The 72089-nt window shown below is 47.9% G+C and overlaps 1 pseudogene; it reads right to left on the bottom strand.

The window, feature by feature from the left end:
• Positions 1 to 16564: 16564 nt before the first annotated feature.
• LOC147123244 (uncharacterized) lies at positions 16565 to 48422 on the bottom strand (annotated as a pseudogene).
• Between the last annotated feature and the right edge of the window lie 23667 nt (positions 48423 to 72089).

Below are 72089 nucleotides of genomic sequence, written 5' to 3'. Positions count from 1 at the left end.
TCTCCGCTGTCATTTTTATTTTTCGCTCTCTTAAAACCTCCCCCCCATTAATTAGTTTAAAGCCCTCTCTACAGCCCTAGTTATTCGATTCGCCAGGACTCTAATCCCAGCACTGGCCAAGTGAAGTCCTGTCCCAGTACTGATGCCAGTGTCCCAGGAAGCAAAACCCATTTCTCCCACACCAGGCTTTGAGCCACGTATTTAACTCTTTAATTTTATTTACCCTAGCCAAATTTGCACGTGGCTCAGGTAGTAATCCAGAGATTATTACCCTTGTGGTTCTTATTATGTCCGTGTATGATTGAGACACGGGCAGCAGGAGTTGAACAAAACAAGTCTTTACTGAATGAAGTCAATTGGGAAACTGAAACTACAGAGGCTCACTAGAGCCTTTTATACAGGGGTGGTCACTGCCGGTACTGCAGTCTGAGACCAGTTATTCTCTTAAAGGTACATACACAACAATTCCTCCCCTTTTAGATAAACAGTACATAACATTCATGTAACAACTAAATGATAACTAATTACAATCACAATTACGGTTGCTAGATACATTGGTTGAATTTAAGCAATTATAAGTTCAGTCTTTGAGGAGGCTTCCTGATTCTGTCTGGATAACGCCTCTTTGGGGTATCAGGTTCTTCTGGCAATGTTGAGTCGGGATCAATGTCGTTGTTTGGTTCATCTGCTTCCAATATCACCGATTCTGCGGTAGCTGCAATTGGTACATCGATTTCATTGTCAGGTGTATCAGATCGTGGTGTGGAGTTGACGTTTTCCAGTGACTCTAGAATCTGGTCAGCATGGCATCTTACAATGCTCTCTCCAACGTCCACGGTATACATGAGAGGTCCTTGTCGTGTACAAATCGTTCCTGGCTGCCATTTCTCAGTGCGGTAGTCCAGGGCCAAAACTGGTTGACCGATCTTAAAACTCCTGGTCGGCCTTTCATTCATATTCTGAAACTGCCTGTTCTCCACATCTCTTCGGACGTTTGGCTTAACCAAATCCAAGTGGCATCGTAGTCTTCGATTGAAGAACATCATGGCTGGAGTTTGGTTGGTAACCGCATGTGTCGCATTCCGGTAGGCAAACAAGAAGTTGTCCACCTTGTGTTGTAGGGGTATATCTTCATTACACATTGCCTTGATAGCCTTCTTGAATGTTTGAACAAACCTCTCGGCCAATCCATTAGTGGCTGGATGATATGGGGCAGATGTGTAATGCTTAACACCATTGTTCTTTAAGAACCTCCAGAACTCTTCAGACACAAACTGTGGTCCATTGTCAGAGCAAATCTGTTCAGGCAGCCCATTCCTGGCGAATATGGTTCGTAAAACTGTGATAGTTTTTTCTGTGGTGGTTGAGGACATTTTTATTACTTCTGGCCACATTGAATGTGCATCCACCGCAATTAAAAACATCAAGTCCATGAAGGGACTAGCAAAATCAATGTGCACCCTTTGCCATGGAGATGAGGGCCACTCCCATGGATGTAGAGGAGCTTGTGGTGGGGCGTTTTGGACCTTCTGGCATCCTGCACAGCTCTTGGTCATCTCTTCGATTTCTCTATCGATTCCCGGCCACCACACAAACGCTCTGGCTAAGTTCTTCATTTTTACCCCACCCAGATGACCCTGATGAAGCTTATTGAGCACTCTATCCGTCAACTTAGGTGGAATTACTACTCTGGATCCACACATCAAGGTTCCTCTGCACACTGACAGCTGTTCTCTTCTCGGTGAGAATGCTGGCAGCAATGGTTCGCCATGTGCTGGCCATCCCTTCACCGTTAAATCATAGACCCAGGATAGTGTTGGGTCATTTCGTGTTTCCTTTTCTATGTTTGCATTCGTCACAGGGAGACATTCGACTATGGTCGAGTGGAATATCTCCATTGGATCCACTGCAAGGTCTTCTTCCACCGTCGGCAACGGTAGGCGCGACAATCCATCAGCATTCCCATGCTGTTTAGTTCCTTTGTACTCGATGTCATATTGGTGCGCTCCTAGGAAAAGGGACCACCTCTGCAGCCGTTGCGCTGTCATTATCGGTACGCCCTTCTGAGGGTTGAAAATGGAGACAAGAGGTTGATGATCAGTTAGCAGAGTAAATTTTTGACTGTGCAGGTAGTGATTGAACTTCTTCACCCCCCACACTAGGCTGAGGGCCTCTCTATCAATCTGGGCTTAGTTACGCTCGGCAGAAGTTAACGAGCATGACGCAAAAGCTATCGGCCTCTCTAAACCATCAAGGAATTTATGCGACAGTACCGCCCCAATGCCGTAGGGAGATGCATCACACGCCAGTCTGATCGGCAGTGCTGGGTTGTAGTGAGCCAATACTTCTCTTGAAGTGATTAAGTCCTTACTCTTCTGAAAGGCCCGCTTACAGTCATTGCTCCACTTCCATGCTACTCCCGTTCGTAGTAGGGCGTTCAGTGGGTGCAGAATTGTGGACAAATTCGGTAAAAACTTATGGTAGTAATTCACCAATCCGAGGAATGACCTCAGTTGCGACACATTTTCAGGCGCTGGGGCCTTAACAACCGCTTCAATTTTGTCAGGGGACTTATGTAATCCCTCTTCATCAATCACTTGGCCACAATACGATATCTGTTTCTTAAAAAACTCGCACTTGGGGCGGTTGGCTCTTAGCCCATGTTCCCGTAGTCTAGTGAGCACCTGTTCTAGGTTGTTAAGGTGTTCACTGTCATCTTCACCTGTCACAAGGATGTCGTCCAAGTAACACTGAGTCCCCGGATTCCCTTGCAGGGCCTGTTCCATCGCTCTTTGCCATATCGCCGGAGCCGATGCTACTCCGAATACCAATCGATGATACTGGTAAAGACCTTTTGTGAGTGTTTATCGTGAGATACTTCCTACAGGATTCTTCAACCTCCATCTGCAAATATGCTTGTGCTAGGTCAATTTTCATAAAACGCTTCCCTCCAGATAGTGAGGCGAAGATGTCTTCTATCCTTGGAAGAGGATATTGTACTGTGTGAAGGACTGGGTTCACCGTCACCTTGAAGTCCCCACAGATGCGAACCTTCCTTGGCTCCTCAGACTTATTGCTTAACGTTTTCTTCATGACATAAACGATGGGTGTCGCCCACTCGCTCCAGTCGACCTTAGACAACATGCCTGCCTTCTCCAGATTCTCCAGCTCTGCCTCGACGGCTGGGCGAATTGCATATGGTACCGGTCTTGCTTTGAAAAACTTGGGAATTGCATTCTCCTCTATTTTTATTGAGGCGGTTACGCCTTTAAGAGTGCCCAGTTCTTGTTGAAATACCTCTTTGGCGTTAGCTAAGATTGTTGACAATCGTCCAGGAGTGACGTCTTCATCTTTTTTACCATCCATCGTCATTGCATGAATGGAGTGCCACTCTAAGTTTATCTTCCTGATCCATTCACGTCCCAATAACGGTGGTCCACCATTTGGCAGTATGTAGAGATACAATTTCCGTATTTTCTTGCCATTGTATTCGACAGGCACCCTTATTTTTCCTCTGGGGTATACTTTTTGCCCTGTATACGTCGTCAAGACGATGGATGTCTCTCTCAAGGGTATGTGTGAGAATAGCCGCTCGTAGTCTCGTTGATTCATGACGGTTAGCGCTGATCCTGTATCCAATTCCATTTTAACTTGGGACCCTGCTATCGTGAGGGTGACCCAAATGGTTCGGTGATCCTCTTTTGCGATTACATTGTGAAGTTTGAGACAGCTTAGTCTCTTGTTCCCGGATTCACTATCGCTCATCTGGTGTTCGGAACTACTGTCCATCATCTTTTGTACTTTCTTGTATGGTTCCTTAGTAGCCTTTTTGTTGTCGCTGGTCTTCTTCCCAGACCTGCAAACTCGTGCAATGTGTCCCATCTTTCCGCATTGCCTGCATATTTTGTCCTTGGACCAGCAGTCCTTCTGGTCATGGTTATTTCTGCCGCAGCGATAACATTTTGCAAATCCCCGTGTCATTGCGTGGGTGCCGTATTCCTGTGGCTTTTGTTGTATTTCCGCAGCTCCCCTGGCTGCTGCTTCGTACGCTACTGCCATGCTGAAAGCCTTATCTAGCGTCAGCTCTTTCTCTGAGAGTAACTTCTTCTGTGTTCCTTCACTCAGGAGTCCACAGACAAATCTGTCCCGTAGGGTATCTGCCAGTCCTGCTCCAAACTGGCAGTGCTTTGATAGCTTGCGTAGTTCCGTAAGGTACTCAGCATTGCTCTCATCTTTATGCTGAGTTCTCCTGTGGAATTTAAATCTTTCTGCTATCAGCAGCGGTGCAGGGTTTAGGTGTTCCTGTAGGACAGCAACAATTTCGTTAAAACTCTTCGCCTTCGGTTTGGCTGGAGTAATCAGGTCCCGCAATAGGCCGTACGTTCTAGCGCCCATTAAGTTTAACAATACCTATGCCTTTTTCTCATCGGCTATTTCGTTTGCCTCGCAATATACCTCGACTCTTTCCACATACGTGGTCCAGCCCTCTATTGTATTATCAAAGGCAGTTATACAGCCAGTCTTCGGCATCTTGAAAATCTAAAATGGCGCCTCCCGCGCTTTGCCTTCTTCCCCGATTTAACAAAATGGCACCTCCCGCGCTTTGCCTTCTTCCCCGCTGTTGCTAGCGCTGCTTTCCGCGGCTTCCGTTGTAACCTGCAGCTCCTCGCGGTTTCCTGCGCGTTTAATATTTCTTTTTTTAATTATTTTCCCGTCGTGGAGCAACCCTCTGGGACTCTTGCCTCCCTCTTCTCGGGTCTGTACGCAGCCCGGCTTCGTAGCACCGGCCGCGCCCTGTGTGCTCCACCCTCTCTCTCTCCTCTTCCCGACAACGCTGCTCGGCCCCGTTGCAAGTCACCCGCTCGAGTTCGCGGCCGCCGCAGCCCAGGAAGGATCAGTGTACTACCTGCCACCAGCCTGATTAGCTGAAGCACCGTCGACAGGAACCAGGCCCCGCTTTCGACAGCTTCTCCAGCAATCTTCAACTCTGCTGACTCAGGGGTGGATGCCCACGGTCGACGCCCGTTTCTACTGCTTCTTTCTTCCTTCTGGCCTCGACCTCTGCTCACTTCGCTTCAGGAATGGATCCCAGGAGGTGGTGCAGACTGTAGGTAAGTTCGTATCTGCTCGTCGCCAGTATTATGTCTGTGAATGATTGAGACACGGACAGCAGGAGTTGAACAAAACAAGTCTTTACTGAATGAAGTCAATTGGGAAACTGAAACTACAGAGGCTTACTAGCGCCTTTTATACAGGGGTGGTCACTGCCGGTACTGCAGTCTGAGACCAGTTATTCTCTTAAAGGTACATACACAACAGTTCTGCTTTTTAATTTGACCCCTAGCTGCTCAAACTCCCTCAGCAGAACCTCCTTCCTTGTCCTATCTATGTCATTGGTACCAACATGGACCATGACAACTGGATCCTCCCCCTCCCACTCCAAGTTTCTCTCCAGCCCAGAGGAGATGTCCTTAACCCTGGCACCGGGCAGGCAACACAGCCTTCGGGACTCTCGCTCTCAGCTGCAAAGAACTCTATCTATCCCCCTAACGATACTATCCCCTACCACTACAACATTTCTTTTATCTCCCCCCACTTGAATGGCCCCCCGCTCCACGGTGCTGTGGCCGGGTTGCTCATCCTCCCCGCAGTCCCCGTTCCCATCCTCACAGGGAGTAAGAGCCTCAAACCTGTTGGACAAGAGCAAGGGCTGTGTCTCCTCCAACACTACCTCCTGGATCCCCGTACCTGCCTCACTTCTAGTCACACCATCCTGACCCTGGCCACGGACTATATCTGAATTAATTAATCTAATTGGTGTGACTACCTCCTGATACACAGAGTCCAGGTAACTCTCCCCCTCCCTGATGTGTCTCAGTGTTTGAAGCTCGGGCTCCAGCTCTTCAACACGGAGCCGGAATTCCTCGAGCAGCCAACACTTACTGCAAATGTGATCACCGTGAGCATCAATGGTGTCCACCAGCTCCCACATATTGCAGCAGCAACACATCACCTGTTCTCCCATTCTGTGTAATTAATTAAATTTATTAATATTATTCTTAAATACCCTCTGCCCCGATTCTAGAAACCACAGAGTTTAAGCTTCAAAAGAGAGAAATACTCACCAACCAATCACTTACCCGCTTTCTGGTGATGTCACACTTGGATTACTTTTTACCTCTCTCCTTCCCTCTGACTTCGGAGACTGGAGACTGGTACGCCTTACCTGGGTCTCTGAAGCCTTTTTAAGGTTCCCGCTCGCGCCTCCCGCCGACACCCGCGGTCTGAGGCCTTACCTGGGTCTCTGAAGCCTTTTTAAGCTTCCCGCTCGCGCCTCCCGCTGACACCCGCGGTCTGAGGCCTTACCTGGGTCTCTGAAGCTTTTTCAAGCTTCCCGCTCGTGCCTCCCACTGACACCCGTGGGAGCTGGAGTTTGACTGAAGAGGAAAAGGAAAACCCAGTGACAATTTTTGATAAATTCAGCAACCATCTAGAGCCTAAATCCAATCGTCGTATACACAGATACAAATTCCAGAGTCTAAGACAGGAACCCAGTGAAACAGTTAACAATTTTCTGACAAGGCTGAGAAATGAAGCCAGCAAGTATAAATTTAAGGAAATGGAGGAAAGGCTTGTGGACCAGCTAATATGGGGGTCAGCGCATGTAGAGATACAAAAAGCCCTGATAGGAAAAGAAAAGTTCGGAATAACAGAGACTATAGATACTGTGAGAGCTCATGAAGCTATGAAGCAGCAAATGAAAACGCTGATTTCTCAAACGGCTGACATGCGGACGGCTTCTGAGACGGACAACAGAGTGGATGCAGTGAGAGAAAAGTACAACACACAAAGACATGCACATGACAACGGGGGAAACATGTGCAGAAATTGTGGAAGTCCGCATGATTACACAGACAAGAGGAAATGTCCAGCATATGGAACAAGCTGCAATGCATGTGGCAAACTAAACCACTGGGGAAAGAGGTGTAGAATGAAGAAAGGAGGAACATACATCAAAAACAAAGGCAGACAGCAGAACCAGAGAAAGAAACAGAATATCCATGCCATGGATGAGCAGGATGATGATGATGATCACGACAATGCACTAAACATCAAAACCATAAAGATACAGCTTCACGAGATGTCCAGAGCGGAAAATACTCCGAGGAGAGAATTGCACACCATCATCCAAATCAAAAAAAAGGTCAAAGGTTGGCCCACAACCATCAACTTAAAGTTGAAGCTGGACACAGGGGCTCAGAGCAACATTCTCCCATTGAGACTGTACCAGCAGACCTTTCCCGAAAACCTGAGAGAAGATGGCTACCCGAAAAGCGGTTGTTTAAAGGCAAGTAATGTCACGCTGACAGCATACGGGGGGAGTGAGATTAAACAACTCAGAATAACCTTTATCAAAGGGACACATAAAAGAAAGAACATCAACTGCATGTTCTATGTCACCGACACTGAGGGGCCAGCGATCCTGGGATTAAACAGCTGTGAGAAGTTGAGATTGATCTCAGTGCATCACGAGCTGACGGAAACGTCACTGAAGATAGACAGCAACACCCCACTGGAGAACCGCCCACAAATCAAGAGTAAAAAAGATTTGATAGACATGTATCTGGAATGTTTCGATGATACAGTGGGATGTTTCGGAGATTTCCAATACCACATCACCATCGACCCAGAGGTAAAGCCCATTATCCATGCTCCACGAAAAGTACCCATTGAGCTGAAGACAAAGCTTGAAAGAGAGCTAAAGGAGATGGAAGAAAAGGGAGTGATTGTAAAGGTCACTGAACCCACAGACTGGGTAAACTCAATTGTGGTACGAGAAAAGCCAAACGGGCATCTCAGAATATGTTTGGACCCCAAAGATCTAAACCAGGCGATAAAGAGGGACCACTATCCCACCCCAACGCTAGAGGAGATTACGCCATCACTGGCAGGAGCCAAGGTTTTCTCAAAACTAGATGCCAGAAATGGATATTGGAACGTGAAGTTGGATGAGGAATCAACACTGACAACATTCAACACACCATTTGGGCGTTACAAATTCCTGAGGCTACCATTCGGGTTAAAGGTCAGTCAAGATGTCTTTCAACAGGAAGTAGACGAGACATACAGAGGCTGTGAAGGAGCTATAGGAATAGCTGATGATATTCAGATCTATGGAGCAGATGAACGAGACCATGATATGCACCTACATGAGGCCATGGAGTGTACCAGGAAGGCTGGCATCAAGTTAAATGCCAATAAGTGCATAGTTAAAGTCAAGGAATGCCAATTCTTCGGTATGATTTACACACCAGAGGGAGTCAAGCCAAATCTTGAGAAGATTGCGGCAATTGCTCAAATGAAACCACCCAAAGATAAGAAAGAGCTGAGGAGTTACCTCGGCTTGGTCCAATACATGAGTTCTTTCATCCCACACATGTTGGAACATACAACAAATCTCAGAGAGCTATTGAAAGAAGACGCCGAATACCAATGGTCTGAATCACATGAAAGGAATTTCAAACAACTTCAAGAACTGTTGTGCAAGGAAACAAGTCTGTCATATTATGACAGAAGAAAACCAGTCACTCTGCAAGTAGACGCTTCTACCAGAGGACTAGGGGCAGCTCTGGTGCAGGAAGGAAAGCCGATAGCTTTCGCATCAAAGGCCTTGATGTCAGCCGAGACGAGATACGCCAACATAGAAAGAGAACTATTAGCAGTAGTGTATGGATGCAAGAAATTCCATACATACCTATATGGCAGGCGATTTACAATAGAGAGTGACCATCGTCCACTAGAACAGATCTATAAGAAGAATCTGTGCAAAGCGCCTGCAAGACTGCAAAGACTACTTCTAAGGACCCAAAGCTATGACTTCATGCTCAAATATAAGCCAGGAAAGGAAATGGTGCTAGCAGATGCGTTGTCTCGATTGTCACCATATGAGAAACAGGAGGTGGAGGGTCTAACAGTAAAAATCCACCACCTAGTGAGTGTTACCCCTACAAAGCTCAGTCAAATCAGAGATGAGACTAGCAAAGGTGAGGAATTGCAACTACTCACACAACAAGTGATACAGGAGTGGCCGGAGAGAATCCAGCAGGTACAGGCGACAATTCGTCAATACTGGACGATTAGAGACGATATTGCAGTAGAAGACGGTATTCTCCTTGCTGGATTGAGGATCATCGTGCCAAAGATGATGCAGACAGAACTTCTCCATCTAATACATGAAGGCCACATGGGAATGGAGAAATGCAAGCTGAGAGCCAGATCAGCTGTATACTGGATAGGCATATACAAAAATATCGAACAGATGGTTTCTGCATGTGGTATCTGCCAGAAATACAGAAATGCACAACAGAAAGAGGAGATGATACCTAGTGAAATACCGTCAAGACCATGGCACACTGTTGGGGCAGATCTCTTCATGTGCAATCAAGAATGGTATCTCATAGTGGCAGATTACTATTCCAAGTTTCCTTTTGTGAGAAGGATGAAAGATCTGAGAGCCACAACTACCACCAGAGTTGCAAAGAGCTTGTTTGCTGAACAAGGAATCCCGGAAAAGGTAATCTGTGACAATGGAACCCAGTTCACATCGAGTGAATTCAGAGCTCTGGCAGAAAAGTATGGGTTCAAAATAGTAACCTCATCCCCACATTTCCCAAGGGGACACGGGTTCATCGAAAGACAGGTCCAGACTGTCAAGAGAACTCTCATCAAAAGTAGTGAGATAGGGGAAGACTAAGACCTTGCCCTCCTATCACTCAGATCAACACCACTGAAAGCAGACATGAAATTGCCTGCGGAATTGCTGAGTGGGAGGAAGTTTAAGACTACCCTACCAGCAAAAATACATCCTCCCCAGGACCAGGAGGATTTCAGACAAAAGCTGGCAGAAGCACAAATCGTAGGAAGCAAACATTACGATAAACATGCAAAGACGCTACCAGAATTGCTGAATGGACAATCAGTGCATGTGCAAGACCCAGTGTTGAAAACCTGGAATCCAGCCAAGGTCATTGGAAAAGCTGATACTCCAAGATTCTACTTCGTAGAGACTGAACCTGGCAACCAATACAGACGGAACAGACTCCACATCAGACCTTCACCTGAACTGGATAAGCAGCAGACAACATCAGCAACATTGACAACACCAGCTACCACAAGCAGTACAACACCAGAAACAAGCGCTACAAATCAAACAACCACGAGCATGCACACTCCAACTCCAAAGGCGACAGCAACAACAACAACGAGAGCGGAACACACCAAAACACCGCAGAGAGGAATGGTCACCACCAAATCCACAAGATGGAGGGACAACATCCAACCACCTGAGCGATATCGCGAATAAAAAAAAACTCACGATACTTTGTAGTTGATGATAATAGTTTAGATATAATATTTGTTAATTTAAATTGTTAAATTTCATGTTTTAGTTTTTTTGCGAAAGAGGGATGTTACATTGTTATAGTATCACATCGTTAAATGGAAATACTTTGGTATGGAACTACTCTGGTATGGTGTAGTTATATTGCTATGTGGCACACTGTGCACAGGCAGTGCACAGTGCAGCGTCGGACATCTTGTATCACTCCGTACCATGCGGCAGCACTGTAACAAAAGCAAGAATACAGATTAGTAAAAGCACTAACTAAAATGAACTAAAAGTGTCTGTAATATATATAGTATAAGAACACATCTGCAGCTACTAGCAAACCGCATTGAGGCGCTGGAGCTGCGGGTGGATGGGTTGTTGAGCATTCACGATGCTGAGAGGTTCGTGGATAACACGTTTAGTGAGTTGGTCACACCGCAGGGAAGGGCTGCACAGGAAGATAGGAAATGGGTGACCACCAGGAGGAGCAATAGAAGCAGGCAGGTAGTGCAGGAGACCCCTGTGACCATTCCCCTCTCAAACAGATATGCCGCTTTGGATACTGTTGAGGGGGATGACTCACCAGGGGAAGGCAGCAGCAGCCAACTTCCTGGCACTGGGGGTGCCCCTGCTGCCCAGGAAGGGGGGAAAAAGAGTGGGAGAGCAATAGTGGTAGGGGATTCTATAGTAAGGGGAACAGATAGGCGTTTCTGTGGCCGTAGACGTGAATCCAGGATGGTTTGTTGCCTCCCTGGTGCCAGGGCCAAGGATATCACTGAGCGGCTGCAGGGCATTCTGGAGGGGGAGGGTGAACAGCCAGAGGTCGTGGTCCACATTGGTACCAACGACATAGGTAAAAAGAGGGATGAGGTCCTGCAGCAAGAATTTAGGGAGCTAGGTGAAGGATTAAAGAGCAGGACCTCAAAGGTTGTAATCTCTGGATTACTCCCGGTGCCACGTGCTAGTGAGTATAGGAATGGGAAGATAGAACAGATGAATGCGTGGCTAAAGGGATGGTGCAGGGGGGAGGGCTTTAGTTTCCTGGATCACTGGGTCTGCTTCTGGGAAAGGTGGGACTTGTACAAGTCGGACGGTTTACACCTGAACCAGAGGGGAACCAATATCCTTGCGGGGAGGTTTGCTAGCACTGCTGGGGGGGGTTTAAACTAACTTGGCAGGGGGATGGGGTACAGAGTGGAGCGATAGCAGGGGGTGATTTACAGCCAAATACAGAGAAAAAAACAAGGCAGAGCAAATATGCGAAGGCAAAAGGGAATATGGCAGGGCTGGAAGGCATTTATTTTAATGCAAGGAGTCTTGCAAATAAGGTGGATGAACTGAAGTTGTTGTTGAACACATGGGAGTACGATATTGTTGCTATCACGGAGACATGGTTGAGGGAGGGTCAGGACTGGCAGCTCAATATTCCGGGGTATAGAATCTTCAGGCGAGACAGAGGGGGGTGTAAAAGGGGAGGGGGTGTTGCAATATTAATTAAGGAGTCAATTACTGCTGTAAGGAGGGATGATATATTAGCGGGTTCCTCTAATGAGGCCATATGGGTAGAACTTAAAAACAAAAAGGGGGTAAGCACTTTGTTGGGAGTGTACTATAGGCCCCCAAACAGTCAGGGGGAGATAGAGGAACAGATATGTAGGCAAATCTCAGAAAAGTGCGAAAATAATAGGGTAATAATAGTGGGGGATTTCAACTTCCCCAATATTAATTGGGATAGTCAGAGTGTGAAAGGTATAGAGGGTGCAGAATTCTTAAAGTGCATCCAGGAGAGCTTTTTGAGCCAACATGTAGAAAGTCCTACAAGAGAGGGGGCGATACTGGACCTAATTCTGGGGAATGTAGCCGGGCAAGTGGTGGAAGTGTCAGTAGGAGAGCATTTTGGCGACAGTGACCATAATTCGGTGAGATTTAAGGTAGTCATGGAAAAAGACAAAGACGGCCCGGAAATAAGGGTTCTAAATTGGGGGAAGGCCGATTTTAATATGATAAGGCAGGATCTGGCCAAAGTGGACTGGGAGCAGCTACTTATAGGAAAATCCACATCAAGACAGTGGGAGACTTTCAGAAGGGAAATAGAGAGAGTACAACGCCAACATGTTCCTGTAAAGGTCAAGGGTGGGACCAACAAGCAAAGGGAACCTTGGATGACAAGGGATATACAAAAATGCATTAGAAATAAAAGGGGGGCTTTTGGCAGTTACAAAAGACTAAAGACGGAAGAAGCCCTAGAGGAGTATAAAAAGTGCAGGGGCATACTTAAAAAAGAAATTAGGAGGGCGAGGAGGGGCCATGAAATAACACTGGCAAGCAAAATAAAGGAAAATCCTAAGATGTTTTATAAGTATATTAAGGGCAAGAGGATAACCAGGGAAAGGGTAGGGCCCATTAGGGACCAAAGTGGCAATCTGTGTGTAGAGCCAGATGATGTAGGCGGGGTTTTAAATGAATTTTTTGCATCTGTGTTCACTATGGAGAGAGACGATGCAGACATAGAAATCGGGCAAGGGGACTGTGACATACTTGAACATATTAGCATCGAGAGGGAGGAGGTGCTAGCGGTTTTAGCAGGCCAAAAAGTGGATAAATCCCCAGGCCCGGACGAGATGTATCCCAGGCTGCTGTGGGAGGCAAAGGAGGAGATTGCAGGGGCTCTGACACAAATTTTCAGAACCTCTCTGGCCACAGGGGATGTACCAGAGGACTGGAGAACAGCTAATGTAGTACCATTATACAAGAAGGGTAGCAGGGATAAACCAGGGAATTACAGGCCAGTGAGCCTAACATCTGTGGTAGGGAAATTATTGGAAAAAATTCTGAGGGACAAAATTAGTCTCCACTTGGAGAGGCAAGGATTAATCAGGGATAGTCAGCGTGGCTTTGTCAAGGGTAAATCATGTCTGACAAATCTGATTGAATTTTTTGAGGGGGTGACTAGGGGGGTGGATGAGGGAAATGCTGTGGATGTGGTTTACATGGACTTCAGTAAAGCTTTTGACAAAATCCCGCATAGGAGACTGGTCAAGAAGGTAAGAGCCCATGGGATCCAGGGTGCCTTGGCGCGTTGGATCCTAAACTGGCTGAGTGGCAGGAGGCAGAGGGTGATGATCGAAGGATGCTTTTGTGACTGGAAGCCTGTGTCCAGTGGGGTACCTCAGGGATCGGTGCTGGGTCCCTTGTTGTTTGTGATCTACATAAATGATTTGGATGAGAATGTAAAAGGTATGATCAGTAAGTTCGCAGATGACATGAAAATTGGTGGGGTGGTAAATTGCGAGGAGGAAAGCCTCAGGCTACAGGACGATATAAACGGGTTGGTCAGATGGGCGGAAAAGTGGCAAATGGAATTTAACCCTGAAAAGTGCGAGGTGATGCATTTTGGACGGACAAATAAGGCAAGGGAATACACAATGAGTGGTAGGACCCTAGGAAGTACAGAGGGTCAGAGGGACCTTGGTGTACATGTACATAGATCTCTGAAGGCAGCGGAACAGGTAGATAAGGTGGTTAAAAAGGCATATGGGATACTTGCCTTCATTAGCCGAGGCATAGAATATAAGAGCAGGGAGGTTATGATGGAGCTGTACAAAACGCTGGTGAGGCCACAGCTGGAGTACTGTGTGCAGTTCTGGTCGCCTCACTATAGGAAGGATGTGATTGCTTTGGAGAGGGTGCAGAGAAGATTCACCAGGATGTTACCTGGGATGGAGCGCCTCAGCTATGAAGAAAGACTAAACAGGCTGGGGTTGTTTTCCTTGGAGCAAAGAAGGCTGAGGGGGGACCTGATTGAGGTGCACAAAATGATGAGGGGCATAGGTAGGGTAGATAAAGAGGAACTTTTCCCCTTAGTAGGGCGGTCAATAACAAGGGGGCATAGATTCAGGGTAAGGGGCAGGAGATTTAGAGGGGATTTGAGGAGGAACTTTTTCACCCAGAGGGTGGTTGGAATCTGGAACTCACTGCCTGAAAGGGTGGTAGAGGCAGGAACCCTCACAACATTCAAGAAGCATTTGGATGAGCACTTGAAATGCCATTGCATACAAGGCTATGGACCAAATGCTGGAAAATGGGATTAGACTGGACAGGGATGGATGGGCGGCGCAGACACGATGGGCCGAAGGGCCTCTTTCTGTGCTGTAAGACTCTATGACTCTATGACAAGGAGACACAACAGTGGGTAGTGTATGTAATGTGATACATAATGTATTACAACTGCGTGGGATTGGTTGGATGGACCAGTAGGCCTTTTCCTGCCCGTCACTTTTGTCTGTTTGTATGTAGAGTCGTTATGAAAATGTATTAAAAAGGGCAACGAGTGAGATATGCTGCATTACATCATTTAAAAAAAAATCCGCATGCATTGCTTTCCTCAAGACCACTGTATATTGGAATACAGTAGAGTACTGAATTTCATTGTAATTAAACACCTGATAGAATCAGATGTTCTGTGCCCTTCTGCATTATGTCCTCACCCAAGTCAAACATCAACCCCGCAGAGATTTAATTTATAAAATCTACGTAACATAAAAACTACTGAATGGATAGCAGAGGATCGCAGGCAGTAATTCAATCTCAGATTCAAATTGCTTGAGCTTTGCTCTCACGGTTTTGTGTTATCATTTGAATCCCTGAGTCACATGACCGGTAATCCACTCCCGTGCTTACACCTGTGATCTAGCCTGCATCTTGATCCATCTGGCTCTGCTGGTAATCACAGGAGAGCCAGATGAGATTTCAAGCAGCAGTGGCAGTTGTCCAATGCTAACTTCACACCAAATGAATGGTACAAAATGGGGTCAATCACTTAAAAAAAGGAATAGAGTTTTTCAAAAATAAATACAAAATATTTAAATAATAATCAATTTCAAAGGCTTTTGTCATATGCTTTTGATAGAGACGTAGAAAAACATGTTACAAAATTCAAGCAAACATATCATGTATTGCTTTTATCCTCCTTCTGACATTTATTCCCTGTCATTGTAGTTCACTAAATAAGTAAAGCCATTGTTCCAATGTTGTCTGTGTTCAGTATGTCGATGTACCTACGGAAACACTTCCGCTCCTCCCTTTTCTCTTCTTTCCGAAAGGTGCTGATTTATGATGGGTACCTTTCTATAGTTGCTGGTAGCCTTCTAGTAATTCACTAAGCTGTCATGTATAAGCTTAAATAGTAAGTATCAGCAGGCCATGGGGGAAGGGATAGAAAATCACAGCTGATCCTGACGTCCACACATCTACGTTTCCAGCAGGATGCACTGGATAGCGATCAGGACACCCTAGCTGAGTTTTTCTATGTTGAGGTATATTGCAGTCAATTATAGTCTCCTTACTGCTGCCCAGCCGAGAACAGCTAATTGAGTACAAACTAGAGATTGAACATGGGATTTCTTAGTTTGTATGGTTCAGTTCCATACCAAATGGCCCATTTACCCTCTGAATCATCGGAGCAGCTGTGAAAAACTCTTATGAAATAGTTCTATTAATGTAAACTATTTAACAATAATTGTTGGAGAAAATTGAATGAGATAAGCACGGTGGCATAGTGGTTAGCACTGTTGCCTCACAGCGCCAGGGACCCGGGTTCGAATCCGGCCTCGGGCGACTGTCTGTGTGGAGTTTGCACATTCTCCCCGTGTTTGCGTGGGTTTCCTCCGGGTGCTCCGGTTTCCTCCCACAGTCCAAAGATGTGCAGGTTAGGTTGATTGGCTATGATAAATTGACCCTTAGTGTTAGGGGGATTAAATACGTGGGGTTACAGGATAGGGTGGGATATGTGTTGGTGTAGGGGTTATGGGGATCGGGTGGGATATGTGTCGGTGCAGGCTCGATGGGCCAAAATGGCCTCTATCTGCACTGTGGGGTTTCTGTGATTCTGTGTGTGATAAGCGTATTTGTGTCCCTATTCAATATACTTATGAATGCTTGATGACTATGGGAACATTGCATACATGTTTGAAATAAATAGGTCAATACCTGCATAAAAATAGCACATAGTGAAACGTAGTATGAAGCTGTAAAGTATTCATATGTGACCTTCGGTGAACAGAATTTTTGTGCTTGCAGATGTGGAAAATTTCATTTGCACAGAAGGAAAAAATACAACAGTTAGTGTTTTGGAATCAGTTTCTGAAGGAATGATGCAATAAATGCTTTAAAACTCTTTCACAGCTGCAACAAAAAACAGAAATATGATTCAACCTCCCCATGACATTTAACACACAAGTCAGGAGTGTGATGGAATCCTCTCCATTTGTCTGGATGGGTGCAGCTGCAACAACACTCAAGGCTCAACACCATCCAGGACAAAGCAGCCCACTTGATCGGCACCCCATCCACCACCTTAAACATTCACTCCCTCCACCACCAGTGTACCGTGGCTGCAGTGTGTATCATCTACAAGATGCACTGCAGCAACTCTCAAAGGCCTCTTAGGCAGCACCTCCTAAATCTGCAACCTCCATCAACTAGAAGGACAAGGGCAGTAGGTACTTGGGAACACTATCACCTCCAAGTACCCTCCAAGTCACACACCATCTTGACTTGGACATAGTTATAGGCATTCCTTCATCGTCGCTGGGTCAAAATCCTGGAACTCCCGACCTAACAGCACTGTTGGGAGTACCTTCACCACAAAGACTGCAGAGGTTCAAGAAGAAGGCTTACCATCACCTTCTTAAGGGCAACTAAGGATGGACAATAAATGTCAGCCTTGCCAGCGATGCCCATATCCTGAGAATGAATATTTCAAAAAAGCACTGTGATATCTACAGTTATCTGATAACTCCAAGTCATACTTTGGCAACCTTGCTCAAAATACCAGTTAGGACTGGTAAAGTGCACTTTCTCCAGCCCAATATCTAGATAAAGTACAGCATGACCCAGGGAACGTAACTACAAATTCTTAGTCTGTACAACAGCTACTAGAATGCATCACACACCACCACAGGAATTCTCCTTTCTTTCCTAACAGTGGACTGGATAAACACTTACCAATTTGAGTATAGTGGACTAGTAGTTACGACACTGGATCAGCACCCAGATCATATCTGTTGTGTATGTACCTTTAAGAGAGAACTGCTTTTATACTGTAGTACCGGCAGTGACCACACCTGTCTATAAAGCCGTAGCAGGCTTCTGTACTTTCAGTTTTAGACTACCCTCAGCCAGTAAACATCCTGTTGATTGTTGATCTGCAGTCTCCGTCTTTTTATTGAAGAACAACCATACCTAAAGATTCACGGATCTAACAGTGGCGACGAGGTCGATTCAAACCTACCTGCAACTCTGCATTTCCTCTGAAGGATTCGCTCCTGGAGGACAGTGGAAGAAGGGGATAGCATCGTTAGGGGGATAGATAGAGTTCTTTGCAGCCGAGAGCGAGAGTCCCGAAGGCTGTGTTGCCTGCCCGGTGCCAGGGTTAAGGACATCTCCTCTGGACTGGAGAGAAACTTGGAGTGGGAGGGGGAGGATCCAGTTGTCGTGGTCCATGTTGGTACCAACAACATAGATAGGACAAGGAAGGAGGTTCTGCTGAGGGAGTTTGAGCAGCTAGGGGCCAAATTAAAAAGCAGAACCACAAGGGTAATAATCTCTGGATTATTACCTGAGCCACGAGCGAATTTGGCTAGGACAAATAAAATTAGAGAGTTAAATGCGTGGCTCAAAGACTGGTGTGGGTGAAATGGGTTTTGCTTCCTGGGACACTGGCACCAGTACTGGGGCAGGAGGGAGCTGTTCCGTTGGGACGGGCTTCACTTGGCCAGTGCTGGGACTAGAGTCCTGGCGGATCATATAACTAGGGTTGTAGAGAGGGCTTTAAACTAACTAGTGGGGGGGGGGAGGTTCCGAGAGAGCAAATAATAAAAATGACAACAGAGAAGGTCATAGACTTAGGTAGCAGTGGGGAAATTAAAAACCAGAGCGTGTCAGGAAGGGGCAGAAGGTATGGAGTAAAAGGGCAAAAGCAGGAACTAAGGCCTAGAAATTCAGTTGGTTGCGCCAGCCGCTAGCGCCTTAGGAGGAGTAGATGTCGGGCGCTAGGCGGCTAGCGCCCGGGCGCAGTGTGATCTGCGCCTCGCCCCAACTTCACTAGAGATTTAGCGGCGGCGCAAAGTCTTTGCGCGCGCTCAGCTGCGCGCGCAGATCATGACGTCATTTCCTCGTGCAACGCCCTTTGTGCGCCCCCAACCAGAACTTCAGTCGCGCCGCCCCATTGTGCACCTGGCGCCCCTAGCGACTGTTAGAGTGGAATGGTGCTCAGCCGATGCGGGGCGCGGGGGGCGCTATTTAAAGGGGACTCCTCCTGCCGTATAAGTGGCAGACATTTTGTGCCAATCCCTCTGTGTGAGAGACGGATATTTGGAGAGAGACAAAGGCAGAGAGCTTTCTGCTTTGACTCAGCGCTCGCACAGGTACTTGTGGCTTCAGGCCAGAGCTTTGCACTTGGATTTCACTTTCAGTGCCATAGCCTTGAGTCGCCACATATAATGGGGGCTGCAATGGGTGGAAACGTTGGCTTTCTGCATTGCATTCAAAGGGATCAGAGACGCCGTGAGAGAGTGCCAGTCATGGCCAGACGAAGATTGGCCAACAGGCGTCGGCACAGGAGGCCTTACCCACCCAGGGTATACCGCCAGCAGTTCTCATATCTGACCATGTCTGAGGAGCAGTGTGTTTGGAGGATGCGATTCAGAAGGGAGGTGGTCACTGAGATCTGCCACCTGCTTCGCAGAGATCTGCAGCCACAGCTGAGGAGCAGGACGTCTCTGTCAGTGGCAGTGAAGGTGACGGTGGCTCTCAACTTCGATGCCACTGGCTCCTTCCAATCCGCTACTGGGGACATTGCCAACATCTCCCAGTTCGCGGAACATTGCTGCATCCGCCAGGTGAACAATGCCCTTTTCAGAAGGAGACGTCAGTACATCTCCTTCCCCATGACCCTGGACAAGCAGCAAGAGCGTGCAATGGGATTTGGAAGAATAGCGGGCTTCCCCATGGTTGAGGGCGTGGAACAGATGAACCAGCAATGGTCAGGCCTTGCTTCAGGGCTGCAGTGTGCAGGGCATAGCAGCCAAACAAGTCGACCCTTCCCCTTTAAGAGCTGACCGGCACCAGCGTGTCTGCCTTCATTGAGCAAGTTGCCGCGCCTGCGCTGCACCCGTCCTCGGTGTTAGCGCCCCGGATCGCCGGCTTAGCGCCTAATGATAGTCGTGCATCGCCTGTTTTAGCGCAGCAGCAACCTCTTGAGGCGATGCGACTGAATATCGGCGAAGGTGGCGCGACATTGCGCCGGGCGCAAACTTTAGCGGCCGCCCGACTTTACTGCCCCAAAAGTGGCTATACTAAATTTCTAGGCCTAAGTGTCACAAAACATCTTTGAAAGTTCTCTATCTGAATGCACGTAGCATTCGTAACAAAATAGACGAGTTAATGGCACTGTTGCCTCACAGCGCCAGGGACCCGGGTTCGAATCTGGCCTCGGGTAACTGTCTGTGTGGAGTTTGCACATTCTCCCCGTATTTGCGTGGGTTTCCTCCGGGTGCTCCGGTTTCCTCCCACAATCCAAAGATGTGCGGGTTAGGTTGTTTGGCTATGATAAATTGACCCTTAGTGTTAGGGGAATTAAATACGTGGGGTTACGGGGATAGGGTGGGATATGTGTTGGTGTAGGGGTTACGGGGATGGGGTGGGATATGTGTCGGTGCAGGCTCGATGGGCCGAAATGGCCTCTATCTGCACTGTGGGGTTTCTGTGATTCTGTGATTCTGTGAAATAACTACATATGGGTATGATCTTGTGGCCATTACAGAAACATGGCTGCAGGGTGACAATGCCTGCGAATTAAACATACCAGGTTATTTAATGATCAGGAAGGACAGGCAGGAAGGAAAGGGAGGTGGGGTGGCTATGTTAATAAAGGAAGGAATCACTGTAATACAGAGAAATGATAGTGGGTCAAAAGATCAGGATAATGAAACAGTTTGGGTGGAGGTAAGGAATAATAAGGGGAAAAAAACACTAGTGGGCGTAGTCTATAGGCCTCCGAACAGTGGCAACTCTGTTGGACGGAGTAACAATCAGGAAATAGTTGAGGCTTGTAATAAGGGAACACCTATAATTATGGGGGATTTTAACTATCATATTAATTAGACAAATCAAATTGGGCAGGGCTGCCTTGAGGATGAGTTCATTGAGTGTATTAGGGATGGGTTTCTTGAGCAGTATGTAACTGAACCGACCAGGGGGCAAGCAACCTTAGATCTGGTCCTGTGTAACGAGATGGGATTAATTAAAAATGTCCTAGTAAAGGATCCCCTTGGACTGAGTGACCATAACATGGTTGAATTCCATATTCAATTAGAGGGTGAGAAGGTTGGATCTCAAACAAGCGTGCTAAGCTTGAATAAAGGAGACTATGAAGGTATGAGAGCGGAATTGAGTAGAGTGGATTGGGAAAATAGATTAAAGGGTAAGACGATACATGATCAGTGATGTACATTTAAGGAGTTATTTTACAACTTCCAAAAAAAATATATTCCACTGAGAAGAAAAGGGTGTAAAAGAAAAGACAGCCATCCGTGGCTAAGTAAAGAAATTAAGGATAGTATTCGACTAAAAACAAGGGCATATAAGGTAGCCAAATCTAGTGGGAGGATAGAGGATTGGGAAAACTTTAAAAGACAGCAAAAAATAACAAAAAGATTGATTAAGAAAGGGAAGATAGATTGTGAAAGTAAATTAGCAAAAAATATAAAAACAGATAGTAAGAGTTTTTATAGTTATATAAAAAGAAAAAGGGTGGCTAAAGTAAATGTTGGTCCCTTAGAGGATGAGACCGGGAAATTAATGGTGGGAAATATGGAGATGGCAAAAACACTGAATGAATATTTTACATCAGTCTTTACAGTAGAAGGCACTAAGAATATCCCAGCACTGGACAAACAGGGGGCTAAAGGGGGGAAGGAGCTAAACACGATCAAAATCACTAAGGAAGTGGTACTCGGTAAAATAATGGGACTCAAGGCGGATAAATCACCTGGACCTGATGGCTTACATCCTAGGGTCTTGAGGGAAGTGGCGGTAGGGATTGTGGATGCATTGGTAATAATTTTCCAAAACTCCCTGGACTCGGCAAAGGTCCCGGCAGACTGGAAAACTGCTAATGTAACACCCTTATTTAAAAAGGGCAGTAGACAGAAGGCTGGAAACTATAGACCGGTTAGCCTAACATCTGTGGTAGGTAAAATTTTGGAGTCCATTATTAAGGAGACAGTAACAGGACATTTGGATAATCATAATTTAATAGGACAAAGTCAGCATGGTTTTATGAAGGGGAAGTCATGTTTGACAAATTTGCTGGAGTTCTTTGAGGAAGTAACGTATAGGGTGGATAAAGGGGAACCAGTGGATGTAGTGTATTTAGACTTCCAAAAGGCATTTGACAAGGTGCCACACAAAAGATTATTGCTTAAGATAAAAAATCACAGGATTGGGGGTAATATCCTGGCATGGATAGAGGATTGGCTATCTAACAGAAGGCAGAGAGTTGGGTAAATGGTTCATTCTCAGACTGGCAATCAGTAACTAGTGGTGTTCTGCAGGGGTCAGTGCTGGGTCCCCAACTCTTTACAATCTATATTAACGATTTGGAGGAGGGGACCGAGTGTAACATATCAAAGTTTGCAGATGATACTAAGATGGGAGGGAAAGTAGTGAGTGAGGAGGACATAAAAAACCTGCAAGGGGACATCGACAGGCTAAGTAAGTGGGCAGAGATTTGGCAGATGGAATACAATACTGGAAAGTGTGAGGTTATGCACTTTGGCAGGAAAAATCGTAGAGCAAGTTATTATCTTAATGGCAAGAAACTGGAAAGTACTGAAGTACGAAGGGATCTGGGGGTCCTGGTGCACGAAACTCAAAAGGTTAGTATGCAGGTGCAGCAAGTGATTAAGAAGGCCAATGGAATGTTGGCTTTCATTGCTAGGGGGATAGAATATAAAAATAGGGAGGTATTGCTTCAGTTGTACAAGGTATTGGTGAGACCGCACCTGGAATACTGTGTACAGTTTTGGTGTCCATACTTAAGAAAGGACATACTTGCTCTCGAGTCAGTACAAAGAAGGTTCACTTGGTTAATCCCGGGGATGAGGGGATGGACATATGAGGAGAGGTTGAGTAGATTGGGACTCTACTCATTGGAGTTCAGAAGAATGAGAGGCGATCTTATTGAAACATATAAGATTGTGAAGGGGTTGGATCGGGTGGATGCGGGGAAGATGTTCCTGATGATGGGTGAAACTAGAACTAGGGGGCATAGTCTTAGAATAAGGGGCTGCTCTTTCAAAACTGAGATGAGGAGGAACTATTTCACTCAGAGGGTGGTAGGTCCATGGAATATGCTGCCCCAAAAAGCTGTAGAAGCTACATCATTACATAAATTAAAAACAGAAATAGACAGTTTCCTAGAAGTAAAGGGAATTAAAGGTTACGGGGAGCGGGCAGGAATTTGGACATGAGTCTAGGTTCAGATCGGTCATGGCCCTGTGGGTAGCGGAGCGGGCCCAGGGGTCGTGTAGCCTGATCCTGCTCCTATTTCGTGTGTCTAATTCTGTTAGATTCAGGAGATGGTTCTGTGATAGTGGATTGGCGCTTAGGATCAGATCAGCCATGATCTTATTGAATGGCGGAGCAGGCTCGAGGGGCCGATTGGCCTACTCCTGCTCCTATTTCTTATGTTCTTATGTTCTTATTAAGTCGAGGCCAGAAGCACGGGCGTCGACCATGAGCAACCGCCCAGTCATCCGGCAGAGAGTGAGCATTGCAGGGGAGGCTGTTGAGAGCCGGGCTTGGTTCTCCAGCCACGATGATCCAACAACAGGCTGGCAACAGGTACAGCGCAGACCCTTCCCGGACGGCATCGGCTGGAGCCGACCGACGGCACAGAAAAGGCCGAGCGGTGTCGACGGGGTAAGAGAGAGGGTAAAGCGCACAGGGCGCAGCCGGGGGTTGAAGACCGAGCGGCGTCGACGGGAAAACAAAAAAGAGAGAGTAAAGCACAGCCGGGGTTTAGCACCGAGCGGCGGCAACGGGAGAGGCGTACAGTAAAACGCGCAGAGCGCAGCCAGGGCTTAAGGGCTGAGCAGCGACCGCGGGAGACGCCATTTTAGAAGCCGTAGCGGAGAAGAAGGGCGAGCGCGGGAAGAAAGGGAAGCGCGGGAGACGCCATTTTAGCCAGTCTAACCACACCCCGGGATGCAGAAGAGTCGCAGTGTCACAGCGTTCGACAATGAAGTTGAAGATTGGGCGACATATGTGGAATGCATTGAGGTGTACTGCAAGGCGAATGAAGTGCCAGATGCCAGGAAAGCACTGGTTTTGTTGAATTCCATGGGTGCAAAGACGTATGGCTTACTGCGAAACGTAATAGAGTCATAGAGTCATAGAGTAACACAGCACGGATAGAGGCCCTTCGGCCCATTGTGTCCGCGCCGGCCATCAAGCCCTGTCTAATCTAATCCCATATTCCAGCATTTGGCCCGTAGCCTTGTATGCTATGGTATTTCAAGTGCTCATCCAAATGCTTCTTAAATGTTGTGAGGGTTTCTGCCTCCACAACCCTTTCAGGCAGTGAGTTCCAGACTCCAACCACCCTCTGGGTGAAAAAGTTCTTTCTCAAATCCCCTCTAAACCTCCCGCCCTTTACCTTGAATCTATGCCCCCTCGTTATTGACCCCTCTACTAAGGGAAAAAGCTCCTCAGCATCCATTCTATTTATGCCCCTCATAATTTTGTACACCTCAATCATGTCCCCCCCTCAGCCTCCTCTGCTCCAAGGAAAACAAACCCAATCTGCCCAGTCTCTCTTCATAGCTGAAGCGCTCCAGCCCTGGTAACATCCTGGTGAACCTCCTCTGCACCCTCTCTAACGCGATCACATCCTTCCTGTAGTGTGGCGACCAGAACTGCACACAGTATTCCAGCTGTGGCCTAACCAGCGTTTTATACAGCTCCATCATAACCTCCTTGCTCTTATATTCAATGCCTCGGCTAATGAAGGCAAGTATCCCATACGCCTTTTTTACCACCTTATCCACCTATTCCGCCGCCTTCAGGGATCTGTGTACTTGCACACCCAGATCCCTCTGACCCTCCGTCTTGCCTAGGGTCTTTCCATTCATTGTGTATTCCCTTGCCTTGTTAGTCCCCCCAAAGTGCATCACCTCGCACTTTTCCGGGTTAAATTCCATTTGCCACTGTTCCGCCCATCTGACCAACCCATCTATATCGTCCTGCAGACTGAGGCTACCCTCCTCGCTATTTACCACCCTACCAATTTTTGTATCATCCGCGAACTTACTGATCATACCCTTTACATTCATATCCAAGTCATTAATGTAGACCACAAACAGCAAGGGACCCAGCACCGATCCCTGTGGTACCCCACTGGCCACAGGCTTCCAGTCACAAAAACAACCTTCGACCATCACCCTCTGCCTTCCGCCACTAAGCCAGTTTTGTATCCAATGTGCCAAGGCACCCTGGATTCCATGGGCTCTTACCTTCTTGACCAGTCTCCTGTGTGGGACTTTATCGAAGGCCTTACTGAAATCCATGTATACCACATCCACTGTGTTACCCTCATCCACACACCTAGTCACCCCCTCAAAAAATTCAATCAAATTAGTCAGACATGATCTTCCCTTGACAAAGCCATGTTGACTATCCCTGATTAATCCTTGCCTCTCCAAGTGGAGACAAATTTTGTCCCTCAGGATTTTTTCTAATAATTTTCCTACCACTGATGTTAGGCTCACTGGCCTGTAGTTCCCCGGTTTTTCCCTACTACCCTTCTTGAATAATGGTACTACATTAGCGGTTCTCCAGTCCTCTGGCACATCCCCTGTGGCCAGAGAGGTCCTGAATATATGTGTTAGAGCCCCCGCAATCTCCTCCTTTGCCTCACACAGCAGCCTGGGATACATTTCATCCGGGCCTGGGGATTTATCCATTTTTAGGCCAGCTAAAACCGCCAATACCTCCTCCCTCTCGATGTTAATATGTTCGAGCATATCACAGTCCCCCCGCCCTATTTCTATGTCTACATCGTCCTTCTCCATAGTGAAAACAGATGCAAAAAATTCATTTAGAACCCCTCCTACATCTTCCGGCTCCACACACAGATTGCCACTTTTGTCCCTAATGGGCCCTATTTTTTCCCTAGTTATCCTCTTACCCTTAATATACTTATAAAACATCTTCGGATTTTCCTTTATCTTGCTCGCCAGTGTTATTTCATGGCCCCTCCTTGATCTCCTAATTTCTTTTTTAAGTATCCCCCTGCACTTTTTGTACTCCTCTAGGGCTTCCTCCGTCTTTAGCCTTTTGTATCTACCAAAAGCCCTCCTTTTTTTCCTAATCCATTCTCGTATATCCCCTGACATCCACGGTTCCCTGTGGTTTTTGGAACCACTCTTGACCTTTACGGGAACATGTTGCCATGGTATGATCTCAATCTCCCTTCTGAAAGCCTCCCATTGCTCCGATGCGGATTTTCCTACAAGTAGCTGATCCCAGTCCATTTTGGCCAGATCCTGCCTTATCCTATTAAAATCGGCCTTCCCCCAATTTAGAACCTTTATTTCCGGCCCATCCCTGTCCTTTTCCATGACTACCTTAAATCTTACCATATTATGGTCACTATCACCAAAGTGCTCACCTACTAGTAATAACCCCAGAGAAGCCAGTGGATAAGGATTTCGAAAGCATAGTAGAAATCCTACGGGACCACTTAAACCCCACACCGCTGCTGATAGCAGAAAGATTTAAGTTTCACAAAAGGAACCAGCATAAAGACGAAAGTAATGCTGAGTATTTAACGGAACTGCGCAAGCTATCGAAACACTGCCAGTTTGGAATGGGACTAGCAGATACGTTAAGGGACAAGTTTGTGTGTGGGCTTCAAAGTGAAGGAACCCAGAAACGGCTTCTATCAGAAAAGGATCTTACGCTGGACAAGGCTTTCAGCATGGCAGTATCACACGAAGCAGCCGCACGAGGCGCTGCGGAGATACAACAGAGACCGCAAGAATATGGCACCAATGAAATGTCATATGGAGCAGGGAAGTGTTATCGCTGCGGCAAAACAACACATGACCAGAAGAATTGCTGGTTCAAGGACCAAGTGTGCAGACAGTGTGGAAAAGCAGGACACATAGCAAGAGTCTGCAGGTCAGGGAAGAAAACCAGCAGCAAGAAATCTCCACAGGAGAAGTACAAAAAGGTACATAAGGTGACGGAGAGTAGTTCTGTAGGGGGTTTCTCTTGCTCTTTCTGGTCTCCTGCCAGGCTTCGTGCAATAATTACCCTTGAGTGGTTCGACCCACTCCCCCCTACGGTTCTAGACCTTGGACTTAGGTGCAGAGAACAGTAGTGCAGAGAAAGAACTCAATAGACCAGGTTGAATAGCACGAAATGGATGCTTTTATTTTTAAACAGTTTGAAGCATTACAAAATACATATCATAGGCACAGATTAAAGTTACTACAATCATGCACAAATTTATGAACTTGACTCTATGGAAATGGGGAACACACGGCACATCGAAAAAGGGGAAACACATTACGATTTCCCTTAACTCCCTCCCCTATACCTAAACTAAGTTTCGACCTGGGGAACTTGGGATCATGCTCACCACTCTCGAAATCGCGAGAAAGGGGGGGTTCGCAGCCTTTTTGGCACCGCTTTCCGTCGTCACGTGGATTTGGAAACTTCTGGCGCAGTCGATATTCTCTCCTCCCTCGAGGCGGTGGGGTAGACCCAGCCTCGATGAGCGCTCGTTAAGGTTGAGATCCACCAAGTCAATTTGGGTTCATGGAGCAGACCCAGATGCAGGCTATGCACTTGGGAGAATCTTGTGGCATCGATCGCCGGTTCTCCAGAGGGTTTCTTCTCCGTTGGCCTGGGTCGTCGATGATCTCCCGACCCCAGTACCCGGGCCACCCTCGTCGTCTTCTCGTCGTGGCCGAGCCTTGTTTGGCTGAACACCGACCACGTTGTCCTTTTACCGAAACCGTCCGTCTTTAAAAAGACAAAAACGTTTTCATCGATCTGCCGAAGTGGAAGAGGCGCCGATCCGGGCACCGTCCGCCCTTCGTTCGTTCCTCGTAGAAGAAAGTTCTTGAAGAAAATGGAAGCCTGAAGTCGCCCAACAAGAAAGCCGTGGCAGTGAAGAAGAAGTTGTTCAAGTAACCCGGAGTCCGAAGTTTTTTTGGATGGACTTTCAATCCATAGTTATACTCTTTTGGGACAGTCTTATCTCCCGCCAAATCATAGTCCTGTCTTTGTATTAATTTTGGCGGGCAGAAATCTCTGCAGGGGCGCTTTGTCTTGTAACGGAGCCGGTGATAACTTAAACTGGCCTTCCTGGCCGATAATGTCTTTCAATGTCTTTTGCATTGTCACCGTGGCTCGGTTCGCATATTGATCGGTCCGGACATTTTCCTTGATGGCTGCTAAACGGTTTTTCCTTTGTACGATAAATGGGTATAAGTGTTTTTACATTGTCCGCCCATATCTTGATGGGCCCCATCCTGTACTTATAATCCATTGAATATGTATGCTGTTGCTCTGAGTTTCGGTTCCCAGAGATTGGCTTTCGTGGGCTCACTGTCTTCAATCCACAAGCCTGTCTGGCTTGCAGTAACAGAAATAAAATGGTTCATAAACTGATCACGGGGCCTGGCGGCCATTTTGTATGCCCTTTTATCAAAGGTTTTTCTGTGCAAGCTTACTTTGGTCAATAAACAGTCTTAATTTTATCCAGTTTTCTTGCGTGATTTTTGCTGAAAATTGCGAATCTTACAGGCCCCCCTGTGATACTGATAGCTTGCTTAAAGTATCAATAATCCTTGATGAGCAAATTTTCCCTGATTCCCCACATCCAAACATTCCTGGCACTTAACTATCTATGCCCCTCACGACACATGCAGTTCCCATTTCCGGAGAAAAATGAAAATTACCTCATGCACATTTGGAATCATAGACAGCAAATCTTAAACTATAACACCTTCACCTGTCAGATGGGCAGGGGTTGATACCCTTTTGCGCCATCTGCATGCATCTTTTATTAATCCAAAAAAACTTAAGAACAACTAATAACATGACAATACTTATTTCCTTATAACCCAAAACAATCAAAAAAAAAAAAAATGTTTTAAATGGAGGGACGCTTAATCTTATACTAGCAGCTTAGAGTGGGGTATCTGCTTCCCCCATCTGCACATAGCGTTCTCTCCATTCTCCTGTGTTCTCGTGCCTCTGGAGGCGTTTGCCTCTTTTGCAATGCACGAAGAGCAAAAATATCACAATCAAAACCTGACATACTACTAGGATATGGGATGCTATTCTAATCCAGGCGGGGACCTCTATGTTGGTGAACAAGTCCCACCATGGTGGGATGGTTATATCCAATATGTCTTTTCCTATCTCTAAAGTCTTCTGCTCCAGTGTATAGAAATGTTTCTGCGAAACTATAACGGCTTTTAAAACCTTGGTGAGGTGTTCGGGAAGAGGGGGAATGACATAACCAAAATGCGCGACAAATCGTTGTAAGTCTGTGAAATTCTCTTTGATAGTGATGTGTACAGTGGAGGGCGCAGGAATGGGAACAATTCGTTGTTGTGCCACTTGAACCTCGGCCCTGGGTTTGAAACAGAAACTGCTATCACCGACCGAACACCACTCGTGTTGTCCATATCGGTACTGAGGCGCTGCAGTGGTGACGCAGTATGTCCCACCCCCGATATATGCTACCTGTGGGGGCACATGGTCCTCTGCCATTGCCTCCATGGTGCAATTCACCGGCTTCGCGCTAGCGGTTCTGAACCCGCACTGTGGTTTCAAAAAGGCATTCAAGTGCTGGGGACACAGGATGATGTGTGCTCCCCGGCTCCGACATCCCGAGAGGTCGGTGCCTGTCATCGTACGCTCCCATCTGATGACGTAAGGCGGGACCACTGCGTAACGAATGTGTGCGCCCCCCTGAATGACTCCAATGTTCTCTACTCTGTATACCGGGGCGGGCTTTGCTGCGGGACCCAACACCGGCATTCTTACTACTATTCCCATAATAGTGTGATTCGAATGTCCGCAGTCCACTGGAACTGGGTATGCTTCTGCGGCTAGTCTGAGCTGGCACGGGCTTAATGCATTCTCAAAAGGGTGGAGCGCTTGCAAGTGCTTGTTGCTGATCCAGGACGGGACCAAACCCTGTTTTAAATCCTCAAGATTACTGCGGCCCTCGCCCAATAACCACGCCCCGTACAGCACACAGGCCTCGTTTTGCGCAGCTTGATCGGACGCATTCCGATCCTCCTTAATGAGTGCATTTACCGTTCTCGCGTGTTTCTCCAGCTCAGCAATTATGTCCTTAAAGTGTAGTGTCATGGCCTGGTCCTCATGCAACTCAGAACCCACGACCTTGTTTTCGTCTGTCAATATGTTCCTTAACTGGGCTTTTAAACCGTTGATCTGTGTCTGCAGTTCCACGTTATCTAGAGCGTTGACAACAGATGTCCCGGTATTAAAAGCAGTGAATATGTCATTTACAGTACCCCTTCTTTGCCTCCCGACTCGATCCAAAACTTCTGGCGGTGTGGTGTATAATTTGTCTCTGTCGATGTCGGCAAAATCAAATTCGTAAAATTGTCTAAACATACTGGTTAACAGGACCTGGTATAATTGTTCCGTTTCTTTGGGACACCACTCCGGCAATCTTACCTCAGTGAGATTTAAAATCACTGAGGCCACCGCGTAGTGTACCCCTTGGTACAGCACCTGACCGGTGGGTACCAATACTAAACCGTTCCCGGGTCCCCTGGTGGTGGTTGGGCACCCTCCTTTCTGGGCTAGTGCTACCGGAAGCGTGGGCAGGGGCTTGCGTGGGCGGGTGATGAGTTCAGTGGCGTTCACCGGAATAGGGGAGTATGGGGCTCCGCACGCTCGAGTGCTAACATCCCATCTCATCCCCTTCCCTTCATCCTGCCACTGCCTCTGGAAGAAGATGGACACGCCCTTGGGGCAGACGCGTCTCGAACCCCACATACAGACATATATTCCCTCATCCGGTTCCCACCATTTGTCCCAACACACACGTAATTGTCCGTGAGTTCCCGTAATAGTCCGATGGGTATTATTACCCAGTCGCTCCCACTCGACCGTAGAGTTTCTCATGTCCTTTCCCAGCTTTCGTAGCCACCACCATCGCCTTGGTGGTACGTTCCCATTGCACACCAGACAAATCCTCTTTCCCACGGTGACGCTGACTCTGGGCGCTAGGATCCTCACTCGAGGGCACGTTAATGAAGTCTCTTGGTAGGCAAAACCGAAATTGCTGGAATATTCCGTAGAATTCGTTCCCAGCCAACCTGGCCATCTCCCTTGGTGGAAGTAGGTGGCGGTTTCCTCTACCTCTCGCTCCCCCGTCCCATCCGTTGCGATGGGGGCCGTGTCCCCGGAGCACCCGAAAATGATGACGTCCTTGGTGCGGCCTCGGTAGGCCCACCCGCACCCGATCGCCATGAACGCGACGACAATCCTTTCCATCGTATCCCAGGTTTCTGTAACCAACAAAATGATGTAGCCGGGCTCCCGATAGGTGCTGGCCTAAATTAATTGGACGCGCGGGTTCCTGGACCCCGCTCCCTAACAAACACACATACCGGGCAGACTTCAAAATTGTACTCTTAACACCATATACTTTACATTCCTTAAACTATGACCATAATTACCTATCTTAACTTATGTACAGCGCCGCCCTCCGTGGGGCGGCTTTCCGAATCCCTGTGAGGTCTGTCGTGTGCCACACCCTGCGGTGGGGCTGCATTGATCTTTGGCCTTGATCCCCCGCAGCCTGTCGCTGCTGAACGGGGATCATGTCTTCCTGGGGCTGCTTTAAACCGTGGTTGGGGAGGATGGGGAGAATCTGGCCAAAATTTTCTGGGCTGGGGCGCTCGAGCTGACCTACGAGGGGCTGCTTTGGGTTGGGCTCCCGGGGCCGATGGACCTGGGGTCGTGACTGTTACCGTCACAGCCTGTGGTTCCTCCACAGCTGCCGGCTCCAGCTCCCCTTCCTCAGGCTCCGCCCCCCCGGGGTCGGGATCTGTGGCTTCCGACTCCACCTCACCTGTCCCTACAGGTAACGAGTCTTCACCCCCACTCCCTACCTCCCCCAAGCTTGAGTCGAGGGCGGGACTGCCGTCCTCTGACTCTTCCTCCTCCGTGATTGGGTCTAAAGCGAGGTTGAGCTGTTCGGGCTCTCCCCTGCCTAAATCCCATTCAAAAGATGAGACCTCCCACTCCAATGGGATGGCCTCTCCCTTCACGCAGGCTACTGCTCCAGCCTGTGTGGTCTGTGACTCTGTTACAGGCTGAGGATCTTTGTTCTCAGACCTGGTCCCCTTTGGTGGCCCTGGTGTACCCGGTTTAAACAGTTTACACTGGTTGATGTGAAACCATTTGGTACGTCGGGGCGTCTTCACTGCATAAACCATGGGGCTGGCTTTGTCTACAATGCTGTATGGCCCCATGTACAGTGGTTCAAAACTCCCTACCCTGGCGTAGTTTCGGACCATGACCTGGTCCCCGACTACCCACTCTTGTTGTTTCCGAGGTTCCAACAACAGTTTATTTCCCTGGTGCTGTCTTCCCATGTTCCCAGCCGCCTGCCCATAAATCTGTCTCAGGCGCTCCAAGAGGGTTTGGGCGAATTTGTCCCGTTTCACCTCTCGGAGCTGGCCCTCAGTGAGCACCGGGGCTAGCACATGGGTGGGTGTTCGCATGATCCTTCCAGTCATTAACTCGTGCGGGGAATACCCCGTGCTTTTGGACTGGCTGGCTCGGATCCCCATGAGGACTAAAGGCAGGACCTCCGCCCATTTCTGGGGCGAGCCCATTGTCTCTTTCCTCAGCTTTTCCTTGAGGGTCCGATTCATACGCTCAACAATCCCGGATGACTGGGGATTGTATGCTACGTGCCACTTTCCCTCAATGCCCAAGAGCCTGAGGGCGTTCTGCATTACTTGACCGGTGAACTGACTCCCTTGGTCGGACTCTACAAAACGGGGGAGTCCCCACCGTGAGAACACTTCCCGAATCAAGATCTTAGCAGTACCCAGTGCCGTAGCTGTTCTGCACGGGAAGGCTTCTACCCATTTGGTGAACACATCTACCAGGACAAGGCAGTACTTATAGCCTCCCTGGGCGGCGGGCAGGGGCCCTATGTAGTCGACCTGAATCGACTGCCATGGTCCCTCTACCCTCCTGATGTGCCCCATGGGCACCTTCCTTTTGTGGGGGTCTGGGTTGTTAGCAGCACACACAAGACAGCTTGCGCAGAACTCGCGGACATCGTCCCGAAGTCCCGGCCACCATCCCGCCTGTTCCACCCGTTGCCAGGTGACCTCAGGTCCGGGGTGTCCCGCTCCTGGACCCTCGTGGGCAAATTGCAGGAATTCCCTTCGGTGCTGCTGCGGCACAACCCACTGCTCCTTTCGGAACAGCATACCTTCCTTGACTGTGAGGGCTGCCGTACTGTACGGACCTTCTACCTGTTTGCCCTCTGTGATGGCTTTTAGGACTGCTTTTAGGGCGGGATCCAGGGTTTGGACGGTCTTTAGGTCTGGGGGCGGTGTCACCCCTGTGTTCCCGGGAATTCCCTCCCTGCCTTGGATCGCCGCCACGGGTCCGGGTTCGTATGGGTCCCAGAGAATGCCGCTGCGGGCACCCTCCCTGGCTAGCGCATCCGCCTGCTGGTTGCCCTGACTGCGGGGTTCTGTAATGGAGTGAGCCTTCACCTTATGGATGAACACCTCTCCTTTCTCCCCCACAGCTGCTAGGATCTTCTCCAGCAAGGGCTTAACTGTTAAAGGCCGCCCGTCCGCGGAGGTGTACCCGCGTCGGGACCAGATGGCGAGGTACTCCGTACACGAATTGCACGTGAACATGCTGTCTGAGCAAATCGTGTATGGGGTTGGGAAAATCTCGGGGTGGGTAACCACGTACGCCACCGCGGACAGTTCAGCCTGCTGCGCGCTCATAGTGCTGGGGAGCTTAATTGCCAGGGCAATGTTTGCCGCAGGGTCATAAACTCCACACCCTGTGAGTCGCTTGCCGTCAGCTACAGTGCTAGAACCGTCTACGTAGATCTCGCGGCCCGTGGGATGTATCCCGGCCCGTAAACCTATGTTAACTTCCCATACCCCTTCTACGGAACATTGATGGGCTGTCCCGGGATATGCCATATTGGCTGCGAGCCTTGGCGCGCAGAGGCCTTTAACTTTGAGATCCATCTGGGAAAGGAGGAGGGTCCAGCGCGCAATCCGAGCGCTGCTTACGGTCCCATCCTTAATCCTCCCGTCCAGAAGCATCTTCGTGGGGGTGTGATGGGTGAGGAGCGTAATGGGAGAGGTCCCTGTGAAGATCACTGATCTGTTCACAGCCCAATGCGTGGCCAGGAGATGCCGTTCGCAATTGGAGAAACTCCTCTCCACATCCGTGAGCACCCTGGAGGAATAAACTACTGGTCTTAGCTTGCCGTGCCGCTCTTGGAGCAGTACTGCGCTCAGGCTGTCCCCACTAGCGGCTACCTCCAGAAAGAACTCCTCTCCCCCATCTATGGCCCCTAGGGCTGGCGCGGTCTGCAGATCTCTTTTCAACTTCTCGAATGCTGCCTGGCACCCCTCGTCCCAAGACCACTCGACTCCCTTGTGTAAGAGTCGAAGTAGCGGGGCCGCTGTGGCAGCATAGTCCTCGATGAAATCTCTGCAGTACCCGGTCAATCCCAAAAAGGACCTTACACCCGTTACTGTGTTGGGAATCGGCAGATCTTGTATAGATTCCCGTCTGGCCTTATCTATGGCTCTTTCCCCAGCGCGGATGGCCAGACCCAGGAATTTAACTTCCTGCTGGCCGATCTGCGCTTTCTTTGGGTTTACTTTGAAACCCTTCCTTTCTAACAGTTCCAACAATTCGGCTAACAGTGGGCCGTGCTGCTCCCTTGTATCTGTGAACAGGAGTAAGTCGTCCACATACTGCACTATCTGGTTGGGCTGGCTGAACTCTTTCAAACTCCCCGCCATACACTGATGGAAAATGCTGGGGCTGTTGTGAAAACCCTGTGGTAAGCAGTTCCAGGTGTACTGTTGCCCTTTGAAAGTAAAGGCAAACTTGTACTGGTCCTCCCGCCGCAGCGGAATGGACCAAAAACCGTTCGAGATGTCCAGCACCGTGAATGTGGTCGCCGATGCTGGAATACTCCCTATTAAGTCTGCAACTGCTGCTACCGTGGGCGTGCAGGCTGGGATATTACTATTGAGGACTCTATAGTCCACCGTGGCTCTCCACGAATTGTCCGGTTTCTTTACCGGCCATAATGGGGAGTTCACGTGGGTGGCTATCGTCCTCAATACGCCCTGCTGTACCAATGAAGATATTGCTGTCTCCATGTCGGGTTCTGCCTCCTTGGGGAAATTATACTGCTTTTGGGGTCGGATCATGGGGTCCCCGTCTACGCTGACTTCGAACCCAGTGACTCTCCCGCAGTCGTGCTTGTGGGTGGCGAACGTGGTCAGATTTTCTGACACACGCGCCTGCAAGTCCGTTGGGACGTTTGTTATCATGAGCTCAAGATCGTAACCTCCTGATGGCTTCATAGTGCACAGGGCCCCCTTTTCTTCCTTCCCCGGGATTACGACTACCTTACCTAAACCGCCCTCGGCTCCCCAGAGACAGTGATTTCTCAGGTCCACGAGGATCCCGTGTTCCACCAAGAAATCAGCCCCGAGGATGCCTTTCCCCCCCCCCTCTTTCCACTTCAATAGGATGCACGTCCATGTGGTGTGGAGCGCTCCCAACTGAATGGAGAGCGGGAGGGAGTGCGCGCCAGCCTGTGCTCTACCCGTGAAACCCGCTACTAAATATGGAGCCTGGGCGGACAGAGGTGAGGCAAAAGGTTTGTCCGTGTGGATCAAGGTACACGAAGCTCCCGTATCCAACAGGTAACTACCCCTTTGTTTCTCCACCTCCATCTCCACCACAGGTCTTCTCCAAGCGTCATAGCGGAGCGGACACAAGTAGATGGGCTGCGCGGGCGTCAGTCATTTAGGTGTTTCGGCTGGGGTCTCGGGGGCGATAGGGCTGTTAGCAACCGCTACCTTCCCCTGCCAGGTCATCAGAGACCGCATAGTCTCCAAGACTGACTCGATCGCAGCGGGGTCCACAACCGCACCACCCCCTTCATTCGGGGCAAAAGCTACGGTTGGGTTCTGGACTGGTGTTGGGGCAGCGGCCTGCACTTGTGGTTGTGCTGGTGTTGGGGAAACTCTCGGGCCATTGGCGACTCGGGCTTGGGCTCGATCTTGGGCTGCGGCGAACTCTCTCTCCCTCTTATCCTTCCAAGGATTCCTACAGTCCTTGCGCCAATGACCCTCCTTCCCACACCCGTAACAACTGCTATTTGCTTGGGGATGGCGATTTCCCTCCTGACGCCATTCCTTTTTAGCAGAGGCTGCGGGTCTCACCTCATGCACCTTTCCTTTCACAACAGGCGTTTTCTTGCCCTTGTTGTTTCTATAACTGATCGTGAGCTGATCTAGTACTACTTCCTCCGTGGAGCGGGCGTTAGTGGGGTCAAACCATGCTTTGGCCTGTTCCTTCACTACTGGCAGGCAACCTGCTACCAGGCACCGAAGCCAGTGAGCCCTTTGTTCGCCATCCAGCCCGGCCCGGGCCGGCCCGCCCGGGCAGCTGCGCCGATACACTGGCCACAACCTGTCGGCGAAAACCCGTGGGGGTTCTCCCTCTAGCTGCACTGTCTTTTCTAAACGGAGGAACGGAGTTCCGTCCCCCTCTCCCATGATCTCCAGAATCTCATCCCGTAGCAACTCATAGTCCCTGTGCCCTCTCTTGCTCTCGTCAGGGAGACACTGGAGGAGCGAACTGTCCAGGGAGAACAGCAGCATTTTAGACTGTTCAACCCCGTCGCAGTCATTGACTGCTGCGGTCTGCTCCACGTCCCTGAAATGCACGGAGGGATCTCCTGACTCGGAGAGTTTTGGGATGTGACTTATCATCTCTCTTAGCTGTCGTGCGCTATGAGGCATTATGATCTGACTCTCAAGGGGTCCGTCATCGCCATTTTCTTCATTTGGACCGATCCTCCGGTGTCTCGTTGGACACATTGGCGCCGACCCCGACTCTACTGTCTGGGGTTGCTCTACCTCAGGGCTCTTTTCCTCTACCGTCTCCGTCTCCTGTCCCGGAGTCCAAGACTCCTCATAGGCAGGAGGCGCAGAAGGTTCGGGGGTTGGTACCCCAACTGCCTCTTGTGGAATCGGTCTTTTGGATTCCTTGGCTAGCAACAGCTGACTCGCTGGTGGATTTATGAGACACACCAACCCGTTTGCCTTCGCTAGGGCCTTTCTCAGGTCCTCTAGCTCCCGGCGGCAAGTGCTGTGGTCGGTGTTCTCAGATCTATCCTCCATGGCCATTTTATATGCTGCCCTGGCTCCCAGGAGCTTTTCCTCTTGGGCATCTACTTGTTTGGCTAGACGGGAACACCTCTCTCTCATTCTACCTTCACTGGCCTTGGCCTCCACGACCTGACATTTTAAATATTCTACCCGGGTTTCGTGGCAGCGAATTACAGAGCGGCGTTCCTGGTTCAGCGCGTCAAGCGATTCAATCAGTTTTTGACCTCCCGCAACCTTTTCCTCCACGCCTTTAAGCAAGCCGTTGATCTGGACTGTCTGTGCTGCAACTACCTGGTCCAAAAGCTGGACTTGCTTCTTGTAGCACATCAGCCAGACCGCCTTTTCTACAGATTTCTTATGCTCTCTACCCGCTGTCCACTTGATGGCTGCGTCTAGCGGGCGCCTATCCCTTAGTAGATCAGATATCCATTGTTTTGTGAGGTTGACTTTTCCGAAAACATAATCTGCTATTCTTTCATCCATCACATTTCGTCTATTCAGATCTTGATCTAACACACTACTTTCCTGCTGCCAAGGTCCTGCTGTGGTCGCCATTTCTGTAGGGGGTTTCTCTTGCTCTTTCTGGTCTCCTGCCAGGCTTCGTGCAATAATTACCCTTGAGTGGTTCGACCCACTCCCCCCTACGGTTCTAGACCTTGGACTTAGGTGCAGAGAACAGTAGTGCAGAGAAAGAACTCAATAGACCAGGTTGAATAGCACGAAATGGATGCTTTTATTTTTAAACAGTTTGAAGCATTACAAAATACATATCATAGGCACAGATTAAAGTTACTACAATCATGCACAAATTTATGAACTTGACTCTATGGAAATGGGGAACACACGGCACATCGAAAAAGGGGAAACACATTACGATTTCCCTTAACTCCCTCCCCTATACCTAAACTAAGTTTCGACCTGGGGAACTTGGGATCATGCTCACCACTCTCGAAATCGCGAGAAAGGGGGGGTTCGCAGCCTTTTTGGCACCGCTTTCCGTCGTCACGTGGATTTGGAAACTTCTGGCGCAGTCGATATTCTCTCCTCCCTCGAGGCGGTGGGGTAGACCCAGCCTCGATGAGCGCTCGTTAAGGTTGAGATCCACCAAGTCAATTTGGGTTCATGGAGCAGACCCAGATGCAGGCTATGCACTTGGGAGAATCTTGTGGCATCGATCGCCGGTTCTCCAGAGGGTTTCTTCTCCGTTGGCCTGGGTCGTCGATGATCTCCCGACCCCAGTACCCGGGCCACCCTCGTCGTCTTCTCGTCGTGGCCGAGCCTTGTTTGGCTGAACACCGACCACGTTGTCCTTTTACCGAAACCGTCCGTCTTTAAAAAGACGAAAACGTTTTCATCGATCTGCCGAAGTGGAAGAGGCGCCGATCCGGGCACCGTCCGCCCTTCGTTCGTTCCTCGTAGAAGAAAGTTCTTGAAGAAAATGGAAGCCTGAAGTCGCCCAACAAGAAAGCCGTGGCAGTGAAGAAGAAGTTGTTCAAGTAACCCGGAGTCCGAAGTTTTTTTGGATGGACTTTCAATCCATAGTTATACTCTTTTGGGACAGTCTTATCTCCCGCCAAATCATAGTCCTGTCTTTGTATTAATTTTGGCGGGCAGAAATCTCTGCAGGGGCGCTTTGTCTTGTAACGGAGCCGGTGATAACTTAAACTGGCCTTCCTGGCCGATAATGTCTTTCAATGTCTTTTGCATTGTCACCGTGGCTCGGTTCGCATATTGATCGGTCCGGACATTTTCCTTGATGGCTGCTAAACGGTTTTTCCTTTGTACGATAAATGGGTATAAGTGTTTTTACATTGTCCGCCCATATCTTGATGGGCCCCATCCTGTACTTATAATCCATTGAATATGTATGCTGTTGCTCTGAGTTTCGGTTCCCAGAGATTGGCTTTCGTGGGCTCACTGTCTTCAATCCACAAGCCTGTCTGGCTTGCAGTAACAGAAATAAAATGGTTCATAAACTGATCACGGGGCCTGGCGGCCATTTTGTATGCCCTTTTATCAAAGGTTTTTCTGTGCAAGCTTACTTTGGTCAATAAACAGTCTTAATTTTATCCAGTTTTCTTGCGTGATTTTTGCTGAAAATTGCGAATCTTACAGTTCAGACGAACAGAAAAGTGACACAGACTCCGGAAGCAAGGAGCTGGGTTGTCTGAAACTACATAATGTAATCAAAATGGAGGATCACCAGACTATCTGGGTCACGCTCAAGATAGACGGAGTCCAAGTGAAAATGGAATTGGACACAGGATCAACCCTAACAGTCATAACCCGAAGGGACTACAAGTGGCTATTCTCACATATACCCTTGAGAGCTACAGAAATTGTCTTGAAGACGTACACGGGGGAAAAAGTCCACCCCAAAGGAAAAATAAGGGTGAACGTGATATACAACGGCCAGGAAATACCAAAAATGGACCTAGGACGTGAATGGATCCGGAAGATACAATTAGATTGGCATTCCATACAGGCACTGACGGTAGAGGCCAAAAAGGATGACGACGCCACACCTGGATGACAGTCAAAAATGCTAACTGACGCACAAGAAGTGTTCCAGGAGGGACTCGGAACACTAAAAGGCATAACAACGATGATTAAAATAGAGGAAAATGCAAGCCCAAAGTTTTTTAAGGCCTTATGCGATCCGCCCAGCCGTCGAAGCAGAGCTGGAAGGGTTGGAAGGGTTGGAACGTTCAGGAGTACTGTCCAAAGTGGACTGGAGTGAGTGGGCTACACCCATCGTTCCTGTAATGAAGAGGTCGTTGAGTAATACGCCTGGGGAACCAAAGAAGGTTCGCATCTGTGGGTACTTCAAGGTGACAGTGAACCCAGTCCTTCACACGGTACAATATCCGCTTCCACGGATAGAAGATATTTTCGCCTCGCTATCTGGAGGAAAATGCTTCACGAAGATTGATCTGGCCCAGGCGTACCTACAAATGGAGGTAGAAGAAGCCTCAAAACAATACCTCACGATCAACACTCACAAAGGTCCCTACCAATATAACCAGCTGGTGTTCGGGGTAGCATCAGCTCCGGCTATTTGGCAAAGGGCAATGGATCAAGTCCTGCAAGGGATTCCAGGGACCCAGTGTTGTTTGGACGACATCCTGGTCACGGGCGAAAATGACAGTGATCACCTCGCCAACCTGGAGCAGGTGCTCACTAGATTGAAGGGATATGGGCTACGAGCTAATCGCCACAAATGCGAGTTTTTCCAGAAGCAGATCTCGTATTGTGGCCACGTTATTGATGAAGAGGGGTTACATAAGTCCCCTGAAAAGATTGAGGCAGTAGTCAAGGCTCCGGCACCGGAAAATGTGTCACAACTGAGGTCGTTCCTCGGACTGGTAAACTATTACCATAAGTTCTTACCAAATTTGTCTACAGTATTACACCCACTGAACACCCTACTGCAGACGGGGTACCATGGAAGTGGAATGACGAATGTAAACGAGCAAAGAATTGATCACATCAAAAGAGGTATTGGCCCATTTCAACCCAGCACTACCAATTCGGTTGGCATGTGATGCATCACCCTATGGTATTGGAGCGGTGCTGTCGCACAAATTCCCAGACGGGTTGGAGAGGCCAGTAGCCTTTGCGTCTCAGTCACTAACCTCAGCTGAGCGCAACTATGCCCAGATTGACAGGGAGGCCCTCAGCCTAGTATGGGGAGTAAAAAAATTCAACCACTATCTGCATGGGCAGAAGTTCACCTTGCTAACTGACCACCAACCGCTTGTCTCCATCTTTAATCCAAAGAAGGGCATTCCGGTGATGAACCCGACATACCGGTAGCATCTACCCTAGAAACAGTAGCATCGGAAGCTGATGAACCAACCGACGACCGGGGGCCAGAATCGCCTCCACACCAAGAGCAAGACACTCAGGAAAGGCGCTACCCAGAAAGGGTCAGGAAGCCGCCCCAAAGACTGAATTTATAAATGGACTATTTTCAGTTAATGTTGCATGTTAAAAGTGTTAATTGTTAAATGAATGTTATGGTACTGTTAATCTAAAAGGGGAGGAATTGTTGTGTATGTACCTTTAAGAGAGAACTGCTTTTTTACTGTAGTACCGGCAGTGACCACACCTGTCTATAAAGCCGTAGCAGGCTTCTGTACTTTCAGTTTTAGACTACCCTCAGCCAGTAAACATCCTGTTGATTGTTGATCTGCAGTCTCCGTCTTTTTATTGAAGAACAACCATACCTAAAGATTCACGGATCTAACAATATCCCACTGTGGCAAATTGAGAATTTGAATTCAATAAATCTGGTAATTTGTGGGTTGGTGTCAGAAAAAGACAACTAGATTGTTGTAAAAACCTAAATGGTTCAGGGAAAGGACCTTGCCAATCCTACCCACTCTAGTCTACATGTGGCTCCAGTCCCAAACTATGTGGTTTACTCTTAATGCCCTCGTGTCAACTAGGGATGGGCAATAAATGCTGCCTTGTCAGTGGCACCCATATCCCAAGAACAAAAAAGGACACAGGTTTTTGAACCAATAAGTGGTTTTATTTATCTAAGATAAATGATTAACAGTATGTAGCTTATCAAAGTAAGATATATATTTCCCTGCTGTTCTTGATTAAATAAAATAACAAAGACACAATTTACTCTCTCTCATTAAGAGATATTCAAGGCAAAAGGAGACGGTAATGGGACAGGTTAAGAAACAAAGGATGGCTCTAGATGAAGTGTGAATTGCGCTGGCAGAATGAAGGACAGCTGTCATGTGGGAGAGAAGAACAGAAGGCACAAACAAAAAGTGTGGATAAAAAATATATATATGATCGGGGCCGAGGTTATGATCTGAAATTGTTGAACTCTATGTTGAGTCCAGAAGGCTGTAAAGTGCCTAATCGAAAGATGAGGTGCTGTTACTCGAGCTTACGCTGAGCTTCCGTGGAACAATGAAAGAGGCCGAGGACGATGAGGTCTGAGTGGGAGTGGAGCGGAGAATTAAAGTGACAGGCGACCGGAAGCTCGGGGTCCCCCTTTATGGACTGAATGGAGGTGTTCCGCAAAGCGGTCACCCAATCCGCGTTTGGTCTCCCCAATGTAGAGGAGACCACATCGTGAGCAGCGAATACACTATACTAAATTGCAAGAAGTACAAGTAAATCGCTGTTTCACATGGAAGGGGTGTTTGGGGCCCTGGACAGTGGGAAGAGGGGAGGTATAAGGGCATGTGTTGCATCTCCTGCGCTTGCATAGGAAGGTGCCGGGCGAAGGGAAAGGGGTGTTGGGGATGATAGAGAAGTGGGCTAGGGTGTTGCGGAGGGAGTGGTCCCTATGGAATGCTGAAAGGGGAGGTGAGGGGAAGATGCGTTTGGTGGTGGGATTACGCTGGAGGTGGCGGAAATGGCAGAGCATGATCTGTTGAATGTGGAGGCTGGTGGGGTGAAAGGTGAGGACCTCGTGGTTCCGGGAGGGAGGGGTAAGGGTGAGGGCAGAAGTGCGGGAGATAGAATGGACACGGTCGAGGGCCGTGTCAACCACTGTAGAGGGGAATCCTTGGTTGAGGAAAAAGGAAGACATGTCGGAAGCACTGGTATGGAAGGTGGCATCGTCAGAACAGATGCAGCAGAGACGGAGAAACTGGGGAAATGGAATAGAGTCCTTACAGGAGGCGGGGTGGGAGGAAGTGTAGTCCAGGTAGCTGTGGGAGTCAGTGGGCTTGTAGTGAATGTTTGTCAATAACCTATCCCCAGAGATGGAGGCGGAGAAGTCAAGGAAGGGAAGGGAAGAGTCGGAGATGGACCATGTGAAGGTGAGGGAAGGGTGGAAATTGGAAGCAAAGTGAATGAAATTATCTAGTTCAGGGCGAGAGCAGGAAACGGCACTGATACAGTCATCAATGTACCGGAAAAAGAGGTGAGGGAGGGGAACCGAGTAGGACTGGAACAAAGAGTGTTCCACATATGCCGCGAAAAGGCAGGCATAGCTGGGACCCATGCGGGTAGCCATAGCAACACCTTTGATTTGGAGGAAATGAGTGGAGTCAAAGGAGAAGTTGTTCAATGTGAGAACAAGTTCAGTCAGGCAGAGGAGGGTGGTGATGGATGGTGACTGGTTGGGCCTCTGTTCAAGGAAGAAGCAGAGCGCCCTCAGGCCATCCTGGTGGGGGGACGAGGTATAGAGGGATTGTACGTCCATAGTGAAAAGGAGGCGGTTGGGACCAGGGAACTGGAAACTGTTAATGTGGCGGAGGGTGTCGGAAGAGTCGCGGATGTAGGTGGGAAGAGACTGGACAAGGGGAGAAAAAATAGAGTCGAAATAGGAAGAGATAAGTTCTGTGGGGCAAGAACAGGCTGAAACGATGGGTCCACCAGGGCAGTCCTGTTTGTGGATCTTGGGAAGGAGGTAGAAGTGGGCTGTGCGGGGTTGGGGAACTATGAGGTTGGTGGCTGTGGGGGGAAGATCTCCAGAGGAGATGAGGTTAGTAGCAGTCTTGGAAACGGTGGCTTGATGTTCGGTAGTGGGGTCATGGTCCAGGCGGAGGTAGGAGGAGGTGTCGGAGAGTTGGCGTTCAGCTTCCGCTAGGTAGAGGTCGGTTCACCAAATAACAACAGCACCACCCTTGTCAGCAGGTTTAATGACAATGTTGGGGTCGGATCTGAGAGAATGGAGTGCTACAAGTTCAGAGGGAGGTAGGTTGGAGTGAGTGAGGGGAGCAGAGAAATGGAGACAGCCAATATCACGCCGGCAGTTTCTAATGAAAAGATCCAGAGAAGGTAAGAGGCCAGAGGGAGGGGTCCAGGTAGAACGAGAATTCTGAAAGCGGGAGAATGGGTCAGCCGTGCGGGGGGAAGACTCCTGACCAGAGAATTGGGCACAGAGACGAAGGCAGTGGAAAAAGAGCTCTGCATTGTGCTGAGCTTGAAATTCATTGAAGTGGGGGCGTAAGGGAATGAAGCTCAGGGCTTTGCTGAGGACTAATCATTTGGGGTCAGAGAGGGGAAGGTCAGAGGGAATCTTGAAAATGCAGCAGGGGGTGAGATTGGGAGAAGGGATGGGGTCAGAGGAAAGTGAAGGGGAAGAAGGTTCCGGAGGGGCGTTTGTATCCAAGAGTTGTTGAAGCTTGCGATCCTTGACACCTGAAAGGAAGAAAAAAAATGTTTTGTTAAAGCACCGGATGAGGCGAAGGATGAAATGGAACTGCGGACGAGGACAGCTTTGAGATAGAGTGCATCGGTGCTGCTGAAGAGGTAGGTCGAGAGTGTTCATGTGGCGTTGCATGGCATTCAGCGTGGATCTCAGGATACGGCGAGAGCAGTGGTTCGAGGAATGCTGAATATCTTGGAGATATCTGTAGTCCTGGGTGGATCCAAAACACGAAGGGTGGAATTTCAGTTGGAATCCACGTGGAGTAAGTCAGAGCCGGAGACAATTGCTGAGGAAAGATATCTGGCTGTGAAAGCAGATACCTGATCAAACACGAGAAGGGAGACAGAAAGCAATGAAGATGAACAAGGTAAAAGAGACAAACGGCAATCCCGTCGGAGAGAAGAGCAAGGTGGGCATTCCTGGAAGAGAGGTGGCAGTGAATTAAACACAAATAAAAAAGAAAATATTGCAGATGCTGGAAATCTGAAATAAAAGCAGAAAATGCTGGAGATACTCAGCAGGTCAGGCAGCATCTGTGAAGAGCGAAACAGAGTTAACGTTTCAGGTCGATGACCTTTCATCAGAACTGGAAAAAAGCAGGAAATGGAACAGATTTTTAAGCAAGTGTAGGGGCTGGGAAATGGGTGAGGGGATGAAAGAACAAAAGGGAAGGCCTGTGATAGGATGGAAGGCAGGAGAAGTAAAGAGGCATTAAGAGATATTCAAGGCAAAAGAAGATGGTAATGGGACAGGTTAAGAAACAAAGGATGGCTCTAGATGAAGTGTAAATTGTGCTGGCAGAATGAAAGACAGCTGCCATGTGGGAGAGAACAGAAGGCACAAACAAAAAGTGTGGATTATTATAAAATATATATATGATAGGGGCCGAGGTTATGATCTGAAATTGTTGAACTCTATGTTGTGTCCAGAAGGCTGTAAAATGCCTAATTGAAAGATGAGGTGCTGTTCCTCGAGCTTACACTGAGCTTCCGTGGAACAATGCAAGAGGCTGAGGACGGTGAGGTCCGAGTGGGAGTGGAGTGGTGAATTAAAGTGACAGGCAACCGGAAGCTCGGGGTTCCCCTTCGGGACTGAATGGAGGTGTTCCACAAAGCGGTCACCCAATCTGCGTTTGATCTCCCCAATGTAGAGGAGACCACATCGTGAGCAGCGAATACAGTATACTAAAATGCATGAAGTTCAGCCAGGCGGAGGAGGGTGGTGATGGATGGGGACTGGTTGGGCCTCTGTTCAAGGAAGAAGCGGAGCACCCTCAGGCCATCCTGGTGGGGGATGGAGGTGTAGAGGGATTGTACGTTCATAGTGAAAAGGAGGTGGTTGGGGCCAGGAAACTGGAAACTGTTAAAGTGGCGGAGGGCGTCGGAAGAGTGGCGGATGTAGGTGGGAAGAGACTGGACAAGGGGAGAAAAAATAGAGTAAAAGCACCGGAAGAGGTTAATTAATAACCTTGTAGTAAACGGGCCTTTAGGGAAGAGTGACCATAATATGATAGAATTTTATATTGAGTTTGAAAGTGATTTAGTTAAATCTGAAACTAGGGCCTTAAATCTAAACAAAGCAAACTACGTAGGTATGAGGGGCGAGTTGGCTAAGGTAGATTGGGAAACTACATTAAAAGGTATGATGGTAGAGAAGCAACGACTAGCATTAAAAGAAGTAATCCATAATTTACAACAAATATACATTCCTTTAAGGCACAAAAACCCCACAGGAAAAGTAATCCAACTGTGGCTAACAAGAGAAGTTAAAGATAGTATTAGATCAAAGGAAGAGGCTTATAATGTTGCCAAAAAGATTAGTAAGCCTGAGGATTGGAAGGATTTTAGAATTCAGTAAAAGGAGGATCAAGAAATTGTGCAGTGGGCGGCAGATCATCGGAGGGATGGAGGAGCGGTGGGGAGGGGGCGGAATGGCAGGAGCAGCTGATTCGGGGGCCAGGAGCACCAGGAGCATCTGATCGGGGGGGCGCAGGAGCAGCACCTTGGGGTGCCGGGAGGAGCTGAGCAGGGGGGCAAGGAGTAGATGATCGGGGGGGGGGAAAGTGCAGCACGGGGGTCAGCAGCAGCTGATCAGGGGGCCAGGAGCGGCTGATCGGGGGTCTAGGAGCAGCACGGGAGTGGGGGGCGAGGGGGCCATTGGAGCATGGGGCGGGGGGGCCTCATGAGGGGGATCGGAGGCCTGGTGGGGTATCGGAGACCTTGTGGGAGGAGTCTCTGATCCCAGGGGGTGGGTTAGGGTCCAGGAGGAAGAGTCCTCGTCTTCCTTTAGCTGGCAACAGCAACAAAAACCTGTATTTATATAGCGCCTTTAATGTTGTAAAACATCCCAAGCACTTCACAGGAATATTATAAGACAATAATTTAACACCGAGCCACATACGGAGAAATTGCGTAGATAAAGAGGTAGGTTTTAAGGAGCATCTTAAAGGAGGTAAGAGAGGTAGAGAGGTGGAAAGATTTAGGGAGGGAATTCCGGAACTTAGGGCCCAGGCAGCTGAAGGCACGGTCACCGATGGTTGAGTGATTATAATCAGGGATGCTCAGAGGGGCAGAATTAGAGGAACGCAGATATCTTGGGGGGTTGAGGGGTTGGAGGAGATTACAGAGATAGGGTGAAGGGATATTTACTAGTCCTAGCCCCTTTAGGGCTACTCCAGATTAGACGTATTTCTCAGACATTCACCTTCAACTAAAGCTTGAGGTAGCCAAATCCTAAAGGCACTTAATTGGGTCTAAAGATCTGGGCTATCTCTCCCTAAAGGAAAGGAACAACCCGAGAATGTTACCGTCCTCCAGATAGCGCTTTTAATAAGTTTAGCTAGACTGTAACGTCCCGGATATTATGAGAGTACGGAAAACTTTCCCAGAAATGTAACTCTTCACCAAAGAGGGTACAAAGATTGAGTTCGCGAGTTTTTGATACAGAGAACTTATGTGAGACAATTCTAAAAATATATCGAAATTTATTAAAAGTTGGTGAATCAGTCAATCACAACATTAACAGTTCTAAAAAGAGAAAAAATACTACCTTTTTAACAGAGAATCTTACTTTTTAATCTTAACTTTGCTACAGTATTATAGTTCTTAAAGTTCTCTATCCAGGATATCCATCAATATTAAATACCTTTGATCCCTGAGGTACAAAGGGTGGTAGACTACAGAGCCGCCTCTGAAGCCGAGAATTGCTTTGCCCGATTAAAGCGAGTCTGATATCCCATTTGAAACTTCAATATTTATACCCTTTTCCAGTGGTATTTCCTTTAAGGTTTTCTGCTGATGCAAGTTAATTATCTCTGTTCATCTTTCTGCCGACCTCTGCAATTCTTACTGCAACATCAGCCAGGGTCACCATATAGAATGATGTGAATTGCAGGTGTTCCTTATTTTATGTCATCTTTACAAGGGCAGATGTTCCTTATCTTATGTGCCATCTTTACGAAGTTTAAATTAGAACACCTTATCCAGGGTGAACCATTGTTTTGTTCCCAAAAGGTCAGCTTGTCAGAGCCATGCATCTTCTGTTTCAATAAGGTTATTTATTCAGTGCCAACAACTGTCTTATCTCAATAGCCAGAATTCTTTCATAGCTATTTCATAGTTAGGTTTCTAAATTTCCAAACCCAGTTTATCATGTTTTAATATGGCCAGAATTCTTTCATAAGATAGTGTATTTTTCTAAATAGGTTATATGGATTATTCCTTCACACCCTCCTCTTAACCAAAAAATGAGCTCGAGCAGCAAGGGCAGAGTGTGGTCAATGTTGCAAACAAGGTTACAATAGTACATTAATTTCACAAGATTCACAAGAGCCCAATCATGTGCTACATGAAAATTCCTTTAAGTCATCCCAGGACAATGTTTTGCCTTATTTTAAATTGAACAGAAATTTAAAGAATGGTAGATACATTGTCATGTAATTAGTGAAACTACATGTAATTAGAATGTCCAATTGGCACATGTACATTCCGTAGAGGTGAGTTATTCATATGAGTCAAGGAGACGTCATTTGGAACTGGCTGAAGCTTGACACGCTGTTCCTTCGATCCAGCGTGTGGACAGATTCTTGTTTTTGTAAAGGCTTTGCCAGGCGCTCAGTTGATTCCTTCTCCATCTGCAGTGTTTCCCTCCTTCGTTGAAGTAACTTGTTGGTCTTTACTTGTTTTGGTTGTGGCTTTTTGCGAATTCAATTCCTGAGGCGTTGCCAAGCATCGTGTGGAGGAGTTGGCGACACTGTCTGGCTGACCGTCGTCAGTAGTTCGATCACATCCATTTCCTGTGTCGTGCTCCAAGCTGGGTCTTGGAAGACAGTGTACGAATGCATCTTGTATTGTTCCTCCATTTCGGTATCCTGCAAGACATCTTTTTAGATTGCCTATGGAGACAGTTTTAAAAATGGGCTTGCCATTCAGCTGATTAGTTTGTATTTCAACAGTTCTTTCGTTAATAACGGAACATATTTGAACAGGTTTTTTCCACTTAGGTCTTAAACCAGGTTTTTGCTTAAATTCTTTTCCTGTACCCATTCTCCTGCTAGGGGTTGCCATGCTTTGTTTGTCAATTTTTTCTGCCTATTTGTCTCCCTTATCCTCTGATCAATTTGATGTATCTCCTCTGTTACTTCTTTTTTTTAAATCTAACTGTCACTCTCGGGTCAAGGAATCAGAGAGTGTAGAGGCAATAAAAGAACCATGGGTAAGCGGTGTATGCATCTCAACTCCATACATTAGATAATATGGAGTTTTAGGGGACACTATGCGGGCACATTATTAAGTGATAGCTGCACCTCTGGAATGATGGTGGTCCACTTATTTCCCCTGATTCTCAACAGTTTGACCAATAGCTTTTTTACTTCCTGGTTTTTACGTTCCACCAGCCCCGCTGATTGTGGATGACATGGCGTGCTGAGCTCTAATCCAATCCCCCTTTGTTCGCAGTAGTCTTTGAAGACCTTGGAGACAAAGGCTCTGCCTTGATCGGAGTGCAAGATTTTGGGTGCACCAGCTACAGTAATTATATCAGTAATAGCATTGGCGAGTGCGTTTTCCAAAACAGTTTTTGTGGGGACCAACCAGCAGAAGGAAGTGCATCCATCAACACAAACAAGAATATGTCTGTATCCCAAAGACAGGGGAAGTGGTCCAATGAAGTCAATAAGGAATTTTCCTATTTGTTCATCAGCTTTCACAGGAGCCAATGGTGGTGGCTTAATTAGTGATGACTTATTGGTTAAATTGCATGGCTCACAATTTGCCATGTATGTTTTACAGGCCTTAAGCATGCCTGGCCACCAATATAAGGGAGTCAATTTGCAGAATGTTGTTCTGGCACCACAATGTGCTTGACCTATGCCCTCATGAGCTTCTTTTACAAGCTGTTCTCGTTTGTGTCTCGGGGGTACCTCTCGGTTTCCCTTGGGCAACTTAACTAGCACAATACCAGTAGGGGTTTCTGAGTAAATGTGCTTTGATGGTTATCCTGGTGGATTCTCTTTTGTTGGGTCTAATAGCTGAATCAGTTCCTCATCCTGATTAGCTGCCCGTTCTGCCCTAGTGATAACACTAATATTGGTAGGCCCCTCTTGAGGGGGTGTCATGCAAACCGAACATTTTGCTTGTTTGTCTGCAAGACTGTTGCCTTTTGAGTATACTGTCCCAGTGGTATGCCTTTTTACATGAATCACCTGACAATTCTGTTTCTCCATCCTCGAACGGAGAATGTCTTCCCACAATGACTTATGTTTTATGGGCTTACCCTTATGCTTGGTAAAGTTTGTTTGTTCCCAGAAAACTAGATCTTGGTTATATCCTCTTACAATAGTCACTATCTGTACAGATTAATGTGGGTTTAATAGGGTCTGCCTTTTCTAAAGCATACCGTAGTGCTGCGGCTTCAGCATATTGCGCTGTCTTATGGCCAAGGGGTATGGACAGTAATTCTTCTGGATAAAAAGAATAGGAATCTCAAAAAGTCCCTAATACTATCCCCATCCCAGCTGAGGATTGTTGGGATGTCCCTTTTTTAATTGTCATTGACGATCCATCACAGTAAATGACTTGATGGTAGCAATCATTTGAATTTCCTAATAAGACTTAGCCAATTCCGAAAGGGTGTGCCATTTTGTCAGGACTTAACCTCGGTTAGGATTTAATATGAACTTTATAAGAAATTTCTAGACCTTAATGGTATATTGAGGGAGTTCTGATTCAAGTTCTACAAGGCCTGATCAGGGACTTGTCATCTCTAGAGACTTAAATCTGGGTATTAGTACCACTGTCAGTAAAACACTTCTTCTGTACTTAACAATCTACGAGATGAATATAGATATAAATATAAGTTCAGGGTTCTGTATCAACTCGTTAACACACACGTTGGGCACCAACTGAAGGGATATTTACTAGTCCTAGCCCCTTTAGGGCTACCCCAGATCAGGCGTATTACTCAGATGTTCACTTTCAACTAAAGTTTGAGGTAGATGAATGCTAAAGACGCTTAATTGGGTCTAAAGGTCCGGGCTATCTCTCCCTAAAGGAAAAGAACAACCCGAGAATGTTATCATCCTCCAAATAGCGCTTTTAATAAGTTTAGCTAGACTGTAACGTCCAGGATATTATGAGGGTCTGGAAAACTCCTCCAGAAATGTAACACTTCACCAAAGAGTGTACAGAGATTGTGTTCATGAGTTTTTGATACAGTAGACTTATGTGAGACAATTCTAAAAATATATGGAGATTAAAAGAACCGATGTGCAATTTACAGTTGGTGAATCAGTCAATCGTAACATTAACAGTTCTAAAAAGAGAAAAAATACTATCTTTTTAACAGAGAATCTTACTTTTTAATCTTAACTTTGCTACAGTATTACAGTTCTTAAAGTTCTCTATCCAGGATATCCATTGTTGTGTTTGTACCACTATACACAACTACATAAAATAATAAAGCAGCAGAGACTGAGAGTAACTTCAAGTGATCTTTACTGGTTAACTGGAACTTCGGCACTGACTATACAAATCGATACGCGTTTGTTATATACGCTCGCAACTAAGGATGTACATCCACAAAACAAAGTAGTCCCTTCAATGTTGTATACATTACACTTCCTCCCCCTTTAGTTTAATAGTATATTAGCGCAAAATTTCTATAATTAACATACAGAGCCTGTCTTTACAGTAACCTTTTTGTTTTCTTAAAAGTAACAAAATTCAAATTCCAACATAACATTTTATTTTGTCAACAGCCCTTTTACAAGTCAAGTCTCTGGGGAGGCCTCCTCCGCCTCTCTGGGTAACGTCTCTCCAGACTCTTTTGCTTTGGAGAATGAGACTGTACAGGTACAGTTGCATCAGGTGAGCTATCAGCACAGGTAGAGCTCTCAGCTGTGGATGAGGCTGGTGCTGATGCTGATGAAGCAGGAGTGTCTGTTTCCATGTCAGGTGAGTCTGGGCGAGGTATAGGGGTATTTTCCACCTGAACATCCAGAATTTGGTCCACATGACATCTCAAAACGTTCTCTCCCACATCCACAGTATACATCAGTGGTCCCTCTCTTGTGGATATTGTCCCTGGTTGCCACTTTTCCGTCCAGAAATCACGAGCAAGAACTGACTGTCCCACACTGAAGCTTCTTGTTGGCTTAGCATTCAAATGTTTGAACTGTTTGTTCTCTACATCGCGACCTACATTAAGAAGGTCAATGCGAGATCTCAGGTTGCTGTTCAGAAACATCATCGCTGGAGTCTGAATAGTGGCTGCGTGTACTGCGTTCCGATAAGCAAAGAGGAAATTGTCTATCTTGTGTTGCAGTGGTAGACTCTCGCTGTACATTGCTTTGATGGCCTTCTTGAAAGTCTGTACGAATCTTTCTGCCAGCCATTTGTAGCTGGATGGTACGGGGCAGATGTGTAGTGCTTGATTCCATTTTTCCTCATGAAACCTTGGAATTCGTCAGAGACAAATTGTCGTCCATTGTCTGTGCAGATTTGTTCTGGTAGGCCATTTCTAGCGAACATGGTCCTCAGAACTGAAATGGTCTTTTCAGATGTGGTTAATTTCATTTTAATGACCTCGGGCCATTTGGAATGTGCATCGACTGCAATCAAGAACATGGAGTCCATGAACGGTCCAGCAAAGTCGATGTGCACACGTTGCCATGGTGATGAGGGCCATTCCCATGGATGGAGAGGGGCTTGTGGTGGTGCGTTCTGGACCTTTTGACATCCTGAGCAGCTCTTTGTCAGGTCCTCAATCTGTTTGTCAATTCCCGGCCACCACACGTATCCACGAGCAAGGCTTTTCATCTTTACCGTACCTAAGTGGCCTTCATGCAGTTCATCTAGCACTCAGTTACGAAGCTTGGGAGGAATCACAACTCGTGAGCCGCACATCAGTGTTCCCCGACACACTGATAACTGCTCCCTCCTAGCTGAGAATGCTGGAAACAATTAGTCACCATGCGCTGGCCAACCCTTCACAGTGATGTCATAAACTTTTGACAATGTAGGGTCATTGCGTGTTTCTCTTTCAATGAGGGAGTTTGTCACTGGTAGCTGCTCAACTATTGTTGTGTGAAATACCTCTGCTGAGTCAACTGTTGTAGTTCTCTCTGAGGTCGGCAGTGGTAAACGTGACAAACCATCGGCGTTGCCATGTTGCTTGGTCCTCTTATATTCAATGTCATACAGGTGAGCCCCTAGGAAGAGTGACCATTGCTGTAGCCGTTGTGCCATCATCACTGGAACGCCCTTCCTTGGGTTGAAGATTGAAACGAGAGGCTGGTGGTCAGTTAACAGTGTAAACTGTTGACCATACAAGTAGTGGTTGAATTTCTTGCCTCCCCACACAAGGCTGAGGGCCTCTTGGTCAATCTGTGCATAATTGCGTTCAGCTGTAGTCAATGATCTTGAGGCAAAGGCTATTGGTCTTTCTGAGCCGTCTGGGAACTTATGTGACAACACGGCACCAATGTCATGTGGTGACGCATCACATGCCAGTCGAATAGGTAAGGATGGGTCAAAGTGAGCTAGCACCTCTTCTGAAGTAATGAGTCTTTTACTCTCTTGAAAAGCTTGTTCACAGCTGTCACTCCACTTCCATTGTGACCCTGTCTGTAGCAGTGCATTTAGTGGATGTAACACTGTGGATAGGTTGGGCAAGAACTTGTGATAGTAGTTCACCAGTCCAAGATATGATCTCAACTGAGACACATTTTCAGGTGTTGGTGCATTAATCACAGCTTCAATCTTGTCTGGAGACTTGTGTAAACCGTCCTTGTCAATCACATGTCCACAGTATGAGATTTCCTTTTTGAAAAACTCACACTTGTCTCGGTTCGCTCGGAGTCCATACTCCCGTAACCTGATGAGCACCTGTTCGAGGTTGGAAAGGTGGTCGTTGTCATTCTTGCCAGTAATGATGATGTCATCAAGATAACACTGAGTACCTGGAATCCCTTGCAAGACTTGGTCCATTGCCCTTTGCCAGATTGCAGGAGCTGATGCTATTCTGAATACCAGCCTTTGTGCGTATTTATTGTCAGGTACTTCTTTGATGCATCATCAATTTCCATTTGGAGATAGGCCTGGGCCAAGTCAATCTTTGTGAAGCATTCCCCTCTCGACAGGGAAGCAAAGATGTCCTCAATGCAAGGCAATGGGTACTGTACTGTGTGGAGGACTGGGTTAACAGTCACTTTAAAGTCTCCACAGATGTGCACTTTTCTTGGCTTTCCGGGTTTTGTGCTGGAGGTTTCCTTCATCACTGGAACTATAGGTGTGGCCCATTCACTCCAATCCACCTTGGACAGGACCCCTAATTGCTCCAAGTTCTCCAGCTCTGCTTCTACTGAAGGGCGAATTGCATAAGGCACTGGTCTGGCCTTGTGGAACGTTGGATTTGCGTTCTCCTCAATCTTAATTTTTGCTTTCATGCCCTTAAGTGTTCCTATTCCCTTCTTGAATTCTTCCTGAGAGTCAGAGAGTATTTGTGACAGTCTCTCAGGAGTGGCGTTGCTGTCCTCCTTTGCTGACACAAACAGTGCTTGGATGGTGTGCCAATCCAACTGTATTTTCCTGAGCCATTCACGTCCCAGTAATGGTGGTCCTCCATTTTCCACTACATAGAGGTTCAATTGCGGTATTTTTTTTTCTTTGTATGTCACTGTCACTTTTATTTTACCTTTGGGGCACACTCTTTGTCCTGTGTATGTCTTTAACAGTACTTTAGTTGGTCTTAGCGGTATGTGTGAAAACAGTCGTTTGTAGTCATATACAGAGATCACCGTTAAAGCTGAGCCTGTGTCCAACTCCATTTTCAGCCTAACTCCTGCCACTTCTGGAGTAACCCATATTATTCTGTGATCTCCTGTCTCCTTCACACTGTGTAGTTTTAGACAAGCCAGATCCTCTTCCTCTGATTCTGTGTCACTTTTTTCTTTATCTGAACTGTCTTCAGTCACGTGGTGTACCTTCTTGTATCTATCTTTGAAAGGTTTCTTGTTTTCAGTCACTTGATGTACCTTTTTGTTACTCTGTATTGTATCAGTTTTTAGCTTCTTATTTGCTTTGCAGACTCTTTCAATGTGCCCTCGTCTGCCACATTGGCCTAGAAATTCGGTGGGCTGCGCCAGCAGTTAGCACCTAAAGAGGGCACTCAGTGGCTTTAGCGCCACTGGCCGCGCCTCCCGTGATATTTAGCTGGGGCGCTAATGGCGGCGTTAACTGTTGCGCTGCGCCACCTCTGATGACGTCATCGGTGTGCGCAGCGCCCCGCTACTGCCCCAATCTCGGTATTTGGCAGCGACCGCCTCTGTAACGCCGTTCGCAAATGGCGCCCGGTTCACGGGGCCTTCCTGTGGCGGCAATGGCGCAAATTAAGGTGGAGGTGCGGGGCGGCCGTTTTTTCCGGCGGCCGCCTGCCAGCACCTCCATCCCCGGCCTTCTGATCGCCCCCCGCGGCATTGACGGCTGTTTTCCGAGAGCCCGGCACTTCTCCTTGGTGCCGGGCTCTTTTGCCGGCACTCGCGATCTGCGATCGTGCTGGTGCAGGCCCCTCCCCCTTAAGAATGGGAGGAAGGCCTGCAGTACCACAGCATGCCGTGCTGCAGCGTGTGGCGCTGCGGCACGTTGCGCTGCGATATTCAGTTTCAGCGCCCTAAGAGGGAAGCGGAGCACCTCGAGCCTTGCCCCGTGTCCCTCTTGGGGCGCTCAAGCTGAATTTCTGCCGGTCGCAACTGCTCCGATCGCTGCGCTAAATCCGGCGCCCAGGCGAGCTTGGCGCCCCGTTTGCGGCTCCACCCAATTTCTCCCCCTGTATCTTTAAACCAACAGTCATTGTGGTCATGTGACATTTTGCCACAGCGATAGCACTTCTTTTCTTGTTTCAGTTGAATTAGTTGAATATTCCAGGGATTTTTGTTGAATTTCTAAAGCGCCTCGTGCTGCTGCTTCCATTGATATTGCAATACTCAGAGCCTTCTCCAATGTGAGGTCTTTTTCAGACAGGAGCTTCTTTTGTGTGCTTTCATTTTGCATGCCACACACAAATCTGTCCCTCAATGCGTCTGATAAGCCCACTCCAAATTGGCAATGTTCTGATAATTTGCGCAACTTTGCCAAATATTCAGAAATGCTTTCATTTTTGCTCTGGTTCCGTTTATGGAATTTAAATCTTTCGGCTATGAGCAGTGGTTTGGGGCTTAAATGGTCTTGGAGTGTGTCCACTATTTGTTTGAATGTTTTGTTTGCTGGCTTTTCAGGGGTTAATAAACTACGTAGCAGCCCGTATGTCTTTGCATCCATAACACTCAGCAAAACAGTGGCTTTCTTTTCTACCTCCACTCCGTTAGCCTCACAGTACAACTCCAATCTTTCAATGTAAGTTGCCCAGTCTTCAATGCTGCTATCAAATGCTGCAATCGTGCCAATCATCGCCATTTTTTTTTTCCAAACCCGTTTTTCTTTCTTTACTAGTTAGCTAGCGTCATGCAAGTCCTGTGCACTTTTCACTTGACTTACATATCCCCTGCCTAGCTTAGCAAGCGTGCTCCGTTTTCTCTACCTTCTCGCTCCTTTCTTCCAAATTTCAGTGTCCTCTGGATGCGATGCCCAAATAGGAAGACGTAGGTTCATAATTCTCGTCGCCAATTTGTTGTGTTTGTACCGCTATACACAACTACATAAAATAATAAAGCAGCAGAGACTGAGAGTAACTTCAAGTGATCTTTACTGGTTAACTGGAACTTCGGCACTGACTATACAAATCGATACGCGTCTGTTATATACGCTCGCAACTAAGGATGTACATCCGCAAAACAAAGTAGTCCCTTCAATGTTGTATACATCAATATCAAATACCTTTGATCCCCAAGGTACAAAGAGTGGTAGACTACAGAGCCACCTCTGAAGCCGAGAATCACTTTGCCTGATTAAAGCGAATCTGATATCCCATTTGAAACTTCAATATTTATACCCTTTTCCAGTGGTATTTCCTTTAAGGTTTTCTGCTGATGCAAGTTAATTATCTCTATTCATCTTTCTGCCGACCTCTGCAATTCTTACTGCTACATCAGCCAGAATCTTGTCTCATCTCCAGGTGTTCCAGGGTCACCATATAGAACAATGTGAAATGCAGGTGTTCCTTATTTTATGTCATCTTTACGAGGGCAGATGTTCCTTATCTTTTGTGCCATCTTTATGAAGTTTAAATTAGAACACCTTATCCAGGGTGAACCATTATTTTGTTCCCAAAAGGTCAGCTTGTCAGAGCCATGCATCTTCTGTTTCAATAAGGTTATTTATTCAGTGCCAACAACTGTCTTATCTCAGTAGCCAGAATTCTTTCATAGCTACTTCATAGTTAGGTTTCTAAATTTCCAAACCCAGTTTGTCATGTTTTTATAAGGCCAGAATTCTTTCATAAGATAGTGTATTTTTCGAAATAGGTTATATGGCTTATTCCTTCACAAGGGTGGGGCGAGGCCATGGAAGGATTTGAAAACAAGGATGAGAATTTTGAAATCGAGGCGTTGCTTAACCGGGAGCCAATGTAGGTCAGCAAGCACAGGGGTGATGGGTGAACGGGACTTGGTGCAAGTTAGGACATGGACAGTCGAGTTTTGGATGACCTCAAGTTTACATTGGGTAGTGTGGGAGTTCCAGCCAGGAGTGCGTTGGAATAGTCAAGTCTGGAGTTAACAAAGGCAGGTTTCACAAGGCATGCAAAACCCAACCAGCCACTGTTACATTTAAAATGGTGGTTAAATCTGAGGCATGCCATCCTCATTATAATATTTAAATGCACGACCCGCTTCCTGGAAGCGGGTTAACTGCCCGCCACCGCCCCCCCCCCACCCCCGTCCCCGTCCCACCCAGTTAAAAGCAGAAGTGGGCGGGTTGGAGGCAGGTTGTGATCAGGATTCAGATTTTTAACATTTTAATTTCCCACCTGACCCCTACCCACCTGTTTTTTGGGGTTAAAATTTCCCCCAAAGTTTCTGCCCACCAAACTGTCTATCACAGGGGGCTCCAGCCAATCAAAGCCCTATTCTCTTCCCATTGGTCTCAGAAATAGCTGTCAATCAAAGTCAGTACTGTAGGTTGGGGCCTACCCTTTGACTTGTGAGCAAGAGGCTTCTCATAGTCTGTCTTGCAATATGCTCTCCTAAGCGAATCGAATAGAACAACACCTTAAACAGCAAGATATTACAATTGTTCAATGTGGGTTGTCTATGACAGTGGTTCTCAAAACTTTTTTGGTTAAAGGACCCCTTTTCAAATGGATCAGTAATCATGGAACCCCCCTACTTAAATTAAAGAGCAGGGGAGTGGAACTAGTTGGATAGCTCTATCAAAGAGCCTCCTGCCAAATAGCCTCCTTCTGTGCTGTATCATTCTATGATTCTATGATAATGGAGGTACTTGTCACGCCTTCTTGGATGAAGCTCAGTATTAATGCAGCAGATGTCACCTCAGATCCCACACAATGCGCCACATCAACAATCCCCGACCCATAAATCGCACGGTCTCAACACGCGCTTGGTGAGAAAATAGCATCAATGAGTTTGTTGCTAACTAGGAGACACATTGAGGTCAAACAGATTAAAACAAGTAGAAGCACCGACACACTTGTGATGAAATATATTCCATTCATCACTGCCTGTTTTCTGTGTCTTGTAACTGCCTGCTTTCTGTGTCTTTTCCCTTCCCCCAGTCCTCATGTATTATGTATTGGAATGTGCTGGAATTGGTTGTGTGCAGGGCTCCGCCCATACCTGGCTCCTTTGTAACCTAAGTCAGTCGGGCATCAGCCTCCTGAAGGAAGGCATCTCTCTAGTTTACGTGTGTTATGTTCTAAGTTAATAAAAGCCTTACTTTTGTTCTGCTAACTTCGAGTCTCGGAATAATTGAGGCACATCAATTTTATTAACTTAAATTTTCAACACTATGGATCAACTCCTGAAACCCGAACGTTTGGATTTGGATCAACATGCTCCGGACGCATCAGCACGCTTCGGACACTGGTTTGACTGTATGGAATTCTTCCTGGACAATTCCGCAGCCGTCAAAGACGCTACGGACACTGCGAAGATGAGACTCGGAATGCTACGGAATTGGGTAAGCCACCGGGTTTACCCCCTCATCCAAGACGCCGATACGTACCTGGCCGCCTGCAACATCTTAAAGGCGCATTACCAGCAGCCTACGAATGAGGTGTATGCTAGGCATCTACTCGCTACTCGTGCACAGCGACCTGGGGAATCGGTGGAGGAGTTCCTAAGCATCCTGAAAAAGCTTGGCAAGGACTGTAAGTGCCGAGATGTAAAAGCCGCAGTGTACACCGACGAGCTTGTTCGCGATGCCTTTATCACAGGCCTCAGCTCCACTCACATCCGGCAAAGACTGCTGGAAAAAACGGAGTTGGACCTGAAACAGGCTGCGGACACCGCGCGGTCCCTGGAGATGGCCCAGAGAAACTCGGACGCCTACTCTTCAGCCCGCGCCGCCCACGCCGCCACGTGTGCGCCGAGGGAGCCGCCATCTTGGAAGGCATCTTCCCCGCCCGGCAGCCCGACACCGGCGGGGCCCAGCTCTCCCCCCAGAAGCCCTACGACAGCCGCGACGCGTCAAGGACCCAACTGCTACTTCTGCGGGCAGCCAAAGCACACCAGAAACCTGTGCCCGGCGAAAGGCACCACCTGCTTTAAGTGCGGTAAGAAGGGGCACTTCGGGAAGGTGTGCAGAGGGAACCCCGCCGGAAAACCAACCGCCGGAAAACCCGCCACCGCCGCGTGTGCGCCGTGGGAGCGGCCATCTTGGACGCCATCTCGCCTGACCTCGTGGGGTCCGCCATCTTATGAGCAGACAGCGTGGACGCCATCTTGTCTTGATCAGGGCCCTACAGTGGCATCGGTCACAGTGGACCAGACCAGGCCGCACCCGCTATCCAAATCAATGGTGGACATCGAGGTAAACGGGTGCCGGGTTAAATGCTTAATTGACAGTGGAAGCACGGAGAGTTTTATCCACCCTGAACTGGCACAACAACTCTCCCTAAAGGTGGTCCCTGCTCAGGGTACCATCTCTATGGCCGATAAAACCCAGACATCGACCATTCTGGGTTACTGCACGGTACAATTGTGCATTAACGGAACTGTGTATGATAATTTTAAAGTATTAATCATGAAGAATCTATGTGCGAGCGTGATCTTGGGTTTGGATTTCCAGTGCAACCACCAAAGCATCACGCTCAAGTACGGTGGGTCCCAGCCGCCCCTCACAGTGTGCGGTCTGGCTACCCTGAAGGTAAAGCCGCCTTCGCTATTCGCGAACCTTACCCCTAACTGCCGGCCAATAGCGACCAAAAGCAGGAGGTACAGCTGGGAGGACAGGCGGTTTATCGCGACCGAGGTAGACAGGCTCCTGAAAGAGCGCATTATTGAACGCAGCAACAGCCCGTGGCGCGCCCAAGTGGTAGTGGTAAGGGGTAGCGAGAAGAAATGGATGGTGATCGACTATAGTCAAACGATCAACAGGTACACCCTACTAGACGCCTACCCGCTACCCCGCATATCAGAAATGGTGAACCAAATCGCCCAATACCGGGTGTTCTCCACCATCGACCTCAAGTCAGCGTACCACCAGCTCCCTATCAAACCAGAGGACCGCCCGTACACCGCCTTCGAGGCGAACGGACGCCTCTACCAATTCCTCAGAGTCCCCTTTGGGGTGACGAACGGGGTCTCGGTCTTTCAGAGGGAGATGGATCGCATGGTCGATGACCACCACTTGCAGGCAACCTTCCCCTACCTCGACAACGTCACCATCTGCGGTCACAACCAGCAGGATCACGACTCGAACCTCGAGAGGTTCCTGAAAACCGCACAAAAACTCAACCTCACCTATAACGAGGACAAGTGCGTTTTCAACACCACGCGCCTCTGCATACTGGGCAGCGTGGTGGAGAATGGGGAAATCGGACCAGACCCCAACCGATTGCGCCCCCTATGGGAGCTGCCCCTGCCCAACACTCCCAAAGCCCTGAAAAGGTGCCTGGGGTTATTTTCTTACTATTCCCAATGGGTCCCCAACTACTCCGACAAAGCCCGCCCCCTCTTGAAAGCATCCTCGTTTCCGCTCTCTGCTGAGGCCCACGCCGCCTTCAAAAGCATTAAGCAGGATATTGAGCGGGCCACGCTACAGGCAGTGGATGAGAACACTCCATTTCAAGTGGAAAGTGATGCGTCCGACTTTGCCTTGGCGGCCACCCTCAACCAGGCAGGGCGGCCCGTAGCTTTCTTCTCGAGGACCCTCCAAGGGCCCGAGATCAGACACTCCTCCGTGGAAAAGGAGGCCCAAGCCATCGTGGAGGCAGTGCGCCACTGGCGCCACTACCTAGCCGGCAAACGCTTCACCCTACTTACCGACCAGCGGTCGGTAGCGTTTATGTTCAACAACAAACAGAGGGGGAAGATTAAAAATGATAAGATTCTTAGGTGGCGGATCAAGCTCTCCACTTTCGAGTACGACATCATTTACCGGCCAGGGGCCCTTAATGAATCCCCTGATGCCCTCTCACGAGGGATGTGTGCCAGCGCCACCGAGGATCGGCTACAGACTCTCCACAACGACCTCTGCCACCCAGGGGTCACGCGGCTGTTCCACTTCATAAAGTCCCATAACTTACCCTACTCGATTGAGGAAGTTCGGTCTCTGACCAGGAACTGCCGCACTTGCGCTGAGTGCAAGCCTCGGTTCTACCGCCCAGATAGAGCCCACTTAATCAAAGCTACACGGCCCTTCGAGCGGCTCAGCTTAGATTTCAAGGGCCCCCTCCCGTCCGTCGACCGCAACGTTTACTTCCTGAACATTGTGGACGAATACTCCCGTTTCCCATTCGCCTTCCCCTGCCCAGACATGACCAGCGCCACGGTCATTAAATGCCTCAACAGCCTGTTCTGCCTGTTCGGTATGCCGAGCTATATCCACACGGATAGGGGGGCGTCCTTCATGAGTGAGGAGCTACGCCAGTACATGCTGTCCAAGGGGATCGCCACGAGCCGTACCACCAGCTACAACCCCCGGGGTAACGGCCAGGTGGAGCGAGAGAACGGGACAGTGTGGAAAGCAGTCACTCTAGCTCTAAGGACCAAGGGCCTCCCTATCTCCCGCTGGCAGGAAGTCCTCTCGGATGTGCTCCATTCGATACGGTCGCTATTGTGTACGGCCACTAATGCCACGCCTCATGAACGAATGTTTGTCTTTCCTCGGAAATCCACCTCAGGCGTATCCATGCCGTCATGGCTCTCCACCCCAGGTCCGGTACTCGTGCGAAGGCATGTGAGGGGCCACAAGACGGACCCTCTCGTGGAGCCAGTACACCTACTCCACGCCAACCCCCAATACGCATATGTCCGGCACGCCGACGGAAGGGAGGACACCGTGTCCATAAAAGACGTCGCCCCAGCCGGCATCGACAACAACCACGGCAATAGCAGCGACGACGATCACAGCAACCCTTACCCACCCACTACTCTTTCATCACCCCCGGAAGAGCATCGACCAACGGCACCCCCACCAACTACCCCTTCAACAACCCCGGCGGCACCCCCGGCAGAGACCCAGGAGGCTACCGGGGACACCCAGCCGACACCCGCGGCACCACAACAGCCACGTCGGTCGCAGAGGACTATCAAACCCCCGAACAGACTAAATCTATAGAAGGGGTGAATGTGATGAAATATATTCCATTCATCACTGCCTGTTTTCTGTGTCTTGTAACTGCCTGCTTTCTGTGTCTTTTCCCTTCCCCCAGTCCTCATGTATTATGTATTGGAATGTGCTGGAATTGGTTGTGTGCAGGGCTCCGCCCATACCTGGCTCCTTTGTAACCTAAGTCAGTCGGGCATCAGCCTCCTGAAGGAAGGCATCTCTCTAGTTTACGTGTGTTATGTTCTAAGTTAATAAAAGCCTTACTTTTGTTCTGCTAACTTCGAGTCTCGGAATAATTGAGGCACATCAACACTTTCCATCATCCCCGCTCCCCTTACCCGTACAGCGGGAGCGACACTAGTTTCAGGCTCCGGGGCAGGATGATCTACAAACTGGGCTCTGCAGTCTGTACCTGCAGCGTGTTTCCCATCGATCCCTCAAGGCCTTGCCGATCTTTCCTGGACAGAATCAACAGATGAACCGGGAAACAACTGAACCTGCTGCCCAGCTGGAGCAGAAAAACACCCGAGTCTGTTTAGTTATGGAACCGGGTCCAGTTGGGGACACGTGGAGGCAGCGGGAGGGGAGCACACTCGGTGCTTTGTCGTTTTTGCCGGCCATTGGACTGAAGTGAACAGTTCAACGCAGACACGATGGGCCGAATGGCCTCCTTCTGTGCCGTAAATTTCTATGATTCTATGAGTTTGCCTCAAGCCGGGGCTGGCATTTGTTTCATGCGAAAAGCAGAATTTAACGCGGCCTTTATAGCGAGATAGCGAGAGAGACATTGAAAGCTGGTCAGCTGATTTCCCAGATTCACTGAAAAGACTTACTACCGGATTGCGGTGGAACCTACATGTGCAGACTGGCCCTTTGAAGGAGATGGATATTCAGATCTGTTTCCCAGGTGATTGTCCTTTGGAGGTGTTTACCGTGGATATCTCCGAATCTTACTCTTACTCTTCAGATTATTTCACGGACCCCCTGAAAAGTCTCTCTGGACCCACGGGACCCAGTTTGAGAAACACTGGTCTATGACAGTAGCACAAGATGTTTGGGTTACAGATTACAGCTCCCTTAGGAATGATTAACTAATTAACACTGCAGACCGATTACTCGGCCAAAACAAACTAACACCTTGGAAGAGAATCTAGCAAACAATCTGTTCTGAGTTGAGAGTTTCTGCTGCCAGGAATACTTTGCTGACCTTGGGAGCTAACCCTTTACATGCTGATTCTAAAAATATAAGCTCCAAAAAGTCAGTATATGGAAAAGCTCATTTTGACACATTATTCCTCCCAAATGGTTCTGTGCACACAGTGGGTCACTTTTGAGCACCCTACACACCATGCTAAGCATTTCACCATGACTGCTGGTCCTTTCAGGGTCCAGAATTCCACAAGCTGTGCCACGCCTGTGCCGGGTGCCTGTGACACCTTGCTCCGACCACGGTTCTAGGCATTGTGCAGCAAAGTGTGGCTTGGCTGGCAATGAATGGCCTCCATTGGCTCTTTGACCAAACCACCACGCACTGCCAGCAATTTCAAATGACTGCAGCGGGGTGCTGCTCACAGGCTTTGCCACTGGTTGTCGCCAGCCATTTAACCATCACTCACTGACGCAACTGTGCCTGATGAATGAGTCACTCTTCTCCCAGCCAGGGTGTGTATTACATGACTACCCTGAATCCTTCCCTTGAGCAGGTAAGACATAACAGGCTACCTTATACTGCCTTTCCCTAAGCCCTGGGCCGGGTTTAGCTAGCTGCTCCTCTTTCAGTCCCACTTTGCATATATTACTCAGGTTCCCCATGTCAGTCAAATCCCTAAAATAATTTGGCACATAACTTGCTACCAATCCTTGTGCTTCCGCTGTGCTCGCAACTTACCCAATAAGGTATCCACTTGAAATCTTACTGGCACCCTGATTCTGTTCAGCCCAGGACTTTATGCCATAGCGCTAGTTGACTACGCTGCATTAACAAAGCCTGATGTCCTTTGTCTCGCCCTGGCTTCCTCTTGGCTGATCAGTTTCGCTATAATCCCTTTGGTATCCACATAATTCTTAATCAAATCCTTGAATGGCAAGGCCAATGAGGCACAAAACTAAAATACTGCAGATGCTGGAAATCTGAACTAAAAAGAGAAAATGCTGGTCAGGCAGCATCTGTGGAGAGAGAAACAGAGTTGACGTTTCAGGTCGATGACCTTTCTTCAGACCACTGGCACCTCCCACCGCTGCATAAGTATGATGTTCCAGTCAAACCCTAGCCACAGGTACCCATGTAGTTCCCCAAAATCCCCAAATATAAGCAATTCTGCCTTTCTCATGCTGGAAATTCTACACCAGTCATGGTAGTGAAGAAACATCTTGGCCTAGAAATTCAGTTGCGTTTGCGCCCACTTAGGGGCGAAAGAGTGGGTTGCACCGGAAGTTTTTTAGTGCCCGAAATTAAGTTGGGCCCTAACATCGGCGTTAGCCGGTAGCGCTGCGCCGGCACCGATGACGTCATCGGTGTGCGCAGCGCCCCGGTTCCAACGCGATTCCGTTCCGAAGGCCAAATTCAGTTGCGGCCGCAAACAACGTTTGGAAAACGGGGCCTTGCAGCTCCGAGAGGCCGGCGCATAAAGGTGGAGGGGCGGCCGGCCGCTTTCCCGGCGGCAGCATGGCCGCACCTCCCTCCCCGGACTCCTGCACCACCCCCCCGCGGCATTGCTGTCTGACTCCCGTGAGCCCGGCACTTCTCCGTGGTGCCGGGCTCATTTGCCGGGGGAATCCAGCGGCGATCTCACGGCTGCAGGCAGCTCCTCCTTAAGAGGAGGAGGCCTGCAGTACCCCAGCCTGCCGCACCACATTGGGTGGTGCAGCGGCAGCTGGACGCCTGAAATAGACTTTCATCGCCCCAAGCGAGGCGGCCAAACCCTGCAGTAGCGCCCGCCTCCGTCTTGGCCCGTCGCAACTGAATTTCAGGCGGGCGCTGCAGGAATCCGGGCGAGCGCTAAATTTCGGGCGCTGAAGACCTGGCGGGGCCTTACTGAATTTCTAGGCCCTTGTGTCTTATAGCCCTTTTGCCTCTGTCCTATTCACTATGAACCAGTGTAGGAAACAAGACATCAAAGAGACCAGCAGTAGTTGGCTTTGTACCAACTTGGTTACACTTAGGAAATCTGATTTCCATGTCCTTATCCTTTGTGTCCTGTTCGGATGCACCAACACAGACTCACTGGGCTCGATTTTCCAAGCCCTGAGGAGGTGGGTTTGGAGGCGGGAGTGGTGGGAAAATTGCAGAATCGGGGGGGCAGGAACCCATCCCGCCCCCAACCCACCTCCATGCCAATGTCCCAGGAGGCGGGTACCCGAACAGTGCTGGGAGCCGCCTCCTCGAGGCGGGAAGGGGATTAGTGCCAATTAACTGCCTGTTAACAGGTAGTTAACAGGCAGTTTTTTGCCTAATCCCTAATTTTAGCCCTGAAGTGTGGGGTGTCCGACGGCTCTGAACCACGCCAGGTTAGCGAGGCGGACCGTCGGTTTGCAGGGGATGGAGGGGTCGAGATGTCCGTTGTGCAGGTGAGTGATGGGTGCATGTGTGCAGAGGTAAGTGTGTGAGGTAAGTGTAAAGTGTTTTAATAAGTTTTACTTACCTTTACTTTCTCCTGCAGGCTTCCTTCCTTCAGTTCTCGGGAGTCCCTCAGCTCACCGGCACAGAAAGCAGAATGGCCACTGAACTGTCAAAAGCTGCAGCCTCTGCTTTCTGGTCTGGAGAGCTCTCTAACTGAGTCTGAGTAGAAGGACTCAAGTTAGAAGACAGGTTGTCAGTGTTTCACAGCTTCACAGAGCTGCCAAATGCTGATTTTTCATCTGTCAAAAGCTCTTCACACAGAAACACACAGAAACCCCACAGTGCAGATAGAGGCGATTTCGGCCCATTGAGCCTGCGCCGACACATATCCCACCCGATCCCCGCGTATTTAATCCCCCTAACACTAAGGGTCAATTTATCATAGCCAATCAACCTAACCCGCACATCTTTGGACTGTGGGAGGAAACCAGAGCACCCGGAGGAAACCCACGCAAACACGGGGAGAATGTGCAAATTCGAACCCGGGTCTCTGGCGCTGTGAGGCAACAGTGCTAACCACTATGCCACCGTGCTGCTTGACAGATGAAATGTCAATCGCTGACGTCACCAGTAACCAGGTGTCCCTTAATTGACCTGCTGAGCCCGCTGGGTGGGCTTAACAAGGTCAATCAAGGGAAAATAGCGTGGGTTGGCCACAAGTCGATGGAGGCGGGACTAAAACCCAAAAAGTGGGAGTCCCGCCTCCAAAAGCTCCCCATTGACAAAATCGAGCCCACTGAGTCTCGGCTGAATAGTTGTCATAGTGGTTCATCTGTGTGACAACCAGGGACATCTAACTTCCCATGTGTTTACGTGGGGCTACCAAGGCCACAATGTGATTTTTTTTATTCCTTCACAGGATGTGGGCATCACTGGCAAGGCCAGCATTTATTGCCCATCCCTAATTGCCCTTGAGAAGGTGGTGGTGAGTCGCCTCTTCCAACTGAATGGCTTGCTAGGCTATTTCAGAGGGCGGAGAGCCTGGAGTTACTTATAAGATGTTCTTTCCCTAAAGGACATTAGTGAACCTGATGTGTTTTTATGACAATCCAGTAGTACTTGCTTTTTATTTAATTTCATTATTTATTTAAATTGAAATTCCTCAGCTGTCGTGGTGGGATTTGAACTCACATCTTGGGCTGGATTTTCTCAGCCCTGAGGAGACAGGTATGGAGGCAGGACTGCTGGGAAGGTGGCAGAATTTGGGGGTGGGTGGCAAACCCGCCCCCAACCTGCTTCCGTGCCCTCTTGCCAGGAGGCAGGAAGCCGTCCTGCCCCGGGTCCCGTCTCCTTGGAGGCGGGAAGGGATTAAAGCCTATTAACAGGTAGTTAACAGGCAGAAAATAGGATTATCCCCATTTGTCGTGATGAAGTGCGGGCTTCCCGACCTGGGGGAACCCCACCTGGGTGTGGCAGGTAAGTAGGAGGTCGGAGGGGTCTGAAAGTGTGATGAAGAGGTGAGTGATGGGCGCAAGTGTGGAGTGGTAAGTATGTGAGGTGAGTGTAAAGTGTTAGAAAATGTTAACTTACCTTTGTTTCTCCCTACAGCCTTCAGCCGCTGTGGAGCTATAGTCCCCGACATCTCCATTGTAGAGATCACAGACTGGCTCCGAACCAACAGCCAGCTGATTTCTGCAAAGTAGAAAGGTTTGATGAGTCCTGAACACAGGGACTCATCAAACTACACAGAATGTCAGTGTTTGACAGCTTCACAGAGCCTGCTGAGCCCACTTGGTGGGCTTAACAAGGTCAATCAGGGGAAAATCCCGCTGGTTGGCCAGAAGCTGATGGAGGCGAGACTGAAACCGGGCAAGCAGCAGTCCCATCTCCAACACCTCTCCATTCAGAAAATCATGTCTGGAACCAATTCCAGTAATCTATTCCTAAACATTAGGTGACAATAATCTGTGATATTTTCACTGTATAACCAAAGCTTTCAAATCTCTTCAAGTTCAATAACCAATTCTCCATATGTACTAAGCAAACTTTCCTTAATTTCTTAAATTTATGTCTATAATTTAAATTATAAGCATCAAGAATACCTCATCATAGTTCGTACCGTCCAATGGATCCGCACAAGAAAACACTGCAAGTGCTTTACTGCTAAGTGATGTTATGAGATGACATGTTTAAAACTATGAAGGGATCGGACAGAGTATATAGAATCAGACTGTCTCAGTGATGAGGCATCTAAATTAAGGCGACATAGATATAAGATTAAATGCAAGAGACTTAGGACAGTGAGCAGAAGAAATGATTTTACACAGAAAGTTGTGAGACTTTGGAATACACTACCAGAGTTAGAGATGACCATGTCAACATATGAGAATAGGTTGGATAGGTGGTTGAAGGAAAATGGAATAAAAGATTATGGGGGTAAAATTGAGTGGGTAATTTTAGCGCCCTGAAAAAGTTAGCGCTCCTTCATCGACAATTCAGTAGTAGCGCCCCAAGAAGGAGGTGGAGCGCTGAAGCTGTTTATTTCCAGCATTTTCTGTTTTAATTCAGATTTCCAGCATCTACAGTATTTTGCTTTTGAGCTAGCTCAATTTGTCTTTTATTCTTGTTGACAATTTTTTTAATATCACTATTTGTTGCTGTTAAGTTTACTTTTATTTTTTAAAAGAGAAAGACTAGAAGAGAACACTTTATACACAAAGCACATCCAAACCCTTGAACAGAAAGATACTACCTAAATAATGGAAAGGATCCTCATTGTTACATGATATTTTCAACCCTGCAGAAACCAGCTCTTTTGGCTCTCTGCTTTTCCTCTCCCAGACATTCTGATTTTGAAAGTTAGGGGATGTCCATCTGGAGCAGTTTGATTTAAATGGGACATGCCACTTTAGGCCAACTGGGGACCAACCAGACCTACTCAATGTTAAGTCTGTGTGTCCCAGTTATGCTTATTATAAATCACTGGACACAGACCACAAGAATAACTTTAACAGGTCTTTACTATTCGGAGGTCAGGGCTGAACTGCCCAGCAAATCCCTACACAACACTTATATACCGGTGTGGTCACCACCGGTATTACAGTATACAGCAGCCAAGAGAAAGTAGTACATCTCTTAAGGTAGTTCTCTTAAGGTGGAACAGGTTACATACACCACACTCAATCCAGAAATACTGCCACCTGCTGAGATTGTAACAGTAGCTTGCTGATAGAAATTAGAATTACCTGGGTTGGCTCTGGAACAGCCTCCCAGCTCAAGGGAAAAGGTGAGAACATTTTGGGGAAAAGTACTTCTGCAACTTTTTAAATTGTTTTCATAATATCTTTTAGCCAATTTTATTTCCCTCTCCTGCAAGCACAGACTTATGCTGGGATACAGTTCCATGGGCACTGCAGCCCACTGGTCCTTTATGTAAATGGTTGATCTTCATGTTTGAGCCTTCACTTTGAGTGTTGGTAAGGTGTTCAGTTATGGAGAGCATAAGAGCTGCATCTGATTGCATGCAAGAGATACATTTTCCAGCTGAAGTCAAGTTGTTGTTAGAATCATCGAATCATAGAATGGTTACAGCACAGAAGGAGGCCATTCGGCCCGTCGAGCCCGTGCTGGCTCTCTGCAGGAGCACTTCAGCTAGTCCCACTCCCCACTCTTTCCCTGTAGTCCTGCAAATTTTTTTCCTTCAGGTACTTATCCAATTCCCTTTTGAAAGCCGCGATTGAATCTGCCTCCACCACACTTTCAGGCAGTGCATTCCAGATCGTAATCACTTGCTGCGTAAAAAGATTTTTCCTCATGTCACCTTTGGTTCTTCTGCCAATCACCTTAAATCTGTGTCCTCTGGTTCTCAACCCTTCCGCCAATGGGAATAGTTTCTCTCTATCTACTCTGTCTAGACCCCTCATGATTTTGAACACCTCTATCAAATCTCCTCTCAACCTTCGCTGCTCTAAGGAGAACAACCCCAGCTTCTTTAGCCTATCCACGTAATTAAAGTCCCTCATCCCTGGAAACATTCTTGTAAATCTTTTCTGCACTCTCTCTCAGGCCTTCACATCCTCCCTAAAGTGCGGTGCCCAGAATTGGACATAATACTCCAGTTGCGGCCGAACCAGTGTTTTATAAAGGTTCATCATAACTTCCTTGCTTTTGTACTGTATGCCTCTATTTATGAAGCTCAGGATCCTGTATGCTTTTTTAAAAACTTTCTCAACCTGCCCTGCCACCTTCAACGATTTGTGTACATATACCCCCAGGTCCCTCTGTTCATGCACCCCCTTTAGAATTGTACCCTTTAGTTTATATTGCCTCTCCTCGTTCTTCCTACCAAAATGTATCACTTCGCACTTTTCTACGTTAAATTTCATCTGCCACGTGTCCGCCAATTCCATCAGCCTGTCTATGTCCTCTTGAAGTCTATCACTATCCTTCTTTGAGCACATAAAGTTAGGCTGAAACTCCAGTGCAGCACTGAGGGAATGCTGCACTGTCGGAGCTGACGTCTTTCGAATGAGACGTTAAACCGAGGCTCTGTCTGCTTTCTCAGGTGGACGTAAAAGATCCCATGGCACTATTTCAAAGAACAGCAGGGGAGTTATCCCCGGTGTTCTGACCAATATTTATCCCTCAACCAACATCACTAAATCAGATTATCTGGTCGTTATCACATTGCTGTTTGTGGGAGCTTGCTATGCGCACTTTGGCTGCCACGATTCCCACATTACAACAGTGACTCCATTTCAAAAATACTTCATTAGCTGTAAAGCGCTTTGAGATGTGAAAGGCACTATATAAATGCAAGTCTTTCTTTCTTCTTTCTCACTGTTCACTATACTTCCAAGTTTTGTGTCATCTGCAAATTTTGAAATTGTGCCCTGTACTCCCAAGTCCAAGTCATTAATATATATCAAGAAAAGCAGTGGTCCCTGGGGAACACCACTGTGTACCTTCCTCCAATCCGATAAACAACCATTCACCACCACTCTCTGTTTCCTATCACTTAGCCAATTTTGTATCCATGCTGCCACCATCCCTTTTATTCCATTGGCTTCAACTTTGCTGGCAAGCCTATTATGTGGCACTTTATCAAATGCCTTTTGGAAGTCCATATATACCACATCAATTGCATTGCCCTCATCAACCCTCTCTGTTACATTATCAAAAAACTCAACCAAGTTACTTAAAAACGATTCGCCTTTAACAAATCCGTGCTGGCTTTCCTTAATCAATCCACACTTGTCAAAGTGACTGTTAGTTTTGTCCCGGATTATCGTTTCTAAAAGCTTCTCCACTACCAAGGTTAAACTGACTGGTCTGTAGTTGCTGGGTTTATCCTTACACCCTTTTTTGAACACGGGTGTAACATTTGCAATTCTCCAGTCCTCTGGCACCAGCCCCGTACCCAAGGAGGATTGGAAGATTATTATGGCCAGTACCTTCGCAATTTCCACCTTTACTTCCCTCAGCATCCAAGAATGCATCCTATCCGATCCTGGTGACTTATCTACTTTAAGTACAGTCAGCCTTTCTAGTGCCTCCTCTTTATCAATTTTTTTCCCATCCAGTATCTCAACTATCCCCTATTTCACCATGACTTTGGCAGCATCCTCTTCCTTGGTAAAGACAGATGCAAAGTACTCATTTAGTACCTCAGCCATGCCCTCTGCCTCCATGTGTAGTTCTCCATTTTGGTCCATAATCGGCCCCACCCCTCCTCTTACTACCCGTTTACTATTTATATGCCTATAGAAAACCTTTGGATTCCCTTTTATGTTAGCTGCCAGTCTATTCTCATACTCCCTCTTTGCCCCTCTTATTTCCTTCTTCACTTCCCCTCTGAACTTTCTATATTCAGCCTGGTTTCTCACTTGTATTCTCAACCTGACATCTGTCATACGCCCCCTTTTCTGCTTCATCTTACTCTCGCTCTCTTTCGTCATCCAGGGACCTCTGGCTTTGGTTGCCCTACCTTTCCCCCTCGTGGGAATGTACCTCGACTGTACCTGAAATTTTACTTTTTTTTATTAGCACGATTTGCCTCCAACAAATCCGTGCTGGCTTTCCTTAATTAATTCACACCTGTCCAAGTGACTGCTAACTTTGTGCCTGATTATCGTTTCCAAAAGCTTCCCCACTACCAAGGTTAAACTGACTGGCCTGTAGCTGCTGGGTTTATCCTTACACCTCTTTTTGAACAAGGTTGCAACATTTGCAATTCTCCAGTCCTCTG

The sequence above is a fragment of the Somniosus microcephalus genome, chromosome 2, assembly GCF_052327205.1.
Source record: "Somniosus microcephalus isolate GS21.2 chromosome 2, FLI_Smic_1.0, whole genome shotgun sequence".
NCBI classification, from domain to species: domain Eukaryota; kingdom Metazoa; phylum Chordata; class Chondrichthyes; order Squaliformes; family Somniosidae; genus Somniosus; species Somniosus microcephalus.
This window is presented reverse-complemented; position numbering and strand designations above follow the sequence as displayed.